This window comes from Raphanus sativus, chromosome 1, assembly GCF_000801105.2.
Source record: "Raphanus sativus cultivar WK10039 chromosome 1, ASM80110v3, whole genome shotgun sequence".
Taxonomy (NCBI): Eukaryota; Viridiplantae; Streptophyta; class Magnoliopsida; order Brassicales; family Brassicaceae; genus Raphanus; species Raphanus sativus.
Genome location: NC_079511.1, coordinates 17,837,903 through 17,909,991, shown reverse-complemented (window position 1 = coordinate 17,909,991; position 72,089 = coordinate 17,837,903). Strand labels below are relative to the sequence as shown.

The window sequence follows — 72,089 nt, the reverse complement described above, 5'->3', positions numbered from 1 at the left end:
GAACTCATGCAGCTCTCCAAAAATTGGGAGCTCAAGTCCATAAAGCTACATGCTCAGCTCCCGAAATCGATAGTTTGATCGAAGAAACCCGTGGAACTCCATTCACTGACAGAATTGCCAGCTCATACATAAGAGATACCCCAAAATCAGAATTCCCGAGTATGATGGGACCTCTGACCCAAAGGCCTATTTGAGAGCTTTCCGACTGGCAATCGTTAAAGCCCATTTTACACAGGAAGAATGCGAAGCAGGTTACTGCAGGACATTCGCCGAAAACTTGGTCGGAACAGCCCTTTAGTGGTTCTCTGGTCTCGAACCAGCCTCGATAGATAGTTTCGATCAGTTAACTAACGCCTTCATGAAGCAGTACTCGACCCATATCCTAAAACAAGCCTCTGAAGCCGACCTTTGGAAGGTCAGACAAGGAATGGGGGACTCACTAAGAGTCTACATCGAGAAATTCAGGGCAATAAGAACTAAGCTCTCGAATCCTAACGACCTAGTCGCCATCGAGGCTCTTAGGAGAGGTCTGTTCTATAAATCGAAATTCTGGTCAGAGCTAACACTCAATACTCCTCCAACTATCGATGATGCTCTTCATAAAGCCACCAGATACATTACTTTGGAGGAGGAGACAGCCGCATTGGATAAACTCCACAAGAAGCCTCAGAATCACTCAAAATGTGAATCCTCTGAGGCAAAGAGACTGTGGGAACCGAAATTCGCACTGTCGATTTTAGTTAAGTTAAAATGTAGGAAAGCTAAGTTGACCTAGTTTTCCCCGAGGATCCCGGCTATCTACTGGGCCACGCACGACAAAGTTAATACGAGTCTAGTTTGGGAATAAATGCGTAAAATAAAGAGAGCAAAAAGAAAGAATCTTATTTCCGAATCTGCGGAGAGCGTTGGACAACAGGTCGAGATCTCGGCCGCAAGAGCTGTCGATCGTCGCTAGTCGCGAAACCTAGATCTAACCTAGTTGAGTCGCAGCTCGCTAAAAAAGGAAATAAGCGCCTAAGTTCTAAGTTGCTCTGGAGTGGTTTCTTTCTTCTGATTTCGGATCCCCCTTCCTCTGCTCTTAGCTTTGCTTATATACTCCCATATGACGGTCTATTCTTGATGGGCTGAGTCCGCTGCGGGCTGGACTTTTTCCATTTTCGTCGGCTTTCGCGTTTATCGGGAAAGTTGACATTTATCTTTTCGGAAAGTTGACATTTATCTTTTCGGAAGTTTAACATTTATCTTGTCATGCGAAGATAATTGTAAACCGTCATATCTATCCTTTTAGAAAATCGTAAACGGGCTGTTCCATCGGGTTTGGTCCCTTTCGGGTCGTCTTCCGGTCTTCCGCTGTTTTCTACGATTTTATTGGAAGAATGCTCCTACTTGGATGTCGAGTCTTTCGGAAGATCTTCGATCCATTGCTGAGGCACATGGTGTTTTAAGATAACCATCACCGTTTTATATGAAGTCTTCCTGTCCGTTGACGTCTTACGGGTTCTTTGGAATCTTGGAGCAGGAAAAGGAGTTTTGTTTGCGGGATCTCGGAAAGTCGCAAAACACGGATTTCTGGCGACCCGGAGGCCTAGAACTTATGCACGAAGACTAGCTGTCCGATGTCCCGAGCCAGCACGGGACTAGCCGCCCGGCGACCACGGCCAGCACGGGGGCTAGCCGCCGCCGGCCACGGCCAGCACGGGGCCAGCCGCCCGGCGGCCACGGCCAGCACGGGTGCTAGCCGCCGGCGGCCACGGCCATCACGGGCGCTAGCCGCCGGCGGCCACGGCCAGCACGGGGCTAGCCGCCCGGCGGCCACGGCCAGCACGGGCGCTAGCCGCCGGCGGCCACGGCCAGCACGGGGCTAGCCGCCCGGCGGCCACGGCCATCACGGGCGCTTGCCGCCGGCGGCCACGGCCAGCACGGGGCTAGCCGCCTGGCGGACACGGCCAGCACGGGCGCTAGCCGCCGGCGGCCACGGCCAGCACGGGGCTAGCCGCCTGGCGGCCACGGCCACGTCCGGAGTTGGCTGCTCGGTTCCTTCGGCGTGTGCGTGTTTTTTGCGTTGATTTCGAGATGATTAATCTCGAACTCAATATTTTCCCGAGGTTTCTCGATTAACAAATAGTCTCTCGAGGTTGCTCTAACATTTTTCATGTTTTTCCGAGACTTTCGGACATCGATTTCGTCTTGACCGATTTTGACCCCAACAGTTAGCCCCCCAGCTAGCTAGGAGCCGTAGGGTTTGTAGGTCCTAGCTTGCGGTATGGTTCGTGAGGAAAGTATGGAGACGAAATCGTGTCGAAGGTCGGGGTGAATAGTAAAATTTTTGCCTATAAAGACTTGTGAATCTTTTACCATTCTTACTTAACCCAAGAATCTCAAGTTAATCTCTCTCTTGCAAATTCTCTCTCTACTTTTAAGAAAAGAATGACTTCAAGATCAAAATCCTCGAGGAGGCAGTCTCACTCGTCTTCGGATAGTTTTCATGCCGAGGAAGAAGTTCCGAAGCCCGAGGTTTCAGAGATCAACAGGAATGCGTACTGCGACGCTGTCTTTGGTTCTGATGCTCCCCTTCCCGTGATTCCGATTCCCCGGCGACCTCTAAGGATGCGCAAGGAAATTGACTCGCCGAGCGAAGTATCCCCTGAATATCTCGGAACTCTTCGAGAGTTTTATGAGGTTCCGAAGGGAGTCGTGTTTAGCATTCCCCGTGGGAATGAGAGTTCGGAGCATCCTCTGGAAGGTTACTTTACTTGTTACGAGGCGTTCTTGACGCAATGCCGACTGTGGTTCCCAATCCCTGGGGTCATTGTTCAGGCCCTCGACCGTTTCGGAATCGCAATCAGCCAGCTGAACGTCTCAGCTTTGGAGAGCTGGCTTGGCGTTGTGATTTTGAGTTACGAGTTAGGGATGGACCTTAGAGAACAGGTATCTCGCGCATGTTCCTTCCGACCTTTCGATCAAGAGGGATATTTTTAGGTCGAGGCCTTGTTCCTGGAACTCTTTCACTCTCGACCGGATTCGAGGGGCAGTCGCGCTTCACCGATCGCGAGGCGGTACGCGGCCCTGTGTCAATGATGGATCCTACGTTTTTGCCCCTTTAAGGCAGAGGCGGAGACCTCGTAAGGACAAAGGGATCGCTTTTGAGACCTCGTCGGGAGATGGCGCGCCGCCGAGATACGATCCTGGCTTTACCTCAGGGAATCAGAATGTTCCTCCCTTGGGTGACTTCTTTGATGAACTCCCTCCAGCGTTTTCCCGTGACGAGTCTTTGGACAACGAGGAGAGGGACAAGGTGACTGCGGAGGGTGCTCGCTTGGTCAACGAGGTTTGTTTTTGAAACTTGAGTAAACCCCCTTTTCTTTTTATTTGACCTCGGCTTCTTTGCAGGCCGTGAGAGTGTGGAATGCATCGATCGATGGGAGTTTCCGTACTGGCCGGCTGGCCCGTTTCAAAGCGGAGGAAACGGAAAGCGAATTCGCTAAGTATCGGTTGGAGGTGGAGGAGCAAAAATGCCGACAAGCCAAGGTCCAGGCTCGAGCCCTCGTTCGCGCGGAAAGGAGCGGACGGAGAAGAGCTGCCGCCGAGCTGAACCGAAGGGCCGAAATTTTTTCTACCGAGTTCGAAGCGTACAAAGAGGCTCAGGACTTTGTAGGCGATTTTCGCGAGTGTCGTGGTTCGGTGGGTACTCTTCACAAGGTGCAGCGTGAGGACTTCTCTCTTTCCGGCGAACTTGCCACGATGGACGGCTCGATGAGAATTTGCGCTAATGCTGAATCCTTTGTTCCTCCGATCGAAGGGAGAATTCGAGAATTGTGGAATCCTATTCAAGTCTCGGAGGATACAGCGGATGTAGGCGAGGGTTCGAACGTAGGCGACGGGGGTGAAGAGGTCGACCAGCCCGACTCCTCGTTCGGAATATCTCTAACCGACTGTTATGCATTTGACTATAATTTGTGATAGGCCAAGTGTGGCCGTTTGTATGTATGTGTTGCGCCCCTTAGGAGGTTGCGTGACTTTGTGTTTTCCGGGATCGGCCGTTGGTGGCTTTCGAATCCCTGTTATAAATGCTTTTTATGAATTATGCGTTTTGATTTATACTTTCATCAAGTGTAGAGGGTTTGAATACGTGTAGTCACTTCGTATTCAATCTCTTTTTTTTGTCGCTAGATCCGTAGGTTACTTTGTAGCGAACGTTAGGTTTGTAAGCGATAAGAGGCAAATTTTGGGATCTCGTATTCTGGATACTTATGCCTATGAGATGTCTTAGATACCGGCAAGGCCGGGTTTAGGGCAAGACCTAGGTCTACTTTCGGACTGAAGCTGTGCGATGACAATCGGCTTTCGTTTCGCCTGTTTGCGATTTCGACCTGACTCGTACCGTTTTAGAATCTGCGAAGTGCTTATCGGCTTATATGATTCGTTTGGATACGAGTCGAGCTACTTCCTTTACGAAGAGCTAACCACAATTTGGATTTTTTGTATAGCGCGCTATGATATCCTTGTCGGATGCAAGAGGACTCCATTAGAAGCCAGACTACGAATTTGATTGAGTGAAACGTTTCTATGTTTTTCCGTCGGGGCCAATCGACGGAAATGAATTTTAGAGTCGCGGATGGACTGTTTGGTAGAGTTTTTAGAGTCGCGGATGGACTGTTTGGAGGAGAATGGAGAATCAAGACTTTTCGAGAACTAACGACGTCTCGCGTTCCTCAAAGATATGATTTTCGTTTTCCGTAATGTTTATGCGTTGAGTAAGCATAAAAAACTTTATAAGGTAGAGTACATGTGAAAAGTATTTTTGCGGGAGTACAAGGATGTTTGTTCCCATCTCCCCCCCCCCCCTTTTTTGGTGAGGGGGATAGCTGAACTCGTCGGGTTGCGACGAGCTGCCTACGTACCTCTTGCGAGGATCAAGCCATCTCGTAGTTCTGTTCCTGTCGCGGTTGCTACTACTCCACGATTTCCGGCGCCTTGACTGTTTCGGCTAAGTCGGCGGTCGCATTGGGAGTTAGGTCATCCGTTTTCTCGGCGATGGACTCGAGGATTTTCCCGCTGTCCTGAGTCGTGGCCTGTTCGGACAAATCCGAGTTGTTTTTTGCTGAGTTCTCGGAGATACTCAGGTTCTTCTTGGTTCGCTTCGGGTTAGCTACTGGGGCGTTCTGATTGCTGCGAAGTTTATGTTCGGCTAGGAAGCAGAGTCGCGACTGTTTTTGGCTTCCCCAGATTACTGCCGTTCCAGTTGGTGTTGGAAACTTGACGCCGAGGTGGTAAGTGGACGGGACTGCCTTCATGGCGTTTATCCAAGGAGTTCCCATTATGGCGTTATAGATAGCCGCGTTATCCACTACAGCGAATTCGACGATCTTTGTGACTTCTTTAGCCATGACCGGGAGTCTGATTTTTCCGAGGGTCATGGACGTGACGCCCGAGAATCCAGTCAATGGTCTTGGTTCTGGGATGACTTCTCTGAGGGGTATGTTCATCCTCTGCAGAGTGTCGCGGAACATGATATTGACCGTGCTTCCTTTGTCGATGAGGATGCGGCCGACTTCGAGATCCTGAATCACCAAGTCGATGACCAGAGGATCGTAGTGGGGTTTATCGAGTCCGGTCGTATCCTGTTGCTCGAAGGTGATTGCGTGATTGGGAACGTCGTCCTCTGGACACCATCCGGGGCTTGTCTCGGCCTTCCGTCCGTAGTCTTTGATTGACGAAACGGAGTCCTGGTAAAAATGCGATCCTCTGATGACCATGTTGATCCTTTGGCGGTTGTTGTTGTTTCCTTCGCCGTCTTGTCTCCGTTCGCGTTTTTCGCCTGATTGAGTTCCAGGAGCGTTATTCTCGGGATTGGCTCCGTCGGTCTTTGGCGGACGGTCAGAATCTAGGATCAGGTCTTTCATGCTCTTGACCGTTGCTAGTTTGCCGTCAAGCAGCTTCATAATGAGTCTAGCGCCGAGGACTTTGCAGTTGGCGGTGGAGTGACCTCTCGTCTGATGGAACTCGCAGCTGGAATTGTCCTTGTACGAGTTCCGCGTCCAAGTGTTTCCGGCGGTCCTTCCTTGTTCGGAATTGACGGCGTAGTTATGCTCGCCTTGGACGTCTTCCCCTTCGTGATGGACGTACTTGTCGTTACGAGAGGTTTTCTTCTTGCCGGATGCTTTTGGCGGTCCATGCTTTTGCGCTAGGATTTTCATCTCTTCTTCCATGATGATGAAATCCGTTGCCTTGTGGAGAGTGTCCTGGATGGTGCGTGGCCTTTCCAGAGAAATCCACTTTCGGAATTTCGATTTGTACCAGAGGTTTTTCCTCAGGGCGTCGATGGCGACTCTGTCGCTGAGGCCTGTTACCCTGGACATCACGAGTTTGAACCTCCTTATGTAGTCGCGGAGCGGTTCGTCTTCCTTTTGAATTAGACTCCAAAGGTCTACGTCGGAAGTTTCCCTGTCCATGAACATGGAGAATTGCTTCAGAAAAGCCGATGCAAGCTGACGGAAACTTCCGATGGAGTTTCTTTTCAAGTGTGAGAACCACTCGAGCGCAGCACCTCTGAGGTTCTCGACGAATAGGAGACAGCAGCCGATGTCCTTTTCCCGCTCCGGAAGTTTAGACCTTGCCATCGCAATCTGGAAAGACTGCAGATGTGCCTTTGGATCTGTGGTTCCATCGTAGGTGGGAAGCTTTATTTTCCCAGGATCTGAGACTCGTGCGTCCGTGATTCGAGAGGTGAACGGAGTTTTTCTCGATTCCTCGAGGAGCAGGTCGATCTCGGGGGCAGTGCTGGTCGCGTGGTGAATCTGCGATTTTACCGCTTTCACCTCGGCTGCAGTTTTGGCGATGTACTCGCGCAAATCGTGGATTTCGTTGGCGCCGTTCGCGCTCCTTTGTCTACGTTGGCTGCGATAGGCCCGAGTCTGGTCCTCAGCCAACCTTTCTTGCTCTGACCAGTAGAGGTCTTCTTCCTCTTCTGTCATGGGTTTTTCGAAGGCTGCCGCCAGTCGAGCTGACTGACTTCGAGTCCTTCTGTGGTGGAGGTCGGCTTCTTCGTCGGACGGGTCCGATTGATCGCTGATATCCAGATTGATTCTTTCGACGTCGTCCCCTTCGTTGTCCCTTGCGGGAGGTGGAAGGTTGCCCGTCGTTTTCTTCTGCCCCGTCGGAGTGGTATCGTCAGGGACGAGTTCCGGGGATTTTCTCGGGCATCTTTTTCTTGGTCTCCGGAAGTTCCGAAGTCGAGCCTCCTGACACGCCTCACCTTGGTGGATCCGCGCGGGAGTTTGCTTTTCGCTGTTAAGGTATTGACCTGTTTAGCGAGTGAAGCCATTAGTTTCTCTTGTTCTTCCGACCGTTTCTGGGCGGTGGCGAACAGTTCCTTCACCTGGTCCAGCATCGCGGTGTTTGCCTCGGCAGTGACCGTCGATATGTTTCCGGTAGGAGTCTTCTCAGCGTTGGCATCGACGGCTGATTCGTCGTGCGTTTGCTTGTCTTTTTCCGCGTCTGCAGACATGCTTAACTGGGCGTGCGTAGTTGCGAGAAAGATAAATCCGTGTATCCCCCTCCTACTAGCGCCAAACTGTGGGAACCGAAATTCGCACTGTCGAGTTTAGTTAAGTTAAAACGTAGGAAAACTAAGTTGACCTAGTTTTCCCCGAGGATCCCGGCTATCTGCTGGGCCATGCACGACAAAGTTAATACGAGTCTAGTTTGGGAATAAATGCGTAAAATAAAGAGAGCAAAAAGAAAGAATCTTATTTCCGAATCTGCGGAGAGCGTTGGACAACAGGTCGAGATCTCGGCCGCAAGAGCTGTTGATCGTCGCTAGTCGCGAAACCTAGATTTAACCTAGTTGAGTCGCAGCTCGCTAAAAAAGGAAATAAGCGCCTAAGTTCTAAGTTGCTCTGGAGTGGTTTCTTTCTTCTGATTTATGATCCCCCTTCCTCTGCTCCTAGCTTTGCTTATATACTCCCATATGACGGTCTATTCTTGATGGGCTGAGTCCGCTGCGGGCTGGACTTTTTCCATTTTCGTCGGCTTTCGCGTTTATCGGGAAAGTTGACATTTATCTTTTCGGAAAGTTGACATTTATCTTTTCGGAAGTTTAACATTTATCTTGTCATGCGAAGATAATTGTAAACCGTCATATCTATCCTTTTAGAAAATCGTAAACGGGTTGTTCGATCGGGTTTGGTCCCTTTCGGGCCGTCTTCCGGTCTTCCGCTGTTTTCTACGATTTCTTTGGAAGAATGCTCCTACTTGGATGTCTAGTCTTTCGGAAGATCTTCGATCCATTGCTGAGGCACATGGTGTTTTAAGATAACCATCACCGTTTTATATGAAGTCTTCCTGTCCGTTGACGTCTTACGGGTTCTTTGGAATCTTGGAGCAGGAAAAGGAGTTTTGTTTGCGGGATCTCGGAAAGTCGCAAAACACGGATTTCTGGTGACCCGGAGGCCTAGAACTTATGCACGAAGACTAGCCGTCCGATGTCCCGAGCCAGCACGGGGCTAGCCGCCCGGCGACCACGGCCAGCACGGGCGCTAGCCGCCCGGCGGCCACGGCCAGCACGGGCGCTAGCCGCCGGCGGCCACAGCCAGCACGGGGCTAGCCGCCTGGCGGCCACGGCCACGTCCGGAGTTGGCTGCTCGGTTCCTTCGGCGTGTGCGTGTTTTTTGCGTTTTTAGTTTTTCCGTAGGTTTTTCCTTGTGTAGAAAATGTTTATAGCAGTTGATTTCGAGATGATTAATCTCGAACTCAATATTTTCCCGAGGTTTCTCGATTAACAAATAGTCTCTCGAGGTTGCTCTAACATTTTTCATGTTTTTCCGAGACTTTCGGACATCGATTTCGTCTTGACCGATTTTGACCCCAACAGGGACCTCACAAAAGGGGGAACCCCCGAAACAACCAAACCCAGGGAGAACATTCCTACGCAATCGAGGAAGACAAGGAAGAGAAACCTGTCGCCGCAGCGAACAAAACTCCCTGGTCAAAAGGCTTTGATAAAAACAAACATTGCTCTATCATGATCGGGAAGGGCACTCAACTGAGGAATGTTGGGACCTCCAACGACAACTGGCAGCTAAATTCGCAGCTGGAGAAATAAAGGGCGTGGACCTTAAAAAGCCACCACCTTATCAGAAAAGAGGTTCCAGAGACACCTCCCCAAAACGCGAGAGGTCACCTGAGAAGGAGACCGATTCACCACCTCCAGCTCCCAAGAAAAGAGTCGACATGATTCTTGGAAAATTCCCCCAAGGAAAAAGTTTACAAGTCGAAGCTCTCTTGAGCAAACCGTCCCCTCAATCGAGCCCCGACTCGAGGGTGGACTGTATCCTTGGGGGATCAGACATATGTCAGGACTCCGTCAATTCCATTAAGAATCACGTACGGAAGGCTGTGTCTAACACTGGACCTAAGCCTTCTAACCCCGAGTCCAATACTAAGATTTCTTTCTGGGAAAGCGAGACCTCAAACCTCGACAGACCTCACGATGATGCGTTGATTGTCATCCTGAACATCGCAGGATACGAGGTCCCTAAACTTATGATAGATACAGGAAGCTCTGTCGACCTTATTTTCTACAACACCCTAAAAGGGATGGAAATAGACGACTACGAAATTATTGGCCAAAAAGCTAACCTCGTAGGCTTCTCCGGAGAAACAGCTACCTCATTGGGGACTATCAAGCTCCCAGTCATAGCTGGCGGAATAATGAAAATGACCAACTTAGTAGTCATCGACAGACCTTCCCCGTTCCATGCGATCCTGGGAAGACCCCTGGATTCACAAAATGAAGGCAGTAGCCTCGACGTATCATCAATGCGTAAAATTCCCAACACCCGAAGGGATAGCTACCGTACACGGTAGCCAGAAGATATCCAGGATCTGCTATTTGGGAGGATTCGAAATCCTCAAAAAGTCCCCCCAATAGCAATTACAGATCCAGGAGGGTCGCGAAATGCAACAAAATATTCGAGGTCCCCCCAAGAACCTCACCGAAAAAGTTTGCATCGATGACTCAGATCCTGAAAGACAGGTGAGCATCGGATCCGAGCTACCTCCGAGACAAAAAAGGAGCTCATTGATTTCTTGAAAAGCAATGTCAAAACCTTTGCATGGTCCACCAGCGACATGAAAGGCATAGATCCGAACGTCACCACCCATAAGCTAAAAGTAGACCCTACTTTCAAACCGATCAAACAAAAGCGTCGCAAGCTAGGCCTCGAAAAGGCTCAAGCTGTTAACGACGAAGTTGACCGACTTACGAAAGCTGGGTCCATTCGAGAGGTACACTACCCCGATTGGTTAGCTAACCCAGTAGTGGTAAAGAAGAAAAACAACAAATGGAGAATCTGTGTAGACTTCACTGACCTGAACAAAGCTTGTCCTAAAGACAGCTTCCTGTTACCTCACATCGACCGCCTGGTCGAAGCGACAGCTGGCCATCGACTCCAATCTTTCATGGATGCCTTCTCAGGATACAACCAAATCATGATGGATCCTGAGGACCAGGAGAAAACTGCATTCATAACCGAACGAGGAACCTATTGTTAGAAGGTTATGCCATCCGGATTAAAAAACACAGGAGCTACCTATCAGAGGCTAGTAAATAAGATGTTTGCTGGGCAACTTGGGAAAACCATGGAGGTCTATATTGACGATATGCTAGTCAAATCCTCAGCTGGAGAAGACCATATCTCCCACTTAAGGGAATGCTTCGATATCCTTAACAAGTACGATATGAAGCTCAATCCCACTAAATGTACTTTCGGGGTACCCTCAGGCGAGTTCCTAGGCTATCTCGTAACCGAAAGAGGCATTGAAGCCAACATGCAGCAAATAGCAACCTTCCTAGAAATGCCGTCACCGAAGACAACCAGAGAGGTACAGAGATTGACTGGACGAATTGCGGCATTAAATCGATTCATATCCAAGTCCACCGATAAGTGCCTCCCATTCTACAAGCTTTTAAGAAATAATAAGAAATTCTTATGGGACGAGAAATGCGAGGAAGCCTTCAAGCAATTGAAAGCTTACCTCTCCGAACCTCCGATTCTATCTAAACCTGTAGTAGGAGAGCCATTGTACCTGTACCTCGCTGTATCGACTGCTGCAGTTAGCGGCGTGCTGGTACGAGAGGAACAAAACGAACAAAGACCTGTCTATTACACCAGTAAGAGTTTGATAGACGCCGAAACAAGGTACCCTGCAATGGAAAAATTAGCTCTGGCAGTTGTAACAGCTGCCAGAAAATTGCGACCTTACTTCCAATCGCACTCAATCGTCGTAATGACCTCACAACCATTACGAATGATATTGCACAGCCCTAGCCAGTCAGGGCGATTGGCCAAATGGGCCATAGAGCTCAGTGAATATGATATTGAGTATAGACCTCGAGCAGCAGCGAAAGCTCAGGTCTTTGCCGACTTTATCATTGAACTAGCATCCGAGCAATTAGACTCCGAAATAGAATCTCCGAAGTGGAGCCTGTATGTCGACGGAGCCTCGTCAAAACAAGGCTCCGGTGTCGGTCTAAGGCAAACTTCTTCAGCAGGAGAAACCATTGAGCAGTCATATAGGCTCGGATTCAGCGCCTCAAACAACGAAGCTGAATATGAAGCACTAATCGCAGGGTTGAAACTCGCCCTAAGCCTCGGAATTCGAGAGCTAAACGCTTATAGTGATTCACAGCTAGTAGCTAGCCAGTTTCACGGAGAATATGAAACGAGGGACGAAAGAATGGGGGCATATCTCGAAGTCGTCCAGAACCTCACTAGGCAGTTCGACAAATTCGAGCTAACAAGGATCCCACGAGGAGAGAACTCCTCAGCAGATGCGTTGGCTGCTTTAGCCTCCACGTCAGACCCCCTCGTAAAACGGATCATACCCGTAGAAGGAATCCAAAAACCAAGCATCGACATAGCTACTAAAGCTGAGATAGACGGCAAGCTAACAGAGCAACCCGAAGGTACCTGCCCTGAAACGGTAGCTACCCAAGTTCTCACAACATTTTGGTTCCCAAAAACCAGAATACGTAGCTCTAAAAAGCATACCTCCGGGAACACAATCCAAAACACAGAAGGTATTCCTCGAAATTCAGACTCCTTGGAGCCTGATCTCACGAATACCCCCGGGGGCACCAACTCAGACCCACTCATCTGCAGAATTAAAACCAGAAGCCGTTCAGCTCTCCAAAATTCATCTGGGGGCACCATCCAGACCCCGGAGAATAATGAAGGAATTGGAGGTATTCCTCAGAATTCAGACTCCCTGGAGACCAATCCTACAAATACCTCCGGGGGCACCACGACACCAGGTCCCGAACAGGAACCTCCCTCGTCTCTTCATAACAAAGTTGTAGGGAGAGAGGATTGGAGAATTCCAATCACGCAATACATCCTGGAAGGAAAGACTCCACCCAATAAATGGGAGGCTCGGAAGCTCAAAGCATTAAGCGCGAGATACTGCGTAATCGAGTCTGTCCTCCACAAACGAAGCATTTCCGGACCTTACCTAAAATACGTCCATGGCCTTGTTGCTATGAGACTCATGAAGGAAATGCACGACGGCTCCTGCGGGAACCACTCTGGAGGAAGAGCTCTAGCCATCAGAATCAAAAGACAGGGATATTTCTGGCCCACCATTATTGCAGACTGTGAGGCCTATTCCTCTTCATGCGACAAGTGCCAGAGGCATGCACCGATAATACACAAACCTGCGGAAAAGCTGTCCAATATATCCGCCCCTTATCCATTTATGAGATGGTCCATGGACATCGTAGGACCACTAGTAGCATCAGGAAGTGGAAAGAAGAAGCTACGCTTCCTCTTAGTCCTAACAGACTACTTCACAAAATGGATAGAGGCTGAAGCTTTCCAACAGGTAACCAGAGTCGAGGTCGAACGATTTGTGTGGAAAGAAATCGTGTGTAGACACGGCGTCCCATACGAAATCGTAACTGACAATGGAGGACAATTCATATCCCACGATTTCAAAATATTTTGTGACAAGTGGAATATTCGCCTGACCTTCTCAACACCTCGCCGACCTCAAGGAAACGGCCAGGCGGAGGCTGCTAATAAATCAGTATTAGCAAACCTCAAGAAACGCCTCGGAACCCAGAAGGAACTCTGGTCAGAAAAATTACTTGAAGTACTTTGGGCATGTCGAACCACCCCACGAAAGGCTACAGAAGAAACCCCTTTCTCCTTAGCATATGGGATGGAAGCTGTCGTCCCAGCTGAAACCATTGCTGGTAGCCTCCGCCGGGAACTCTGTACATCCGATCCCGCAGCTAATGATCAGCTCCTAACAGACAGCCTCGATCTAATCGAGGAAAGACGGGACCGAGCTCTGATTCGCATTCAGAACTATCAGCAAGCAATGGCACGACAGTACAATTCCAAAGTCAGGCCCCGACAGTTCGCTATAGGTGACCTAGTACTTAGGAAAGTTTTCGAAGGAACCAAGGAACCAGATGCTGGAAAGTTAGGAACCAACTGGGAAGGTCCCTATCAGATCATCCATGTGGTACGACCTGGCGTTTACAAGCTCCGAAAGGTGCGAACCGGGGTACCTGAAATCAGATCGTGGAACGCCACGAATCTTAAGAGATACTATCATTAGGTACCTAAAAATCCCTGAACTACGTTAGGCTTGATCCCTTGACTGGGTACGTAGGCAACTCCGTCATGAGTGCAGCCCCAACCTCATTTCAACACTTTGTTCACCACAACCAAAGGGGGCATATGTCTGATTAAAATCACATAGCCCAACCAGCAAGTGTATGATCATTATAATACAACAATTGTATGATTACTATGATACCATGTATCCAATTACCAATAAAGCAATTATTCTCGATGTCTCAATTCTTTAACAACACAGGTCCCTGCAAACACGGACCTAGGGTCCTAAAACCCTTCGGATCAGCTCAGGTCTCCATGAACCTGGACCTAAGGTCTTCAAATCCTTAATAATCTTGAAGGTCTTGAAATCCTTCAAACAAAGTCAAAACTTGATAAACTAACCTAAGGTCTTAAAAATCCTTATGAACCACTAAAGGTCTTAAAATCCTTCAAACAACGTCAGGTCTCAACGAATCTGGACCTAAGGTCTTTAAATCCTTATCAAATCTCAAAGGTCTTAAAATCCTTATCAAGTCTCAAAGGTCTTGAAATCCTTTAATACAAAGGTCTTAAAATCCTTATCAAATTTCGAAAGATCTTAAAATCCTAAGCAAGTTCCAATGGGTCTTAAAATCCCGTGAACAAATTCAGGTTCCCAAGAATCCCCACCTAAGGTGTCTAAGTTAAACTTAGGTTCCTAAAAACCTTAAGCTAATCTCGATATTCCAAGAATTCCTCTTAAGGAACTAAAAACGATCCAAGTCTCCAAGACTTATCACGAAATTAGGGATCTAATTCGGAGGATTCATTAAACCTCTTAATCAGTAACCAAAGCATTCCCTATCAAAATTCTTAACCAAATTTGACTAAGTCAAAGCGAAAAACTTAAAATAAAAGTGAAACCAAGTCTTTATAGATAAAAGGTTTAAAGGCCTCTCAGGCCGACAAAGGTTCAAAAGACCTTAACAGAAACAAAGGTTTAAAAGCCTCCTCAGGCTATAAGTCTTAGAAATAAAAGAAACCAAAGCCCATTGGGCGGAAATCCTAGAAACACATGAAAGAGCCTCAGCTCTTAAACTTCCTTGTCATCCGAGCTCTTCTCAGCTCCCTTGCCAACCGGATCATCCTCCTCAGGAACCTCTTCCTCCATCTCCTTGTCGCCATCTCCAGGGGCGGCTATGACCGGGGCTGAGTAAGAACCCACCAATCCCAAATTAGAACCGAACTCTCCAGAAAAGGAGAGATTAAACATATTAACCTCGAAAGTACCTGAGCTCTCAGAGAGCTGGGGAAGAGGGAGCTTGCCGATCGAGAAATCCGAGACCTGAGCCTTCTCGTACGCCGCAACAGCCTCTGGCATCATTGCCACCAAGCGATCATACTTGCCTTGAGTGCTCTTAATCTCACCATCCAGCATGTCTTTCAGGAGCTCGGTGTTGGCTTGAATCTCTTGAGCATGAACCAGGAGATCGACTTCATCCTTCTTCTTGGAGAATTTCTCCTTGACAACAACCAGAACTTTGTTGTAAGCATCAGCTACCTCCTTATTTCCTCTCCGGACGGCTAGCCTGACCTCAGCTTCCTTGTTCTTCTGGCTGCTCTGGGATGAAGCAATCAGCTCCTTGACTTGGTACTCGGCTATCTTCCGAGCAGCATCCAAATCCCCAATCTTCCTATTCTTCACCTGGAGGTCAATCAACTGGCTTTCGATTGTCCCTTGCTGAGCATCACACTTGGAGCCGAGTCTCTTTACCTCAGCTTGGAGATCCGAGATCAGAGCCCGAGTCTGATTGAGCTCAGTCTTGTTGGCCTTGACCAGATCAGTGACCTGAGCTAATTCCTCAGCACTGGGGGCATTGCGTAGGGCGTCCTCAAACTTGAACTGAGCCCTGTTAATAGCGCCAGCCGGCTACAAAAAACAAAAGAAAACGATTTAGTGAAAATCTTCCAAAAATAAATTAAGCTAAAAAGTCGAAATAAATTTCATACCTGACCCATGTGATGGGCAATGTCAACGTACTCATCCTTGTTCGTGAGATTGGAGATCGAGGGAAGGGAACACCCGGTACTCTTCATATGCCTCATCAGAGTGGCCAAACCCCACGAATCATCCAAAACCGATCCAGGCTTCGAATGAGCAAAGTTCCAGCCAACGGTTCCTCCTCTAGAAGAGGAGGAGGAAGACCTCGAAGGTCTGTCAACCTGGTCAGTCCGGGACCTCTTGCTCCTCGGAGGCTCAAATTCTGGAGGATCCCTCGCCATTTGAGGATTAGCTTCAGTCACCAGAACCTCGGAGGGAAGGCCAACTTCCTGAACTTTAGGCTCCGAAGAACCAACACCTTTATCAGGAGCAGAGTCAAGGAAGGATCCTCCTTGGTTCTTGTCGCTTCCTCTAGAGGAGCTGGCAGCCTTGGTCGATCTGCCCCTGGAACGGAAGGAAGGCTGGATAGGCATCTTCTGTGAATGAGTCTTCTCGGAAGTACTTGCTCCGGACGAAACTTCGAAAACTGAATCACCTTCAGAGACTAGAATCATGAAAAGGATTCATTAATCACATAAAACAGATTCGAATAATGAAAATTAGAAGTTATCAAAGGAAAGGTACCTTCTAAACCAGCAACCGTCACTAAGTCAGGGAAGAACGCCTTGTATCGATCAGGAAATCTAGCTGACCCAACTCTCGAAGTGGTATAAGCTCCCCAATTATTAGGGCTGTGCTGCAGCTTCCTGTGAAGAGCTCTGGTGAGTTTACCAGATAACTTGATAGGATCCTCAACTTCTGCAAAAGGAATCAAAAGGCAATTAGCACATCATGATAAGCAAAAATAAACATGCAAGCATATCCCTAAAGTCCTAACCAGAAATGTCAGACCAAGAGGTCCTGAGGTCGCGGCCTACAGGAACCGTCGAGGGATCAATCTTGACATAAAAATACTTCTTGCGCCAGTCATCGTCACTGGCCGTGAACTTGAATATGCCTAGCCCTGGACGACCGGGGAGATAGTAGGTACCGCTCCCACCATCCTTGGAAGTACTCTCCTTTATTGAGAAGAGACTCATTAGCTCAGTCAACCCCACGATAGCTCCTTCCTCCTTGGCCCTAGTGATGAATCCGTTTATCACTCGGATAACTGACGGAGAAAGTTGAGAAAGGGCTAATTGGTAATGATCTAAGAGATCTAGAAAAAGGGTGGGGAGAGGAAATCTAAGATGACACTTAGAAACATATTTCTCATGAAGACAAAACCAACCCTCCGGAACGGTTTCGGGGGTTTCATCTTCGGTACAAGCTCTAGCTAGGTCACTCTGGCCGTGAGCTTGAACAGCAAGATTGACGACGTCTTGACTCTTCAAGAGCGAAGGGAAGTGAGGTCCGGAGGAGGCGCTCTTGCCCCCTTTCTTCTTCATCCTCTTGACCCTTGCTCCGATCGAGTCTTTAACTTTCTTCTTCTTGGCTTCTGTCATCTTTTCACCGGCTTCCCGCTTGACCTTCATAATGCGGGCACCGGAGGCTGAGATTTGAACCTCGCCGGAATTGGACTAAGGCGAAATCTCAGAGAGAGGTTAAAGATGGAGAACTAGTTCGATCAAGAAGCGGATAAAAAAAAGTAAGAAACCGCAGTAAAATAAAGGAAAAGAGGTGAATTACCTTGGAAACCGTCGAGAGGCGTGGAGGAAGTGGAGAGACAAGCAGTTAATTCTCTCAGCTTTATATCCCATCACGTCTCATAAATCGGAAATCAAATTTCAAACTCGCTTTAATCTAAGTCGTCGATTTAATTAGAGAGAGATTACAACCGTCCGATCAAGCGAGAATTTATATGGTTGAGATAGCCAGTAATCATTATCTCAACCATAAGATCTAGGACGGGCGGCTAGGTCTAGCTCCCGAGAATAACGAAGTCTAATCTCGAAAGCTGGGGGCAACTGTTGGACCCGAATATGGCCCGCTAGCTGATGATAAAACCAAAACAAGTATTGGGCCGAGTCAAAGCCCAACACGTTTCGGAGACCTAAACAGAGGTCTAATGCGGAGCCGGAGGCTGGAAGCTAAAGGCGATCTTTAAAGAGGTCACGGTGAAGAAGAAGCTCACGTCGTAATAGAAGGAGCGCAGAACCCGGTCAAAGGGAAGCTGTTGCGGATTCCTCAATAAACGGAGAAGATCTCGGGAATCAGTTGCTGACGATCAAGCGGGACCTGAGGCTATTTAAAGAGAAAGCAAGTCAAGAAAGGGGGGAGATTCAACTTTTATTCATTTTTCACGATTATTCATATCAATTCTAAAGCATTTTTGCTATCTTTGTAATCATCAAGAGAAACATCTTTGTAACCATTCTTTTACCACATTATCAATACAAATCGAAGTTCATTCAACAAGTTATTACGGGATTCAGCCCGCGTTATCTTTCCCTAACCTTTCCAAAACCTTAAACCTGATCTAAAAATCTAGGTGGTGAGTTTAATCCCTCACAGCTGCAACCGGTTTCTTCTTGTCAGAGTCAGTGTTCTTGGTGCTGCTGCTGTTGGCTAGGTTCTCAATAAATCTCACAGCCTCTCTTGGATTCCTAGTGTTGAAGTTCTCCTCACTAGCAGTATCAAGAGCCATCTGATACCTTAAGGCGATACCTCTGTAAAAAGTGCTTAATAGCTGCACTTCATTGAATCCATGGTGTGGACAGTCTCGCTGGAAGAACTTGAATCTTATCCACGCGTCTTTAAAAGTCTCACTAGGATTTTGCGCGAAAGTGGCTATTTTGCTCCTCAAGTCTTCAGCGCGTGCCTCATCAAAGAAATTACGCAGGAAGATGTCGGCCCAGGATGTCAGTGATCCTGTAGGTAGCTGCTTGAGCCAGTGCGAAGCTTCTCCAATCAGTGAGTATTTGAAGAGCTTGCAGAGTAGGTAGTCCTCGGGGACTCCATCCATACGAATAGCAGTGATAAGATCCTCGAACCTCTCTAGATGGTCCATAGGATGCTCGTGTGATTGCCCAAAATAAGGTATCTGAGACACGAGAGAGTAGTACTGAGGCTTGAGCTCGAAGTTCGGCTTCTGAATCTCTGGAAGTCGAATAGCTGATATGTTGGTGTAGTACTCGTCTGGACGGTTATAGTCTGCCAACGATCGTGTTTGAGCTTCTCCTGTAGCCTCAGCTTCAGTTTCAGGGATTATGTTTTCCTGTGCATCTAGTTTCTGACCTGTGATTATGGTTAAAATATCTAGATCTCTGGCCACACCTTTCGCATGATTGATTTAGCTTGTGTTCTGACTTCTATTGTTGTCTTTGATTATTTTGCAGACAAAAATGATGGATATTCCAGAACTCCCCGTAGGTTATACACATTAGGGGAAGAGCCAGAACCCTAGCATAGCATTTCGTATCATACGGATAACAAGAAGTTGCATATTGCTCTTAGGGAAGCTCTCACTGATGATGAATTTGAAGAGCTCAAGGAGTCGAGTTTGGGAGTTTTCATCAAGTTCAAGGAGCAGGGATTTGGTTGGGCTTCAAGGCTGGTTCACTACATGCTCTGTTTAAAGCTGGACATTAAGAAGAAGTACGAGATGTGGTCTCTCGTTGGTCCAGAACCTGTGAGGTTTTCACTGTTAGAGTTTGAAAACCTCACTAGTCTAAACTGCGAGTACATCGAGGACCTTGAGACACCAAAATGTGAAGTTATCAAAGAGATGGTTTCTTTCTGGGGGATGATGGGAGTTCATCTGGAAGCTGGGCCAACTACTGATCAGATAATAGCAGCACTGAAGAGATGCGGGGATTGGTCCACGGAAGATCGCAAGCGGCTCGCGTACCTTTCCATCTTCACTGGATTCATTCAAGGGAGAAAGTTTTCAACCGCTACACGATCTACTCTGGCAAGGCTAGTGATGGATTTAGAACGGTTTGAGAATTATCCATGGGGGAGAGTCGCGTTTAAGGTGCTGATGGACTCTTTGTGGAACAAAGAGATTACTGGCTGTTACACCGTGGATGGGTTTATACAAGTTCTTCAGGTCTGGGCGTACACAGCTATGCCGGGAATGGGTGCTAGTATTGGTAGTCCCAGAGTAAACAGTCCGTCTCCACCGATTCTGGCTTACGAGGGCAGCAGAGGCTGCAGATTCATGAAAGCTGCTATCTTGAGTCAGGTACCTTTCCATCTTCACTTAATTAAGTTGTCTGGAAAGTCTTCCAGCTGGACGACTTAGTAGAAGACTTATTATAAGTCGTCTGGAAGGTCTTCCAGCTGGACGACTTAGTAGACGACTTATAATAAGTCGTATGGAAAGTCTTCCAGCTGGACGACTTAGTAGACGACTTATTATAAGTCGTCTGGAAGGTCTTCCAGCTGGACGACTTAGTAGACGACTTATAATAAGTCGTCTGGAAAGTCTTCCAGCTGGACGACCTAGTAGACGACTTATTAATAAGTCGTCTACTAAGTCGTCCAGCTGGAAGACCTTCCAGACGACTTATAATAAGTCGTCTACTAAGTCGTCCAGCTGGAAGACTTTCCAGACGACTTATTATAAGTCGTCTACTAAGTCGTCCAGCTGGAAGACCTTCCAGACGACTTATATTAAGTCGTCTGGAAGGTCGTCCAGCTGGACGACTTAGTAGATGACTTACAATTAAGTCGTCTATTTAGTATTTTGTTTCAAATATCTAACTCGATTCTTCTTCTATTTACTGCAGACCAACGGTATCAACTTTGTTGAGAAGGACATTAGTGAAATGTGGCCAAAATGGGACTCTGAGGTTGAGGACGTGCCCGCGGACAACATCATTAAAGTCATGTATGATCGGAGACCGTGGAAGTGGACCATGGATTGCTGCGAAGTCACTGGTACAAAACCTAAGGTTGTGACTCCATCGAAAAGAGCCAAAGAGATGGTTGTGGTGGAGGTGGAGGAGGAGGAGGAAGACAATCAGAGACCTCAGAAGAAAGCTCGTAAACAGGCTCCTAAATAGGCTCCTAAAGAGGCTAGAGAAGAGGCTAGAGAAGAGGCTAGTTGGGTGACCAGAGAGGAGTTGGAAATATGTTCAAGGACTTAGTTGACGTGATGAAAGATGGGTTTAAGAAGTGCAACAGGGAGATTAGGAAGATGTCCGATAGATTGGAAGTTGTGGAGAAGAAGGTTGGTGTCACCAATCAGGCTACCCCTACACCTCTAACCAAAACAGGCTACCCCTCAAGCCAAAAGAAACCGGGGTTAGTAACAAACAGCCTACCCCTCAAGCCACAGAAACCGGGGTTAGTAACAAACAGGCTACCCCTACACCTCAAACCAATCAGCCTACTCCTCAAACCAGACAGCCTACTCCTCAAAAGGATCAGCCTACACTTCAAACCAATCATCCTACTCCTCAAACCAGACAGCCTACTCCTCAAAAGGCAAAGCCTACTCCTCAAAAGAAACAGCCTTCTCCTCAAACGAAACAGCCTACTCCTCAAAAGAAACAGCCTTCTCCTCTGCCCAAAGAGGTTAGTATCAAATCCTCTCCCAACAAGAATTAAGTCGTCCAGGGTCTTCTAGTTGTCCAGACGACTTAAATAAAAGTTGTCTGGACGACTAGTTGACCCTGGACGACTTAAACGTAAGTTGTCTGGACGACTAGTTGACCACGGACGACTTAAAATTAAGTCGTCCGTGGTCAACTAGTCGTCCGTGGTCAACTAGTCGTCCAGACAACTTACGTTTAAGTCGTCCAGGGTCAACTAGTCGTCCAGACAACTTTTATTTAAGTCGTCCAGGGTCAACTAGTCGTCCAGACAACTTTTATTTAAGTCGTCCGGGGTTAACTTGTGTGCAACTTTTATTGCAGAGATTGTTGCCGGAGGATACAACAGATGAGGCGATCTCGGTATATAAGATCTTGCCGGAGGATAAAGTAGATGGTGTCACCTCCAAAGAGATTGTTCCTCTCACTTCCACTGACCAACCGAGCTTCGCTTCCAACGATCAACAACCGAGCTTCGCTTCCACTGATCCAAGCGTTCCAGTTTCAGAACCGAGCCTGGTTGTATTGGACAAAACAGCTCCCACTGCTTCTGTGCGTGCAAGGAGTGAAGGAACGAAGAAACCTGCTCCCACGCAGATATCTCCTTATACGGCAGAGAGAAAGAAACTCCTTAGAGTGGCAAAGTATAATCCATTTCCCACACTAAACAGACCTAAGTTGAAGGAGCTTGCTGATTGGTTGAAAACTGATCCGTAAGTGATTGCTTTACCCATAATAGCTTGATTTAGTCTACCAAAACTGATTGCTTTTTTGTTTGCAGTCATTATTTCACTAAGCAAGAGGACAAACCACGTACATCACCAACTTGGTGGTATCACATCCTCCGGACACCCAAAGGATGGCTGGAAGACGTAGTAAGTCTTCTGCTTATCTTTAAGTCGTCTGGTAACTTGTCTTTGTATAGATTTGTAAATATATAAGTCGTCTGGAAGGTTTTCCAGCTGGACGACTTACCAATAAGTCATCTGGAAGGTTTTCCAGCTGGACGACTTACCAATAAGTCGTCTGGAAGGTTTTCCAGCTGGACGACTTACAAATAAGTCGTCTGGAAGGTTTTCCAGCTGGACGACTTACAAATAAGTCGTCTGGTAGGTTTGGACGACTTAAATAAAATTCGTCTGGAAGGTTCTAACTTGTATTATTTTATATGCAGCATATAGATGCTTGGATTAATGTGCTGAGGCAGTGGTATCAGGAGAACCCACAAGCTTTCCGGAGCGAGCGAATGTGCTTCCTGGATCACAACTTTTCCCAGTCCTGGAGAGACCAGTATCTGTTCTTCAAAGCATCGGAACATGATCACAAAGGTTTAGGAAGAATGCTACCTGGTGGAGCGTCGAGTTTTTATGACGGATCAATGCCTTCATTTTGCCAATCAAACAAGAAGTGGGGGAGGACATTGATGATATCTATGCGCCAGTGAACTTGGACAACAAACATTGGGTTGCTATTTGGATATCGATCCCTAAGAGGCACATAGTCGTCTGGGACAGCATACCTACATCTAGCATACCAGAAGCATGGGATGAGATAATGGAGCCTTTTCTCGAGATGGTCCCTTATCTGCTTGTTGAGTGCACATACACCGACGAATTACGGGTCAAATACGGGTTGGAGCGATACACATATGAGAGACGGCTGAAAGATGTACCCACGGCCAACAATGGTGATTGTGGCGTGTACGCTCTAAAGTACATTGAATGTCATGCTCTTGGAGTCCCCTTTAGCCCTATAGACTTTGCTAGGTCCAATGCGAAGAATATGAGGGATAATATGGCGGTGGTTATATGGACGGAGCTTGTTGATCAGCATTTGAAAGATAATGAGGATGGTGATATGTTCGTGGGCATGTATGATTAGATTTGTGTATGGCTTTGAACTTGTCTTTGTATAGATTTTCTAACTTGTGTATGATTTGTGTATTTGTATTTGAACTTGTCGTTGTATAGATTTTCTAACTTGTGTATGATTTATTTGAACTTGTCTTTGTATAGATTTGTAAATATATAAGTCGTCTGGTAGGTTTGGACGACTAACAAATAAGTCGTCCGGAAGGTTTTCCAGCTGGACGACTTACACTGGACGACTTAGTAAAAGGTCGTCTAAAAAAATTAGTAGAAGGTAGTCTAAAAATAAAAATAGTAGAAGGTAGTCTAAAAATAAAATACACTGGACGACTTAGTAAAAGGTCGTCTAAAAAAAATACACTTGAAGGGATAGTAGAAGGTAGTCTAAAAATAAAATACACTGGACGACTTAGTAGAAGGTCGTCTAAAAATAAAATACACTGGACGACTTAGTAGAAGGTCTTCTGGACGACTTACTTGAAGGTTATCTGGTAGACGAAACACTGGACGACTTAACAATTAGTCGTCTGGACGGGTAATCAAGACTGGACGACTTAAATTTAGGTCGTCAGGACAACTAGTCAACTGGTTGTGTACATTGTGGTTTCGTATGGCCAGTTTCCTTGCAGTTTGAGCATCTCTGTGCCCTGTGTTTCTTCCTGGGTTTGTGTCCTCTCATCCTAGATAGCTCCAACCAAGATTGCCATCTTGATTTCTTCTGTCTCCCCGGACCACGCTTTACGTCTGGAGGAAAGCATTCTCGTTCCTCAATATGTTGTGACACGATAGGATATATATTCTCTTAGTATCCTGCATACAGATGATTCTTTGAATCAAGTGGACATACAAGTGTGGAGATATGCAAACCAGCATGTGTTCCAGCAGCTATAGCATGAGAGTAAGGTATTTTCTCCACTCCATAGACACCACAATCACACTTTACATGTTCCAAATCAACCACACAGTCCATTTTGCCACCTTTGACAAAGAAACGCCATCCATCAATTGGTTCGACCGTCATCGTATCCGCTATCTCTGATCGAACAGCAAGCAAGTATTCAACACCCCAGCTATGTTCAGTTGGGAGACTCAAAGCATCTTGTCTCCTTTTCCAATACCATTTTCCTAACTTCTGCCTTATGAACTCCAGGAGGAACGGAATCGGAAATCCTCTTGCTCGCTTCAGTGCGGAATTAATAGATTCAGCGATGTTGCTTGTTTTTATGTTGAACCTGTTCCCCTTACAATAAACCCTTGACCATAGCCTGGCGTCGGCCTTCTCCAAATACGTTGCAAGTTCCAGGTTTGCATTCCGTATCTCAGCCATGTACCGGTCAAAATCGTAAACCGTGTGCGCATAAGCAGCCCCTTTCACCAAGTACATGAGATGTTTCCCTTTAAACTTTTGACAATGTTATCTTGAAGGTGATAATAACATATTCCTCGGGTTGCCCAAGGAAACACCTTCTTACACGCACTTTTAATGGCCGCGTGCCGGTCGGAGACTATCACCAGAGGCTTGTCATGAGATATACAACTAGCCAATTTTGTGGAAAACCATTCCCAAGAAGGTTCATCTTCAGCATCCACGATCCCAAAAGCCAATGGGAATATCTGAAAATTGCCATCTTGTGCGGCTGCAACTAACATAACACCTCCATACTTTCCACTTAGGTGAGTTCCATCCACCACAATGATCCTTCTCTGATACTTAAAACCTTTGATAGAAGCTCCAAAAGAGAGAAATAGATACTTAAATCTTTTCATAGAATCAAGTTCTATAGCCGTGATAGAATCAGGATTTGCAATGGAGATTTGCTCGAGATATGAAGGCAGACGCGAATACCCTTCTTCTGCTGATCCTCTCACCAATTTTTGTGCATATAACAGTGCTCTGTATGAAGTGGTGTAATCAAGCGTCATGCCAAACATGTTCCTCATTGCATCAGTGATATGCTGTGGAGTTATCCCATCAATGATTCCAACACAAGGAGAGTTTGCGTTGATTTGTATATTCTGAAAGAAACTTACCCCTCACTGCTGTCAACCGCAGCTCTGAAATCAGTGCATCCTTGCTAACAAAACTCTGGTTGACATAGATGCTGGTACAATCCGATTTTCCTCCTTCAATAGCATTTGTCTTAGCATATGTCTTTTCAATTTCTTCAAAACAAATATTATCATCATCTTCCTCGTCCTCATCTTGAACATTTCCATAAAGACTGTAATCCCCACCATTCTGATCCGTTTCACCAACAATAGTGTTATCAGCATCCTCCTCCCCATTTTCCTCCTCCCTATCTTGATTTTCATCTTCAACAGACTCATTATCACCAACATCTTCAAAACATTCATCAGCTTCATCATTATCACCAACATCTTCTTCCCATTCACCAGCTTCATCATTATCACCAACATCTTCTTCCCATTCACCAGCTTCTTCTCTTTTCTCTGAAACCGTTTCCACCTTGCTGCGGCTTGATACACAAAGACATACTCTATGCGTTTTGAGTATCTCGAGCAAGTTTCGAACTTGTCTACCACTTGTAACATGAATGGGAGGACTGCCTGGAGTCATCATCATTTCTGCTGGTAATGTGTAGCTAATCTCCACAGTCACTGATCTCATGTCCAGGTTATAATCTTCTTGAGCCATTGCAACAAGTTCAGCATGTGTTGAATCTTCATTCAATAAAAACAATCTTGCTCCTTTGAGATCATCAACCACAAAATCCCAACGGAAATCTCTCAACAACCATTCTCCATACACTGCATGTAACTTAAAAATCATCTGCAAATATTCAAAATAAAACACATTAGTAAACATAGAGAAAATGAAGAAGTTCAATAAACATTATCGCAGACGACTTAGAATTAAGTCGTCCAGAAGACCTAAAGGTAAGTCATCTAAAGAGGTCACTTTTGCAATTGAAAATTAAAAGGGACGACTTAATTCTAAGTTGTCCGGCTTTGTTTGTTAAAAAAAAAAATTCAGACGACTTATATATAAGTCGTCTACGAGAAACGGGCTAGTTTTGCATTTGACCGAATCGTGTCAGATCTTTGACTATTTCTGGACGACTTATAATTCAGTCGTCTCTGGAAAGTAAAAATTTCAATATTTTATTCAAACTAGACGACTTACATGTAAGTCGTCCTAGGTTAGTTTTGTAATTGAAAAATAAAACTTGAAATTAAACTTTCTCCAGACGACTTAACTAAAAGTCGTCCAGCTAGACGACTTAATTTAAGGTCGTCCGGGATAAGCAAGGTTTGACCAGAAAATTGGGAAAATTCTGGACGACTTTGCTTTCCCCGGACGACTTTAAATTAAGTCTTCTGACCGGACGACTTTATATTATGTCGTCTGGTAAAAGTTAAATTATGAAGTTTTATTTTTCAACTACAAAACTAACCTAAGACGACTTACACGTAAGTCGTCTAGTTTAATAAAATATTGAAATTTTAACTTTCCCAGAGACGACTGAATTATAAGTCGTCCAGAAATAGTCAAAGATCTGACACGATTCGGTCAAATGCAAAACTAGCATGTTTCTCGTAGACGACTTATATAAGTCGTCTGGAGTGTTTTTTCAACAAACAAAGCTGGACGACTTAGTTTAAGTCGTCCGTTTGACCAGAAGACTCATCAGTAAGTCTTCTACATACAGATGACTTACTTGTAAGTCTTCTACGCGAACAGATTTTGAAAAAAAAATCAAATTCGTACCTTAAACTAGGTGAGATGACTTCGTTTGCACACATGGTCTTCTCCAACCACCCAGAACCTCAAACGAAAGCAACCGTAAGCAAAACGAAAGAGATCTGGCTCTGTCAACCATCGCCCATATTTTGAATCAAAAGCTTGAGTTTTTTGGATGAATATGGAGAGAAAGTGAAAGAAATGTTGTTTTTAGTTCATAACAATTGAAACAGAGAGAGTGTAAAGAGATTTACGTGCATTAAAGGGCATTAAAAGCTCCAAACAGTTCGTACAAGGTTGTTCCCACTATTCATGGCAGTGGCAAAATTGTAAATACTTGAAGAAGATGAGGTTGAGACAGTAAAGAAGCCATTTTCGAAAAACAAAAAAAATAAAAAGTTAATGGCATTTTCGTAGATAAAATGCAGGTGTGGGGTTAAAAACTCAGAAAAAAAAATGAGTCAAAAGAAAATGTTAGTTTTCTGTTTGACTTCATGTTTTGAGTCACTTTTGCAAAAAGCCCATTAATTTAACCAACACGACTGGTTATTTATATTTATAATTCATATTTTAAATTAAAATTCTATGACTTTACGAAAATTTATAAATTTGGTTTGCCTTCAAATTGTATTTTTTTGAATTTTGATTTTGTTTTGGTTCAGTTGTATGGTTTTGGTTTTCAATTCAAAAAATATTGTAATTATTTGGGTATTAATGAATTTGGTCTTTTTCTTGATTTTTATTTGGTTCAAATAACACCGTTAGGAATTAGAGTTTTTAATTCAATTTGAATGCGTGAATCTGAATATTGATATATAATTTTTCATTTTTTATTCTTATTTAGGTAGCTATATTTTTGCTTATATTTTCTGATTTTTATTTTTTTGCTTATATTTTTTTTTGGTTATTGAATAGCGTTATATTTAAAACTATGTGATTTTCCCGTGTTCATGCACGGGTATAAGTATTTATAAAATAAATATATTGTAATAGATTAATATTTTAAGTTCAATTATTTTATAATTTATTTAAATAATATTAAATTATTTTAGTTAAACATGTTAAATTATTTTAATTTCAATTATTTAAATAATATAAAATTATTTTTTTATTTTCATTTAGATTGTTTTTATCTTAGATATGTAAATATATTTATTAAAAATATTTTATATATTTTTTGAAAATTACATTAAAAAAACTTAAGTGTTGATCGATTCAGAATACATAAACAAATATAATGATAATATTTTGAAATCTCATGCATGTATATAAATTGTAACAATTAGTTAATATTTTATTTTATGTATTGGTATGGTTTGAAGCATCCTCTAACTTATATGTGTAAAAATAAATACATATTACGATAAAATATTTTTTTTATTTTACCTTTGATTTTAGATATAAATAAAACTGATTAGTCTCCTTACTCATTTTGTGGATAGATTGACATATATTCCTTTGTATTAGTGTATAATTATTATCGGTGGATATTGGCATTTCCTCGGCAGTAGATTTGAACTTTCGTTCGAGGAGGAACCGAAGGTCTGTGGTACTTTGGGAAGTTTTCATGTCGTCTTCCTCGTCGGACGAGGAATTTGGTTCGGTCACTCCTTGTGGTTGGACACGGATTACTTCGATGCGTTGGCGATTGGCCGGCTGATCGTCGTCGGCCGAATCGTCGTCATCATCGGTCTCTCGGGCAGCCTTGTCCGCGTCCTTTGGCTGCTTGTCACTTTTACGGTTTTTGCCCTGCGATTTTCGCTGAGTTTTCTTGTCTTTGTTCCTGCTCCAGCTGTTTTCGCCCTTTGGCTTGGGTTTCGGAGGCTGGATCTTGTAATCCCCTCTTTCAATCGAGGAGAGGAACTGGGCGTAAAGGGATTTTCACTCAGTCGTATCGTGCCCCTTGACATCGTGATACTTGCAATGCTTTGTGAGATCGATGGGCGTTCTGGTCGGTCATGTCGCCGAATCGACTTTAGCCACGGTTCCAGCACTCGGGGTACTGGGAGACGCATCTGGAGAGTCGGTTTCTCGCTGATAGACATTCCATTTTTTGTCGTGCATGACCATAGTCGAAACAGGAGCGTTGTTCTCATCTACGACGTAGAGGAGGCCGCCCTTTTTACTGCCAGTATCATTTGGTGCGTGCTGGCGCGGCTCGGTCCGAGCACCCGCACTCTTGGCTGCTGCAGGCTTGGCTGCGTTCTGCTTTCGGATTATCGCCTTGGTGTCTTCTTCCATTCGGATGAAGTTGTGAGATCTGGCGATAGCGTCAGGGAGCGAAGTCGTAGGGTTGGAATACAAGTCCTTGCGAAACTTCGAGTTGACGAGGAGAGTATTCATCAAGGCGTTGATAGTGATGTGATCAGGAACATCGACTCTGGAAACGATCGTCTTGAACTTTTCCATGTAGTCTTTAAGGCTTTGGTCCTTTGTTTGCGCCATATTCCACAGGCTAGAAGCGGTTGCTGCTCGCTTAGTGAACATGATGTAAGTCTTGAGGAACACAGCCGAGAGGCCTCGGAAGCTTCGAATCGAGTTCTCGCTGAGTTGTGAGAACCAGGTTAGCGCTTGCTCGTTTAGTGTTTCGATGAAGAGCTGACAGTATCCCGCGTCCTTCTCTTCGTCGGAAAGACGAGCTCTGGCCATCGCTATATTGAAGGCTGTTAGATGCTCGACAGGGTCGCCACCGGGTTTGTACTCGGGGAGACGAAGCTTTTCTATTTTGCAGAGCTGGACTCTGGTTAACTCGCTAGCGAAGGGCGAGCGAGAAGTGGAGGCAATGACGATGTCAATCTGAGGGGCTGCGCTCGTTGCTTGATGGATCTGCGAGCTCATCTGTTGAAGGCTGAGTTTGAGCTCGGCGATCTCGCGAATCATCGACTGCGTGGTCAGATTCGTCGACTGCGTGGTCTTCCGCCGGTGTTGGAGGGAAAAGATGGCGGCAGACAGGCTGGGAACGACTTGTCGGCCCAGCAGGAGCGGTGAGAGCAGCTACCAGGGCTGCGAGCTGCTCATTCGTCGTTTTCTGGTCTTCTTCTTGATGTGCGAGACGAGCCATCACGGAGCTCATAAATTCCGACGAGAGAAAAGGAGGAGGAGGCGGAGGCGTAAGCTCGGGCGCTTCACCGGAAGTGCCGGGGTTCGAGTCGCCAGTCGTCATATCGGTCTAAGAAACGTTACTCTGATCAGGCCCCACGGTGGGCGCCAATTGTTTGAGGTGAGTTTGGTCAACAGAAAGTAAAAGAACTCAAGAGTGGGACGAACAGAGATGTTTTATTAGAGTCGGAATAACGAGGGTACAAGAGTAAGAAAGCCGGCTAGTCGATGCTCGGAAAGCTCCTAGCCGGAAGTACAAGAGAGCGGCGAGATTCAAAGAGAGTAATGGAAACCCTAATCTAGCCGCAAGTCTGTGTGTCAAAGTGGTGATGCCTTTTCTTCTTGTCCTCAACTCCTTATATAGTCTCTCAGGTCGGTTGTCTTAAACCTAATTCCTTTCCTTTGCTTATGGGCCTTTAAGCCTGCGGGCTTAGTCGAAATGACTGTTCGGCCCGAGCCGTTTGGTCGCTGTCTTCGGCTACTCGTCATCTAGTCAAAGCAGTCACGAGCCGAGTCATAGCTCATCGGGAGCCGGCTTCCGAGCCGGTAGTCTCTCAATCAATGGTAATGGGCCTCCTGTTTGCTGAGCCTTGTGGGTGGTGACAATCCATCCCCAACAATCAGTAGAAAGTTGCATAAAAGAAAGTAACTAATAAAAATTTGTAAGTTTATAAATATACTAGTGGTTGGTTCGCGCTTCGCGCGGAAATGCTAACTTTATATTGTGTGATGATAATATGTATATAACAATTTTGTTGTTTGATTTTATTGTAAGTTAAATTGGAGGATGAACTTTTTTCAGTGCAGTGTAGCAGTGGCAAACAATTTGTTAAAAGAGAAAACAATTCATGTTTTTGTTTTTTGGAAAAACATATAATTGTTAACTTTGAAACCTTGCATATGTTGGTAAAGTCATAAACTGTTGGAATAACCTGAGTTGTTTAATCTCTGGTGCTGGTTTTTACAAATGTAGAGATGTAACAAAAAAAAAATTGCCTTTAAAAAAAAAAACAAAAAAAATTAACTTGCTCTAGACAAAAAAAATTCTTGCACAGATGAATACACTATTCAGTCCCCCGAAAAGAGAGGGCAATGATCTTTGATGGAGCAGATTTAACCACTTGACTACATGAAAAACAAAGAGGGAGAAACACAAATTTCAGTTTAATTTATTTTATTGGTTCATGGAGTTTTAGATCAACCATTGCCCATTGGAGGTTTGGTTTTTGTCACCTGAATAAAGGGAATATTCGACCTCCTCTGATTACGTAATCATGAAAAACATATCAAATGAATAATCTTATGCCTTATATGCCATGCTGAAAAAATAAAGCAAATAAATGTGAATTGACACTGCATCACAAACCTGAATTATCTCGTATCAAAATCAGTGGAATTGTACTGAAAGATCAACAATAGAACAGAATTATCAATAGAGGTATTCATGATACTTGCTCCCTCGCCAAGTTTTTTGAATGTCATTCTTAAATCGTGAATCATCAAAGCGTTCATCTCGCCATACAACAGCCAAACTATTATTCTCGCCTTTGTAATGGCTTGGAGAAAACAGAAATCATTCAGCCATACAAATAAATACATCAGGAAGCCATGTCCCTCCAGGTTTTGTTCTGTCAAGGAATCACCTTGGCAGAGTGTGAACCATAAGAGAAAGCTCATGGAGAATGGTAGACCAATAAACATACAAACCCCATAAAATTAGACAAAAGAGAGCTTCCAGAAAGAGTGTTCTTTGTTTAATATTCAACGTTAGCGCCTTAAGTCAGGGTGTTCAACTAAGAAACTCTGGAAAAGATGAAAACTTTAAAAATGGTTTTTATACGAAGCACCAAGAAACCTTGTGAGTTTGCGCTTTCCAAAAATTGGTGGACTTTGACAAGATCTAAACGCAGACAAAGAAGAAATAGGCAGACACTCAGCAATTCAGAAAATTAAGCGTATCTTATATATGAAGTCAAATACAGAGAGAGACGTACGGAGAGGGGAACCAATAGAGAGGAGGGCAGTGGATAAAAGAATCCCAGTTTGAATAAATACAGTAAAAGAGAAGCTGATGCAGAGGATGAGGATGACATGGCTTGAGAGTACACTCACATCCACTAAAGCCTCCCAATGATCTCTGGAGCCAATCCCTTTAGCCCTTGAAATCACATCTCTTATGACCTTCTCAAATCCCTTTGCGTCTCAAAACTTCTTAGAGTTGATGAAACGAAGAAGATGAAGATCGTAACAAACTCTTTCTATTTCTGTTAAGTGTTGAAAGTCAACATTACAAATGTATTTATAGATGGTTTACACATAAAGGTATGCACATAACCGAACTAAACCGTAATAAACCAATATACTCTAATATTCCCCCTCAAGATGGCAAATAGATAGATTTCAATGCCATCTTGCCCACAAGAGAGTAGAATTGCGGAGAGTACAGAGCTTTTGTGAAGATATCGGCCACCTGGTTATTCGTACGAACATGAAGGAGCTTGATGAAACCCAAGAGAACTCGTTCCCGGACCTGATGACAGTCAAGCTCGATGTGTTTTGTTCGCTCATGAAAAACCGGATTTGTGGCAATGTGAATAGCAGCAGTGGAATCGCAGTAGAAAGGAACCGGACCAGGCTGAGGTGACTGCAACTCAGCTAGCAGGTTACGAAGCCAGATGACCTCGCGAGAGCCATATTCCATTGCACGATATTCCGATTCTGCAGACGAGTGAGAAACAGTTTGCTGCTTCTTGGAACGCCAAGATATCAAGCTGTTACCAAGAAACATGCAGTAACCCGACGTAGAGCGACGAGAGTCAAGGCAAGAAGCCCAGTCAGCATCAGTAAAAGCTTGTAGAACCAAATCAGAATCAACAGAGTAGAATAGGCCAAGACCGATGGTTCCTTTCAAGTAATGCAGAACTTTATATGCTGCTTGAAGATGAGACTTCTTCGGAGCAGAGGTATACTGGCAAAGCTTGTTGACAGCAAACGTGATATCCGGTCTAGTAATCGTCAAATACATCATACGACCCACCAAACGTCGATAAGCAGCAGGATCATCTAACAGAGGTTCCTGTGAATCCAAACAGAGTTTTGCATTTGGATCCATTGGAATAGGAGAGGGCTTGCAGGCAAGTAAACCTGTGTCCTCCAAGAGTCCAAGAGTGTACTTTCGTTGACAGACAAATATACCTTTGCTAGAGCGAGCAATCTCCAAGCCAAGAAAGTACTTCAAAGGACCAAGATCTCGGAGTTTAAACGCAGAGCTTAGATCAATCTTGAGTTGATCAACATCAGTATCAGTGTTACTAGCGATGATTATATCATCAACGTAGACCAATACTGCAGTGATGATTCCCCCTAAAGTCAGGTAGATATAAGACATTTCGTAATATCAAAGAGTCATGAAGTCTGATAGAACCAATGCCAGCAATCTTAATACCAAGACCGGTGGGGAGAGTAACAGAAGTACTAACTGAATCAGTGAGATCCAGAAAAAGGTTTTTATCATGAGCCACATGATGTGTAGCTCCACTGTCTATAAACCACGTCTCTGAAGACATGGCATTCCTGGTTGCTTTCAACATTCCAACAAAACAGAGTGTAGAGGAAGAGAAAGCCATACCCGGGAGAGCTGTTATTGTGCCTCCAGAAGTAGAAGCAACACAGTTGGCTTGCATTTGTGGCTTGAGCTGAGTGTTGAAGTAAGCAATCACACCCTCTATTTGTTCTTTAGTAAGGCTGTTGACAACATTTGAAACCGAGTCCACAAATCCCATCTGAGCAACAATAGGTTTAGCATTGTTGTATTTCGGAGTTGATGAACTTTTATCGGCTTGTTGTTTTGGCTTGTGCTTAAACCCAACTGGATAGCCATGGATCTTGTAGCAAGTATCCACAGTGTGTCCGTTATAACCACAATGAGAACAAATCGGTCTGTTCTGCTTAGGAGGAACAGAAGTTTGAGCTGCATTGTCAAGAGGCATAGCGGCAGTAGATTGATCAGGAGCATTAACATGAAAAGCAGTCGCAGTCAATACTGGAGTGAGATTTCTCTGATTAAAATCCTGATCCAGCAAGTTATAGATCTCAGAGAGCTCAGGAACGTGCTTCTTCATGATGATTTGACTCCTGATGACAGAGTAAGACTCATTTAAGCCAGCAAGAAACTTAATAACCTTCGCATGATCTGCTTTCTTTTCAGTTGCTTTGCAGCAGTCACAATGATGGCAAGTGTCAACACAATTAGCACCCTCAAGCTCATCCCAAAGCGTCTTTAGAGTGGTGTAATATGTCGCCAAATCCATAGATCCTTGCTGTAAAGACCATACCTGCTGAGTCAACTGATAAGAGCGTGGAAGATTAGTGATGTGAAAACGAGTTTCCAGATCTTTCCAGATTTCAACGGCGTCATTGAATCGGAGGATACTTTTGTAGATCTGCTTTGAAACAACATTGAGAATCCAAGACTTAACCATAGAGTTACATCGAGACCAGATCCGGGAATAAGGATGTGATTCGAGAGGCCTAGCTATAGATCCGTCAATGAATGCTAGCTTATTCTTAGCATCTAAGGCAATCTTCAACGCTATGCTCCAGTTATCATAATTCGTACCATCTAATACTTCGGAGATGATAGAGAGACCTGGATTGTCACCACTGGTGAGGAAGAAAGGTGAGTGAATGTTATCCAAGGGTAGATCGACAGCGATCGGAGATACAGGCGACGTCGGAGCTGAGTCTTCCGGAATAGGAACTCGACGAGCTGACGACGGAGCTTGTCTCGCGATACGGTGCGATCTTCGTGCAATCACCACCATCTTCACAGAGTCGAACGGGAACGATGATCAGAAAACAGAGAGGGGATCGATCGAGAGAACCATCGATCAATCGGAGGTCAAAGAAAGAAGAAAAGAAACGGATCGCTTGAGGTTTCAGCCTCAAAGCTCTGATACCATCTTAGAGTTGATGAAACGAAGAAGATGGAGATCGTAACAAACTCTTTCTATTTCTGTTAAGTGTTGAAAGTCAACATTACAAATGTATTTATAGATGGTTTACACATAACGGTATGCACATAACCGAACTAAACCGTAATAAACCAATATACTCTAATAAAACTCAATCCAGCTTTCACATAATCCAAGCTACTTCAAATCTCATATGCTCCTCCACATCTCGTGCTCGATCTCTCTATACAAATCATCACCTTTTTGATACTTCACAGCTGCTGGTAGGTAGATCTTTTGGAGAAGAAAGCTCCAAATTGCTGAATTTTGTCACTTTTTATGAGAAAGTTTCCTTAAAAAACAAAAAAATAAATGTTATAATCTTTATGAACACCCAACTGCTCAGTTAGATTAGAATTACAGTCTATGTCTCTGCTGAGTTTTCGAGTCCTCAAAGTAACCAAATATACCTATTTTTGGCATTTCTCACTAAACTTGGCAAAATCGCAATGTCTATTCTTTACACAGCTTGTCATGCTTTTCTGACTTACAGAGGAAATCAGTAATGTAGATAACAAATATTACAGAACTATAGCTCCCAAATCTTCATACTACAGATTTACCATTAAAATGAGTTTCTTATTCACACCAACAAATAGCTAAAGCTGCAACCTCAAAATTATTTAAAGAGGTACAATAACCACTAAAATGTCCTAAATAAAACTTTGAGCCACATGTGTGAAAGCAAAATAAAGCAAAGAAAGAAAATAAGTGGAAAGAGCGATGAGCTTGACAGATGTTGTCCTTTCTGATTTCCTAGCGGTGAGGATGTTCATCGCAACCAAGAAACAAATTTATAGGCGGAGTTACCTTGGAGAGTGATGAAGCTGATTTAGTGCTAGAGAGTGGGGGAGTGGTGAAGACCACGTAAATGCTTGGTTTAATGGGGAAGACTGATAATGCAGACGTTACACTGCTTTATTTAGAGACGATGTGATCCGAAGAGGTGATTCTCCTCTGCAACGCGAACAAAGACAAGAAAAACCTAATAACTACTGGGCCAGAGTGAAAATTGTAGAATCCACGTGATTTCTGGCTAACAACCCAAGCCCGTTAAAAACAACTTTCGATGATTGAAATAAAATAGATGCACGTGTCTTAATTCTCCCCAAGAAAAAAAAAAGCCAACTTTATTAGTATAGATATAAAATCATATAATATAATTTTCACTCTGGCCCAGTAGTTATTAGGTTTTTCTTGTCTTTGTTCGCGTTGCAGAGGAGAATCACCTCTTCGGATCACATCGTCTCCAAATAAAGCAGTGTAGCGTCTGCATTATCAGTCTTCCCCATTAAACCAAGCATTTACGTGGTCTTCACCACTCCCCCACTCTCTAGCACTAAATCAGCTTCATCACTCTCCAAGGTAACTCCGCCTATAAATTTGTTTCTTGGTTGCGATGAACATCCTCACCGCTAGGAAATCAGAAAGGACAACATCTGTCAAGCTCATCGCTCTTTCCACTTATTTTCTTTCTTTGCTTTATTTTGCTTTCACACATGTGGCTCAAAGTTTTATTTAGGACATTTTAGTGGTTATTGTACCTCTTTAAATAATTTTGAGGTTGCAGCTTTAGCTATTTGTTGGTGTGAATAAGAAACTCATTTTAATGGTAAATCTGTAGTATGAAGATTTGGGAGCTATAGTTCTGTAATTTTTGTTATCTACATTACTGATTTCCTCTGTAAGTCAGAAAAGCATGACAAGCTGTGTAAAGAATAGACATTCCGATTTTGCCAAGTTTAGTGAGAAATGCCAAAAATAGGTATATTTGGTTACTTTGAGGACTCGAAAACTCAGCAGAGACATAGACTGTAATTCTAATCTAACTGAGTAGTTGGGTGTTCATAAAGATTATAACATTTATTTTTTTGTTTTTTAAGGAAACTTTCTCATAAAAAGTGACAAAATTCAGCAGTTTGGAGCTTTCTTCTCCAAAAGATCTACCTACCAGCAGCTGTGAAGTATCAAAAAGGTGATGATTTGTATAGAGAGATCGAGCACGAGATGTGGAGGAGCATATGAGATTTGAAGTAGCTTGGATTATGTGAAAGCTGGATTGAGTTTTATTAGAGTATATTGGTTTATTACGGTTTAGTTCGGTTATGTGCATACCGTTATGTGTAAACCATCTACAAATACATTTGTAATGTTGACTTTCAACACTTAACAGAAATAGAAAGAGTTTGTTACGATCTTCATCTTCTTCGTTTCATCAACTCTAAGATGGTATCAGAGCTTTGAGGCTGAAACCTCAAGCGATCCGTTTCTTTTCTTCTTTCTTTGACCTCCGATTGATCGATGATTCTCTCGATCGATCCCCTCTCTGTTTTCTGATCATCGTTCCCGTTCGACTCTGTGAAGATGGTGGTGATTGCACGAAGATTGCGCCGTATCGCGAGACAAGCTCCGTCGTCAGCTCGTCGAGTTCCTATTCCGGAAGACTCAGCTCCGACGTCGCCTGTATCTCCGATCGCTGTCGATCTACCCTTGGATAACATTCACTCACCTTTCTTCCTCACCAGTGGTGACAATCCAGGTCTCTCTATCATCTCCGAAGTATTAGATGGTACGAATTATGATAACTGGAGCATAGCGTTGAAGATTGCCTTAGATGCTAAGAATAAGCTAGCATTCATTGACGGATCTATAGCTAGGCCTCTCGAATCACATCCTTATTCCCGGATCTGGTCTCGATGTAACTCTATGGTTAAGTCTTGGATTCTCAATGTTGTTTCAAAGCAGATCTACAAAAGTATCCTCCGATTCAATGACGCCGTTGAAATCTGGAAAGATCTGGAAACTCGTTTTCACATCACTAATCTTCCACGCTCTTATCAGTTGACTCAGCAGGTATGGTCTTTACAGCAAGGATCTATGGATTTGGCGACATATTACACCACTCTAAAGACGCTTTGGGATGAGCTTGAGGGTGCTAATTGTGTTGACACTTGCCATCATTGTGACTGCTGCAAAGCAACTGAAAAGAAAGCAGATCATGCGAAGGTTATTAAGTTTCTTGCTGGCTTAAATGAGTCTTACTCTGTCATCAGGAGTCAAATCATCATGAAGAAGCACGTTCCTGAGCTCTCTGAGATCTATAACTTGCTGGATCAGGATTTTAATCAGAGAAATCTCACTCCAGTATTGACTGCGACTGCTTTTCATGTTAATGCTCCTGATCAATCTACTGCCGCTATGCCTCTTGTCAATGCAGCTCAAACTTCTGTTCCTCCTAAGCAGAACAGACCGATTTGTTCTCATTGTGGTTATAACGGACACACTGTGGATACTTGCTACAAGATCCATGGCTATCCAGTTGGGTTTAAGCACAAGCCAAAACAACAAGCCGATAAAAGTTCATCAACTCCGAAATACAACAATGCTAAACCTATTGTTGCTCAGATGGGATTTGTGGACTCGGTTTCAAATGTTGTCAACAGCCTTACTAAAGAACAAATAGAGGGTGTGATTGCTTACTTCAACACTCAGCTCAAGCCACAAATGCAAGCCAACTGTGTTGCTTCTACTTCTGGAGGCACAATAACAGCTCTCCCGGGTATGGCTTTCTCTTCCTCTACACTCTGTTTTGTTGGAATGTTGAAAGCAACCAGGAATGCCATGTCTTCAGAGACGTGGATTATAGACAGTGGAGCTACACATCATGTGGCTCATGATAAAAACCTTTTTCTGGATCTCACTGATTCAGTTAGTACTTCTGTTACTCTCCCCACTGGTCTTGGTATTAAGATTGCTGGCATTGGTTCTATCAGACTTCATGACTCTTTGATATTACGAAATGTCTTATATCTACCTGACTTTAGAGGGAATCATCACTGCAGTATTGGTCTACGTTGATGATATAATCATCGCTAGTAACACTGATACTGATGTTGATCAACTCAAGATTGATCTAAGCTCTGCGTTTAAACTCCGAGATCTTGGTCCTTTGAAGTACTTTCTTGGCTTGGAGATTGCTCGCTCTAGCAAAGGTATATCTGTCTGTCAACGAAAGTACACTCTTGGACTCTTGGAGGACACAGGTTTACTTGCCTGCAAGCCCTCTCCTATTCCAATGGATCCAAATGCAAAACTCTGTTTGGATTCACAGGAACCTCTGTTAGATGATCCTGCTGCTTATCGACGTTTGGTGGGTCGTATGATGTATTTGACGATTACTAGACCGGATATCACGTTTGCTGTCAACAAGCTTTGCCAGTATACCTCTGCTCCGAAGAAGTCTCATCTTCAAGCAGCATATAAAGTTCTGCATTACTTGAAAGGAACCATCGGTCTTGGCCTATTCTACTCTGTTGATTCTGATTTGGTTCTACAAGCTTTTACTGATGCTGACTGGGCTTCTTGCCTTGACTCTCGTCGCTCTACGTCGGGTTACTGCATGTTTCTTGGTAACAGCTTGATATCTTGGCGTTCCAAGAAGCAGCAAACTGTTTCTCACTCGTCTGCAGAATCGGAATATCGTGCAATGGAATATGGCTCTCGCGAGGTCATCTGGCTTCGTAACCTGCTAGCTGAGTTGCAGTCACCTCACCCTGGTCCGGTTCCTTTCTACTGCGATTCCACTGCTGCTATTCACATTGCCACAAATCCGGTTTTTCATGAGCGAACAAAACACATCGAGCTTGACTGTCATCAGGTCCGGGAACGAGTTCTCTTGGGTTTCATCAAGCTCCTTCATGTTCGTACGAATAACCAGGTGGCCGATATCTTCACAAAAGCTCTGTACTCTCCGCAATTCTACTCTCTTGTGGGCAAGATGGCATTGAAATCTATCTATTTGCCATGTTGAGGGGGAATATTAGAGTATATTGGTTTATTACGGTTAAGTTCGGTTATGTGCATACCGTTATGTGTAAACCATCTATAAATACATTTGTAATGTTGACTTTCAACACTTAACAGAAATAGAAAGAGTTTGTTACGATCTTCATCTTCTTCGTTTCATCAACTCTAAGAAGTTTTGAGACGCAAAGGGATTTGAGAAGGTCATAAGAGATGTGATTTCAAGGGCTAAAGGGATTGGCTCCAGAGATCATTGGGAGGCTTTAGTGGATGTGAGTGTACTCTCAAGCCATGTCATCCTCATCCTCTGCATCAGCTTCTCTTTTACTGTATTTATTCAAACTGGGATTCTTTTATCCACTGCCCTCCTCTCTATTGGTTCCCCTCTCCGTACGTCTCTTTCTGTATTTGACTTCATATATAAGATACGCTTAATTTTCTGAATTGCTGAGTGTCTGCCTATTTCTTCTTTGTCTGCGTTTAGATCTTGTCAAAGTCCACCAATTTTTGGAAAGCGCAAACTCACAAGGTTTCTTGGTGCTTCGTATAAAAACCATTTTTAAAGTTTTCATCTTTTCCAGAGTTTCTTAGTTGAACACCCTGACTTAAGGCGCTAACGTTGAATATTAAACAAAGAACACTCTTTCTGGAAGCTCTCTTTTGTCTAATTTTATGGGGTTTGTATGTTTATTGGTCTACCATTCTCCATGAGCTTTCTCTTGTGGTTCACACTCTGCCAAGGTGATTCCTTGACAGAACAAAACCTGGAGGGACATGGCTTCCTGATGTATTTATTTGTATGGCTGAATGATTTCTGTTTTCTCCAAGCCATTACAAAGGCGAGAATAATAGTTTGGCTGTTGTATGGCGAGATGAACGCTTTGATGATTCACGATTTAAGAATGACATTCAAAAAACTTGGCGAGGGAGCAAGTATCATGAATACCTTTATTGATAATTCTGTTCTATTGTTGATCTTTCAGTACAATTCCACTGATTTTGATACGAGATAATTCAGGTTTGTGATGCAGTGTCAATTCACATTTATTTGCTTTATTTTTTCAGCATGGCATATAAGGCATAAGATTATTCATTTGATATGTTTTTCATGATTACGTAATCAGAGGAGGTCGAATATTCCCTTTATTCAGGTGACAAAAACCAAACCTCCAATGGGCAATGGTTGATCTAAAACTCCATGAACCAATAAAATAAATTAAACTGAAATTTGTGTTTCTCCCTCTTTGTTTTTCATGTAGTCAAGTGGTTAAATCTGCTCCATCAAAGATCATTGCCCTCTCTTTTCGGGGGACTGAATAGTGTATTCATCTGTGCAAGAATTTTTTTTGTCTAGAGCAAGTTAACTTTTTTTGTTTTTTTTTTTAAAGGCAATTTTTTTTGTTACATCTCTACATTTGTAAAAGCCAGCACCAGAGATTAAACAACTCAGGTTATTCCAACAGTTTATGACTTTACCAACATATGCAAGGTTTCAAAGTTAACAATTATTTGTTTTTCCAAAAAACAAAAACATGAATTGTTTTCTCTTTTAACAAATTGTTTGCCACTGCTACACTGCACTGAAAAAAGTTCATCCTCCAACTTAACTTACAATAAAATCAAACAACAAAATTGTTATATACATATTATCATGACACAATATAAAGTTAGCATTTCCGCGCGAAGCGCGAACCAACCACTAGTACATTTATAAACTTACAAATTTTTATTAGTTACTTTCTTTTATGCAACTTTCTACTGATTGTTGGGGATGGATTGTCACCACCCACAAGGCCCAGCGAACAGGAGGCCCATTACCATTGATTGAGAGACTACCGGCTCGGAAGCCGGCTCCCGATGAGCTATGACTCGGCTCGTGACTGCTTTGACTAGATGACGAGTAGCCGAAGACAGCGACCAAACGGCTCGGGCCGAACAGTCATTTCGACTAAGCCCGCAGGCTTAAAGGCCCATAAGCAAAGGAAAGGAATTAGGTTTAAGACAACCGACCTGAGAGACTATATAAGGAGTTGAGGACAAGAAGAAAAGGCATCACCACTTTGACACACAGACTTGCGGCTAGATTAGGGTTTCCATTACTCTCTTTGAATCTCGCCGCTCTCTTGTACTTCCGGCTAGGAGCTTTCCGAGCATCGACTAGCCGGCTTTCTTACTCTTGTACTCTCGTTATTCCGACTCTAATAAAACATCTCTGTTCGTCCCACTCTTGAGTTCTTTTACTTTCTGTTGACCAAACTCACCTCAAACAATTGGCGCCCACCGTGGGGCCTGATCAGAGTAACGTTTCTTAGACCGATATGACGACTGGCGACTCGAACCCCGGCACTTCCGGTGAAGCGCCCGAGCTTACGCCTCCGCCCTCCTCCTACTTTTCTCTCGTCGGACTTTATGAGCTCCGTGATGGCTCGTCTCGCACATCAAGAAGAAGTCCAGAAAACGACGAATGAGCAGCTCGCAGCCTTGGTAGCTGCTCTCACCGCTCCTGCTGGGCCGACAAGTCGTTCCCAGCCTGTCTGCCGCCATCTTTTCCCTCCAACACCGGCGGAAGACCACGCAGTCGACGAATCTGACCACGCAGTCGACGATTCGCGAGATCGCCGAGCTCAAACTCAGCCTTCAACAGATGAGCTCGCAGATCCATCAAGCAACGAGCGCAGCCCCTCAGATTGACATCGTCATTGCCTCCACTTCTCGCTCGCCCTTCGCTAGCGAGTTAACCAGAGTCCAGCTCTGCAAAATAGAAAAGCTTCGTCTCCCCGAGTACAAACCCGGTGGCGACCCTGTCGAGCATCTAACAGACTTCAATATAGCGATGGCCAGAGCTCGTCTTTCCGACGAAGAGAAGGACGCGGGATACTGTCAGCTCTTCATCGAAACACTAAACGAGCAAGTGCTAACCTGGTTCTCACAACTCAGCGAGAACTCGATTCGAAGCTTCCGAGGCCTCTCGGCTGTGTTCCTCAAGACTTACATCATGTTCACTAAGCGAGCAGCAACCGCTTCTAGCCTGTGGAATATGGCGCAAACAAAGGACCAAAGCCTTAAAGACTACATGGAAAAGTTCAAGACGATCGTTTCCAGAGTCGATGTTCCTGATCACATTACTATCAACGCCTTGATGAATACTCTCCTCGTCAACTCGAAGTTTCGCAAGGACTTGTATTCCAACCCTACGACTTCGCTCCCTGACGCTATCGCCAGATCTCACAACTTCATCCGAATGGAAGAAGACACCAAGGCGATAATCCGAAAGCAGAACGCAGCCAAGCCTGCAGCAGCCAAGAGTGCGGGTGCTCGGACCGAGCCGCGCCAGCACGCACCAAATGATACTGGCAGTAAAAAGGGCGGCCTCCTCTACGTCGTAGATGAGAACAACGCTCCTGTTTCGACTATGGTCATGCACGACAAAAAATGGAATGTCTATCAGCGAGAAACCGACTCTCCAGATGCGTCTCCCAGTACCCCGAGTGCTGGAACCGTGGCTAAAGTCGATTCGGCGACATGACCGACCAGAACGCCCATCGATCTCACAAAGCATTGCAAGTATCACGATGTCAAGGGGCACGATACGACTGAGTGCAAATCCCTTTACGCCCAGTTCCTCTCCTCGATTGAAAGAGGGGATTACAAGATCCAGCCTCCGAAACCCAAGCCAGAGGGCGAGAACAGCTGGAGCAGGAACAAAGACAAGAAAACTCAGCGAAAATCGCAGGACAAAAACCGTAAAAGTGACAAGCAGCCAAAGGACGCGGACAAGGCTGCCCGAGAGACCGACGATGACGACGATTCGGCCGACGACGATCAGCCGGCCAATCGCCAACGCATCGAAGTAATCCGTGTCCAACCACAAGGAGTGACCGAACCAAATTCCTCGTCCGACGAGGAAGACGACATGAAAACTTCCCAAAGTACCACAGACCTTCGGTTCCTCCTCGAACGAAAGCTCAAATCTACTGCCGAGGAAATGCCAATCTCCACCGATAATAATTATACACTAATACAAAGGAATATATGTCAATCTATCCACAAAATGGGTAAGGAGACTAATCAGTTTTATTTATATCTAAAATCAAAGGTAAAATAAAAAACAATATTTTATCGTAATGTTTATTTATTTTTACACATATAAGTTAGAGGATGCTTCAAACCATACCAATACATAAAATAAAATATTAACTAATTGTTACAATTTATATACATGCATGAGATTTCAAAATATTATCATTATATTTGTTTATGTATTCTGAATGAGAAATTGCCAAAAATACCATTTTCATAGTACCACTTTTCATGTTTACACTAACCACTTTTACCACTACTTTTAATGAAGGGTTTAGAATTGAAGGTTTAGGATTTAGGGTTTAGATTTAATGTTTTAGGGTTTAAGGTATATAGTTTAGGGTTTAGAGTTGAGGATTTAGGGTTTAGAGTTGAGGATTTAGGGTTTATAGTTTAGACTTTAGGGTTTAGGGTTTAGGATATTGAATTTAGGGTATATAGTTTAGGTTTAGGGTTTAGAGTTGAAGATTTTGGGTTTAGAGTTTAGAATTGGAGGTTAGTATTTAGAATTTGGGATAGAATTTTGAAAAGCATATAAATACAAAGATATAAGAGTTTTACCATTTTAATAAATAAGGTATTTTTTGAAAATGTGTCTTTAGTGGTGTAAAGATGAAAAATGGTACCTTAAAATGGTATTTTTGAAAATTCCCCTTAATTTAACCAACACGACTGGTTATTTATATTTATAATTCATATTTTAAATTAAAATTCTATGACTTTACGAAAATTTATAATTTGGTTTGCCTTCAAATTGTAATTTTTGAATTTTGATTTTGTTTTGGTTCAGTTGTATGGTTTTGGTTTTCAATTAAAAAAATATTGAAATTATTTGGTATTAATGAATTTGGTCTTTTTCTTGATTTTTTATTTGGTTCAAATAACACCGTTAGAATTAGAGTTTTGAATTCAATTTGAATGCGTGAATCTGAATATTGATATATAATTTTTCATTTTTTATTCTTATTTAGGTAGCTATATTTTTTGCTTATATTTTCTGATTTTTATTTTTTTGCTTATATTTTTTTTTGGTTATTGAATAGCGTTATATTTAAAACTATGTGATTTTTCCCGTGTTCATGCACGGGTATAAGTATTTATAAAATAATATATTGTAATAGATTAATATTTTAATTTCAATTATTTTATAATTTATTTAAATAATATTAAATTATTTTAGTTAAACATGTTAAATTATTTTAATTTCAATTATTTAAATAATATAAATTTATTTTTATTTTCATTTAGATTGTTTTTATCTTAGATATGTAAATATATTTATTAAAAATATTTTATATATTTTTTGAAAATTATATTAAAAAAACTTAAGTGTTGATCGATTCAGAATGGGGAATTTTCAAGTTTAATTTCAAGTTTAATTTTTCAATTACAAAACTAACCTAGGACGACTTACATGTAAGTCGTCTAGTTTGAATAAAATATTGAAATTTTTACTTTCCAGAGACGACTGAATTATAAGTCGTCCAGAAATAGTCAAAGATCTGACACGATTCGGTCAAATGCAAAACTAGCCCGTTTCTCGTAGACGACTTATATATAAGTCGTCTGAATTTTTTTTTTAACAAACAAAGCCGGACAACTTAGAATTAAGTCGTCCCTTTTAATTTTCAATTGCAAAAGTGACCTCTTTAGATGACTTACCTTTAGGTCTTCTGGACGACTTAATTCTAAGTCATCTGCGATAATGTTTATTGAACTTCTTCATTTTCTCTATGTTTACTAATGTGTTTTATTTTGAATATTTGCAGATGATTTTTAAGTTACATGCAGTGTATGGAGAATGGTTGTTGAGAGATTTCCGTTGGGATTTTGTGGTTGATGATCTCAAAGGAGCAAGATTGTTTTTATTGAATGAAGATTCAACACATGCTGAACTTGTTGCAATGGCTCAAGAAGATTATAACCTGGACATGAGATCAGTGACTGTGGAGATTAGCTACACATTACCAGCAGAAATGATGATGACTCCAGGCAGTCCTCCCATTCATGTTACAAGTGATAGACAAGTTCGAAACTTGCTCGAGATACTCAAAACGCATAGAGTATGTCTTTGTGTATCAAGCCGCAGCAAGGTGGAAACGGTTTCAGAGAAAAGAGAAGAAGCTGGTGAATGGGAAGAAGATGTTGGTGATAATGATGAAGCTGGTGAATGGGAAGAAGATGTTGGTGATAATGATGAAGCTGATGAATGTTTTGAAGATGTTGGTGATAATGAGTCTGTTGAAGATGAAAATCAAGATAGGGAGGAGGAAAATGGGGAGGAGGATGCTGATAACACTATTGTTGGTGAAACGGATCAGAATGGTGGGGATTACAGTCTTTATGGAAATGTTCAAGATGAGGACGAGGAAGATGATGATAATATTTGTTTTGAAGAAATTGAAAAGACATATGCTAAGACAAATGCTATTGAAGGAGGAAAATCGGATTGTACCAGCATCTATGTCAACCAGAGTTTTGTTAGCAAGGATGCACTGATTTCAGAGCTGCGGTTGACAGCAGTGAGGGGTAAGTTTCTTTCAGAATATACAAATCAACGCAAACTCTCCTTGTGTTGGAATCATTGATGGGATAACTCCACAGCATATCACTGATGCAATGAGGAACATGTTTGGCATGACGCTTGATTACACCACTTCATACAGAGCACTGTTATATGCACAAAAATTGGTGAGAGGATCAGCAGAAGAAGGGTATTCGCGTCTGCCTTCATATCTCGAGCAAATCTCCATTGCAAATCCTGATTCTATCACGGCTATAGAACTTGATTCTATGAAAAGATTTAAGTATCTATTTCTCTCTTTTGGAGCTTCTATCAAAGGTTTTAAGTATCAGAGAAGGGTCATTGTGGTGGATGGAACTCACCTAAGTGGAAAGTATGGAGGTGTTATGTTAGTTGCAGCCGCACAAGATGGCAATTTTCAGATATTCCCATTGGCTTTTGGGATCGTGGATGCTGAAGATGAACCTTCTTGGGAATGGTTTTTCACAAAATTGGCTAGTTGTATATCTCATGACAAGCCTCTGGTGATAGTCTCCGACCGGCACGCGGCCATTAAAAGTGCGTGTAAGAAGGTGTTTCCTTGGGCAACCCGAGGAATATGTTTCCTTGGGCAACCCGAGGAATATGTTATTATCACCTTCAAGATAACATTGTCAAAAGTTTAAAGGGAAACATCTCATGTACTTGGTGAAAGGGGCTGCTTATGCGCACACGGTTTACGATTTTGACCGGTACATGGCTGAGATACGGAATGCAAACCCGGAACTTGCAACGTATTTGGAGAAGGCCGACGCCAGGCTATGGTCAATGGTTTATTGTAAGGGGAACAGGTTCAACATAAAAACAAGCAACATCGCTGAATCTATTAATTCCGCACTGAAGCGAGCAAGAGGATTTCCGATTCCGTTCCTGCTGGAGTTCATAAGGCAGAAGTTAGGAAAATGGTATTGGAAAAGGAGACAAGATGCTTTGAGTCTCCCAACTGAACATAGCCGGGGTGTTGAATACTTGCTTGCTGTTCGATCAGAGATAGCGGATACGATGACGGTCGAACCAATTGATGGATGGCGTTTCTTTGTCAAAGGTGGCAAAATGGACTGTGTGGTTGATTTGGAACATGTAAAGTGTGATTGTGGTGTCTATGGAGTGGAGAAAATACCTTGCTCTCATGCTATAGCTGCTGGAACACATGCTGGTTTGCATATCTCCACACTTGTATGTCCACTTTATTCAAAGAATCATCTGTATGCAGGATACTCAGAGAATATATATCCTATCGTGTCACAACATATTGAGGAACGAGAATGCTTTCCTCCAGACGTAAAGCGTGGTCCGGGGAGACAGAAGAAATCAAGATGGCAATCTTGGTTGGAGCTATCTAGGATGAGAGGACACAAACCCAGGAAGAAACACAGGGCACAGAGATGCTCAAACTGCAAGGAAACTGGCCATACGAAACCACAATGTACACAACCAGTTGACTAGTTGTCCTGACGACCTAAATTTAAGTCGTCCAGTCTTGATTACCCGTCCAGACGACTAATTGTTAAGTCGTCCAGTGTTTCGTCTACCAGATAACCTTCAAGTAAGTCGTCCAGAAGACCTTCTACTAAGTCGTCCAGTGTATTTTATTTTTAGACGACCTTCTACTAAGTCGTCCAGTGTATTTTATTTTTAGACTACCTTCTACTATCCCTTCAAGTGTATTTTTTTAGGGACCTTTTACTAAGTCGTCCAGTGTATTTTATTTTTAGACTACCTTCTACTATTTTTATTTTTAGACTACCTTCTACTATTTTTTTTAGACGACCTTTTACTAAGTCGTCCAGTGTAAGTCGTCCAGCTGGAAAACCTTCCGGACGACTTATTTGTTAGTCGTCCAAACCTACTAGACGACTTATATATTTACAAATCTATACAAAGACAAGTTCAAATAAATCATACACAAGTTAGAAAATCTATACAACGACAAGTTCAAATACAAATACACAAATCATACACAAGTTAGAAAATCTATACAAAGACAAGTTCAAAGCCATACACAAATCTAATCATACATGCCCACGAACATATCACCATCCTCATTATCTTTCAAATGCTGATCAACAAGCTCCGTCCATATAACCACCGCCATATTATCCCTCATATTCTTCGCATTGGACCTAGCAAAGTCTTTAGGGCTAAAGGGGACCCCAAGAGCATGACATTCAATGTACTTTAGAGCGTACACGCCACAATCACCATTGTTGGCCGTGGGTACATCTTTCAGCCGTCTCTCATATGTGTATCGCTCTAACCCGTATTTGACCCGTAATTCGTCGGTGTATGCGCACTCAACAAGCAGATAAGGGACCATCTCGAGAAAAGGCTCCATTATCTCATCCCATGCTTCTGGTATGCTAGATGTAGGTATGCTGTCCCAGACGACTATGTGCCTCTTAGGGATCGATATCCAAATAGCAACCCAATGTTTGTTGTCCAAGTTCAATGGCGCATAGATATCATCAATGTCCTCCCCCCACTTCTTGTTTGATTGGCAAAATGAAGGCTTTGATCCGTCGTAAAAACTCGACGCTCCACCAGGTAGCATTCTTCCTAAACCTTTGTGATCAGGTTCCGATGCTTTGAAGAACAGATACTGGTCTCTCCAAGACTGGGAAAAGTTGTGATCCAGGAAGCACATTCGCTCGCTCCGGAAAGCTTGTGGGTTCTCCTGATACCTCTGCCTCAGCACATTAATCCAAGCATCTATATGCTGCATATAAAATAATACAAGTTAGAACCTTCCAGACGACTTTTATTTAAGTCGTCCAAACCTACCAGACGACTTATTTGTAAGTCGTCCAGCTGGAAAACCTTCCAGACGACTTATTTGTAAGTCGTCCAGCTGGAAAACCTTCCAGACGACTTATTGGTAAGTCGTCCAGCTGGAAAACCTTCCAGACGACTTATTGGTAAGTCGTCCAGCTGGAAACCTTCCAGACGACTTATATATTTACAAATCTATACAAAGACAAGTTACCAGACGACTTAAAGATAAGCAGAAGACTTACTACGTCTTCCAGCCATCCTTTGGGTGTCCGGAGGATGTGATACCACCAAGTTGGTGATGTACGTGGTTTGTCCTCTTGCTTAGTGAAATAATGACTGCAAACAAAAAAGCAATCAGTTTTGGTAGACTAAATCAAGCTATTATGGGTAAAGCAATCACTTACGGATCAGTTTTCAACCAATCAGCAAGCTCCTTCAACTTAGGTCTGTTTAGTGTGGGAAATGGATTATACTTTGCCACTCTAAGGAGTTTCTTTCTCTCTGCCGTATAAGGAGATATCTGCGTGGGAGCAGGTTTCTTCTTTCGTTCACTCCTTGCACGCACAGAAGCAGTGGGAGCTGTTTTGTCCAATACAACCAGGCTCGGTTCTGAAACTGGAACGCTTGGATCAGTGGAAGCGAAGCTCGGTTGTTGATCGTTGGAAGCGAAGCTCGGTTGGTCAGTGGAAGTGAGAGGAACAATCTCTTTGGAGGTGACACCATCTACTTTATCCTCCGGCAAGATCTTATATACCGAGATCGCCTCATCTGTTGTATCCTCCGGCAACAATCTCTGCAATAAAAGTTGCACACAAGTTAACCCTGGACGACTTAAATAAAAGTTGTCTGGACGACTAGTTGACCCTGGACGACTTAAATAAAAGTTGTCTGGACGACTAGTTAACCCTGGACGACTTAAACGTAAGTTGTCTGGACGACTAGTTGACCACGGACGACTTAATTTTAAGTCGTCCGTGGTCAACTAGTCGTCCAGACAACTTACGTTTAAGTCGTCCAGGGTCAACTAGTCGTCCAGACAACTTTTATTTAAGTCGTCTGGACAACTAGAAGACCCTGGACGACTTAATTCTTGTTGGGAGAGGATTTGATACTAACCTCTTTGGGCAGAGGAGAAGGCTGTTTCTTTTGAGGAGTAGGCTGTTTCGTTTGAGGAGAAGGCTGTTTCTTTTGAGGAGTAGGCTTTGCCTTTTGAGGAGTAGGCTGTCTGGTTTGAGGAGTAGGATGATTGGTTTGAAGTGTAGGCAGATCCTTTTGAGGAGTAGGCTGTCTGGTTTGAGGAGTAGGCTGATTGGTTTGAGGTGTAGGGGTAGCCTGTTTGTTACTAACCCCGGTTTCTGTGGCTTGAGGGGTAGGCTGTTTGTTACTAACCCCGGTTTCTTTGGCTTGAGGGGTAGCCTGTTTGGTTAGAGGTGTAGGGGTAGCCTGATTGGTGACACCAACCTTCTTCTCCACAACTTCCAATATATCAGACATCTTCCTAATCTCCCTGATGCACTTCCTTAAACCCATCTTTCATCACGTCAACTAAGTCCTTGAACATATTTTCCAACTCCTCTCTGGTCACCCAACTAGCCTCTTCTATAGCCTCTTCTCTAGCCTCTTTAGGAGCCTCTTTAGGAGCCTATTTAGGAGCCTCTTTACGAGCTTTCTTCTGAGGTCTCTGATTGTCTTCCTCCTCCTCCTCCACCTCCACCACAACCATCTCTTTGGCTCTTTTCGATGGAGTCACAACCTTAGGTTTTGTACCAGTGACTTCCCAGCAATCCATGGTCCACTTCCACGGTCTCCGATCATACATGACTTTAATGATGTTGTCCGCGGGCACGTCCTCAACCTCAGAGTCCCATTTTGGCCACATTTCACTAATGTCCTTCTCAACAAAGTTGATCACGCGGGTCTGCAGTAAATAGAAGAAGAATCGAGTTAGATATTTGAAACAAATACTAAATAGACGACTTAATTATAAGTCATCTACTAAGTCGTCCAGCTGGACGACCTTCCAGACGACTTATTATAAGTCGTCTACTAAGTCGTCCAGCTGGAAGACCTTCCAGACGACTTATTATAAGTCGTCTACTAAGTCGTCCAGCTGGAAGACCTTCCAGACGACTTATAATAAGTCGTCTACTAAGTCGTCCAGCTGAAAGACTTTCCAGACGACTTATTATAAGTCGTCTACTAAGTCGTCCAGCTGGAAGACCTTCCAGACGACTTATATTAAGTCGTCTACTAAGTCGTCCAGCTGGAAGACTTTCCAGACGACTTATTATAAGTCGTCTACTAAGTCGTCCAGCTGGAAGACCTTCCAGACGACTTATAATAAGTCGTCTACTAAGTCGTCCAGCTGGAAGACTTTCCAGACAACTTAATTAAGTGAAGATGGAAAGGTACCTGACTCAAGATAGCAGCTTTCATGAATCTGCGGCCTCTGCTGCCCTCGTAAGCCAGAATCGGTGGAGACGGACTGTTTACTCTGGGACTACCAATACTAGCACCCATTCCCGGCATAGCTGTGTACGCCCAGACCTGAAGAACTTGTATAAACCCATCCACGGTGTAACAGCCAGTAATCTCTTTGTTCCACAAAGAGTCCATCAGCACCTTAAACGCGACTCTCCCCCATGGATAATTCTCAAACCGTTCTAAATCCATCACTAGCCTTGCCAGAGTAGATTGTGTAGCGGTTGAAAACTTTCTCCCTTCAATGAATCCAGTGAAGATGGAAAGGTACGCGAGCCGCTTGCGATCTTCCGTGGACCAATCCCCGCATCTCTTCAGTGCTGCTATTATCTGATCAGTAGTTGGCCCAGCTTCCAGATGAACTCCCATCATCCCCCAGAAAGAAACCATCTCTTTGATAACTTTACATTTTGGTGTCTCAAGGTCCTCGATGTACTCGCAGTTTAGACTAGTGAGGTTTTCAAACTCTAACAGTGAAAACCTCACAGGTTCTGGACCAACGAGAGACCACATCTCGTACTTCTTCTTAATGTCCAGCTTTAAACAGAGCATGTAGTGAACCAGCCTTGAAGCCCAACCAAATCCCTGCTCCTTGAACTTGATGAAAACTCTCAAACTCGACTCCTTGAGCTCTTCAAATTCATCATCAGTGAGAGCTTCCCTAAGAGCAGTATGCAACTTCTTGTTATCCGTATGATACGAAATGCTATGCTGGGGTTCTGGCTCTTCCCCTAATGTGTATAACCTACGGGGGAGTTCTGGAATATCCATCATTTTTGTCTGCAAAATAATCAAAGACAACAATAGAAGTCAGAACACAAGCTAAATCAATCACGCCTTAATTATTACTCCAGACGACTTAGTAGACGACTTATATTAAAGTCGTCTGGAAAGTCGTCCAACTGGACGACTTAGTTGACGACTTATATTTAAGTCGTCTGGAAAGTCTTCCAAATGAAAGACTTATATTTAAGTCGTCTACTAAGTCGTCCAGTTGGAAGACTTTCCAGACGACTTACTTACAAGTCTTCCAGTAGAAAAATTTCAAGCGGACCTGATTAGTCGCAGAAGGAGTTGGAGTACTCGTTATTGTGGTTATAGATCTGAAAAATAAACGTGAAACGGTGAGAGTGAGTAAATTGATAGAGACAATGTTTTATGTTCATCTTTTCCTCGAGATTGATGACTTACCGGCGTTAGGGTTTAGAGAGAAACGGCGCTACGGTTTACAGAGAAGAAGTGACGGCGCTAGGGTTTAGAAGAAGCGGCGGTGCTAGCTAGTGTTTAGAGGAAGCGGCGGTGAGAACGTTGGTGAGCACGGTGGCGAGGGGGACGGTTTGTTCGGAAATAGTAGAAGCGGGGGCGCTAGGGTTTAGAGGAATCGGCGGCGCTAGGGTTAGAAGAAGCTGCGGCGACAACGGTGAGAATGAAGTGAGATAGATAGCCGACGTTGAGAACGATGGTTTGTTCGGAAATAGTGGGAATTCGAATCGCCTTTGATATCGCCTGTGAGAGAGAACTGTTAGGGTTTCTGAATTTCGCGGAAAATGAAAAAAAAAAAATCACCTTATATATTGGGTAAATAATCCGGTTAGCTTTAAAAGTACATTGGTAAACTTTAAGGTTTGGTCCGGTTTAGACGACTTATTCTGGCTGATAATGTACATCAGACGACCTAATATTTAGTCGTCTGTGCACAGAAGACTAAATATTAAGTCGTCCCAGACCCTAAAATGAACCCCTAAACTAAAATGACTAAATTAACTTACTAACCACGTTATAAAATCAAATTATACTTCAATAGTGTTTACTATACACAGAAATGAACACGCTTTGGTAATTTTAAAAAATTTCAAAAACGGTTTTAATACTTTCCAAAATCTAACCCTAAGAACACATACAATACTACAACATATGTTGATGAAACATAAACTAAAGAATATCATGACTCACTACTTTCACTCATCTGGGCTGAAAACAATTGAAATTTGTTATATATTAATTTATATCTCTTAAGACATATGTTAATTACATAATTCCAATTTTTCACTTATCAAAATATTTTTTACAAAATTTTTAAATTATGTTTAAGAATAATTAAGTCGTCTGGACGACTTATTTTCAAGTCGTCTAAACAGACGACTTGCGAGGGGTAGAAACGTAAAAAAATCCATTTTTTGTTTGTTCACAAGGAGATAGTTGTAATTTCAATAGCCTTTTAAATTACTTTTGATTTTGACCCAAATTTGGGTATTCTTTTGGGTTTGACTCCAAGTTTTGAGTCACACTTGGCAATTCTCCCTTGATTAATCTTTGAAATGACAAAAGAAAAGAAGAAAGCACTACATGAAATTTTCTTTTCATATCAAGAAAAGCATATTATTCTAATCGCAGTCTCCTCCACTAGTTACTTAGATATTTCAAGAACAAATATCCAAACAAATTATTGGGAAAGTTCTGGACCCTTGATCCTGGAAAGATACCTACAATGGCTGCATCCTTGGCATCTCTTTCCTACTCCACTAAAACCGGAGCACAACCACTGTTCAACCGCTACCGCAGCCACCGTCTGCACCCCTCGTGCCTTTTACCTCACCCTCCCTCTGTACATCTCTGCATATCCCGTTTTGTCATTTTCACTCAGAAATAAAAGGACTAAAAATCTTAAGTATTGATTGGGTTTAAACTCAATTCTTTTTCAGATCGGTAAACATATCACGAGGTGTTCCCGGAAACAACGGTCTATGGAAAAACCTTCTGCGCTCGAAACCTCTGACGGCGCCGTTAACTTGAAGGTAGACAATGATGAAGAAGAAACGTGTGAGCTTGTTAACAGAACAGAAGTGTTAATTGACAGCGTCGAAGCTCACCTGTTAACGGCGGTAAAGAATAACAACGAAACTGGATTGATCCTACTCTCTGATGTCTTCGGCTTCCAAGATTCCTCCACCCGCGACTTCGCTTATCGCGTCGCTTGCAATGGCTACAAGTATCCGTCTTCTTCATTTTCTTCTTTCTATCTCAAATTCCACACTTGATGATTCAAATTGCAAATGTATTCTTTTGTTTTGAGACAGTGTTCTTGTCCCGGATCTGTTCCGTGGAGATCCATGGTCGGAAAACCGACCAGAGTCTGAATACGAGGAATGGAGAAGAGGACATGACCTGAACCGGATCCGAAACGACATAAGGACCTTGACCGAATGGATGGTTGATGAGTTTGCAGCGGCTGGGATATCCAAGAAGCTGGGAGTGATAGGATTCTGTTTTGGGGGTGGACGCGTGGTGGACATTTTAGCCGCCGACAAGAACGGTTACTTCAGCACCGGAATTTCTTTCTATGGCACGAGAATAGACTCTGTGGTGGCCGGAGACGTGAACGTCCCGGTCTTGTTCATCGCCGGGGACACAGACCCGCTTTGCCAACTGGAGGGTTTGAAGGAAATTAAGGAGAAGACTGGTGATGGGTCAAAGGTTGTGGTGTTTGAAGGAAGAGGCCACGGCTTCGTTCACCGGCCGGAGACACCGGAAGATGATAGAGACGCGGAGGAAGCTTTTTCTGTCATGAGGAATTGGTTACATCAACATTTGCTGCGTGGGCACTAATGCTTTCTCTGCTTTATGTACATCCCATTAAAATGAACTTCGGATTCTTGTAGACCTCTATGTGTCCGGATTTAAGAAAAACTTAACTAATAAAATAAATAAATTTTCCATATATTTTCCTTTTACATTAGACCGTTATTCTATTATTTAAATTAGAGATGGTCTGGCAAACCATATCGAAACAGAATAATCAATAAACTGTTATAAATCATATGGTGGACGACCCATAATCAGGTCCAATCAATGAAAATAGAGTTACCGGCAGCCACATGAGAGAGAGAGAATGGTGGCCATGATGTTTTCCTTTCCTATTTACTTTGTATCATTTCCATATTTTGTATTTACTTTTTCCTAGTTGGATTATGATTTACTTTTTCCTAGTTATATTAGGAATTGCTATATTTCTATTTATTTTATGACGGTCTATTTATGACGGTCTAAATACTTATATATAAAGAGCTTTTTGCTAATGAAATAAGATAACCTTTTCTCACTATTTCACAACACGTTATCAGCATGATAGCCTCTAGAACTCTAGCTAAATCCGACCACCACAAAAACCATAAATTCCCTGACAACAAACTTTTCCTTTTCCGGATTTAAATCTTTCCGATCACAAAACCCTAATCCCCTCTTTCCTTTTTCTGGTTCGGAACCTTCCTGGTTCGAGATCAATCCTACCAGTTCTCCATCTTTTCCGATGAAGAAACAGTCCGACCAGCCTGCTCGTACCCGGCAAGCTCATCCGGCCACTGTACTAGCTCATCTGCGTCCGATAAGCCATCCGACCAAGGAGCTTCCGTTTTGCGGCCTGTACCACCTCTTGATCCTTCTCTTTGGTGGTCTGGTTCAACCCTTCTAAATCTGAGGTAAATAAAATCTGAAACCCTAAAAGAACCTATAAATCAAATTGGTTAATTTCTCAAGGTTAAACCCTAAAATATGAAATCCCTAAATTGAAACCCTAAGTTAATAGATCCCAAAACTCTTACTTGAGTAAATCGGAGTTCTCAAGTCCGATAGAGATTATTTCAAACAATTAAACTCAAAACCCTATGAGGTATTGAAACTAAAAACCCTACAAAGTTTTGAATCTCAAAAATCCTATGATCATCCTAAATCTTATGATCATATTGTGTCCCTTAATCACCTTGATATATTGATCATATCCCTAAATCATCAAACCCTAAAACCACATATATACAATCCGCATATCATGTAAAACCGATTTTAAAACCCTAAAATAAAATTGTTTTGAATATGTTTATCTTGAAATTGTTTGATTGTTTTGATTCGATCATATTGAAAATATTAAGATGCTAGATTGATTGTTTAAATATCTAGAATCCGATTTGAATTACGATTGTTAAAATCGCATACTTGAAATTGAATCCGATTAAATCCGATTGTTAAGATTTTTATTTCAAAGTTTATATTGTTTTTATAAAATCGATCAGCATGTTGAAACTTTGAGTCACTTGATAAATCGCATTATTAGGTTGAAAGAATTGATTGAAATTTCATGATGATCTTTAGGTTGATAGCCGGTTATTATCATTAAGTTGCTAGCATGTTTGATCACTTAAGTTGCTAGAATAAATTGATTGATTGCTTAGTCATGTTTTATAAATCAAACTTAGAAACCATCTTGCTAAGGTGATTAAACGATTGCATTATAAACTCATATAAATCGCCTAGGTTGATAGTAAGATTGCATAATTAAACCATATAGCTTACATATTGCTAAGGTGCTAAGGTAAATAAAACATGATCAGTTAAGGTGTTAGAATGAATCATATGATGCTCCATGCTTTCATGATCACTTTAGAAATCGTTTGCTAAGGTGTTTAAAATATAAAATCGGTTTTGATAAAATTACATCATGTAGTAAAATCACTTTTTAAATTTTGAATTCGAATGCATCATATAGTATGGTCGTATGGATCATTCTCATACTAGCCGTATGGCTTGCATCCATCTCGTATGGTCGTATGACTTAATGCATTATAACCTTGATCATATTGTTTGCATCATCTAAAAACTTGTTAGAAATTTTTTTTTCTGGTCCGTGTGACATATATAATTTATATAAAGTTATAAAATTTTCTAAAAGTATATATATATATGTTTGTTTTCAGATGTCGAAAATCAATAACCTTGAATATGCTGCCCTTAATCTCTCTGGAGATAATTATTTAGAATGGGCAATGAACACTGCGATTTTCCTGAAGTTAAGAGGACTTGGCAGATGTATCATCAAGGGCGATTATGCAACTGAAAGTGAAAAATATAGGGCAATAACGATTATTCGCCACCATCTCACTGAGGATCTCAGAGATCAGTATCTAAATATTGGGAACCCTCTAGACCTTTGGACAGAGTTAAAATCCAGATATAAAATAGTGTTATTACCAAAGGCTAGGCATGAGTGGATGAATCTCAGATTCCAGGACTTTAAGTCTGTGGATGAATATAATTCAGCTCTAATCAAAATCGTTTCTAAATTGAAACTATGTGGTGGAGAGATAACAGAGGAGGATTTACTGGAAAAGACCTTCCTCACAACCAATCCAAAGGATCTGTTGTTACAACATATATACAGAGAAAAAGGCTTCACCACTTATACAAGTTTGATCTCATGCCTATTACTAGCTGAGAAGAATAATGAGTTGCTAAAGAAAACCAGTGAGATGAGACCTCCTAAAGCCAATAAGGCTGAAGAAAATAAGGAGGAATCCAAAGAAGTCACGTCCAAAGTAATAAAGGGAGTGGCCGGCTTGACCATTGCCTAAAAAGAATGAGATTTGGACATTCTGATTTTGTGTTTTCAATTTGGTGTTTTCTTTATTTTACTTTGATATTTACGCCTTCTTTTAAATAATAGTGTTTCCTTGAGTTATTTTATTGATATTATCTTGCCTAATTTTTGCTTGATAATATGAATGATTTTCATTATTAAAAACACCAATAATAAGTTTAAATAGCAAGTATAGCAAGTCCAATAAAGGACGACCACGGCCAGGGCATTGTATCATTGCCTAAAGGGCATGATTTATATTCATCCAAGAGAAGCCCATTGAGATACAAAGATATAAGAATGGTTTCCATGAAACAATGGGCAAAGGAAACAATAGTTCTTTCAGCTTTGAAAAAAAAAAATCGACCAAGGCCATAGAAAAATGGTCAAAACTATATATGCATTCTCTACTGATCATTACTATGCCAAGATCAGTATAATAGAGGCAAAATCCATGGTAACCAGTATGGTTTACCCACAAAATTATACATTTATGGCATGACTAGATTAGTCATCCTTGTTCCAAAACATGATGCGAAATTGATATTGGAATGGGCACAAAGAGTTATCCCATAGAATCTCAAGTGTGTAGCATGTACACAAGAGAAAATCATTAGGTTATAATGTCCCAAACAACTAAAGATTATAGTATGTTTGATACCACTCAAATTACCCTAAAGAGTGCTTTACTCTCTCAAATAAGAGGTTCAGCTGTAGTACTTAGGGATCGAATCACGAGGAGCTAGGGAACCAATTAAATCTAAATAATTAATCAATCCTAGGTGAAATTTGGTTTTTATGATGAAAATGTAAAATGACAATCATAATTGAGCAAGGTAATTGCTCTACTAACAATATGATGGGTTGTTTATAAGATAAGGAAGAGTGCTAGACATAGGGCTTTTATTCAGGTATTGGGGATTAAAATGTCTATAAATACCTAACAAGTTGTTTGCATGATATTATATAACTCAGCCGCTTAACAATCAGTGATGTCTCACTGGTTAACTAACTAGATCTCTGATCTCAACTGTCGTCTGTTGACCAGAAAAAGAGTCGATCGATAATCCTATAGGGATATCGAGCGATACACCTTTCGCAACGCCAATCGATTGTCCAGTCGGGATATCGATTGACGGCTTCTAGCTATGCCTAGGCGCGAGCCAATAATGAACACTAGGTCTCAAGGAGGGCTCTCGCTCTTCTCAACGGGAGACAAGCTAGTTCAAATAGATAATTCAAGATCTAAACATCCTAGTGATCTATGTTCTAGTTAGCTAATCTAGAACAAGCATAGGGTACAATCCATTTGATGAATATCACAACTTAGCAAGTATAGTTTGGGGCTAATCCCACTAACCTATTTTTACCCTAGATCTAACAAGTAGACTACTCAGACATGACTAAGCAATTCATAACACAAGATAGGTAAAGAAATTGCATTAGATAGAGAATAGAAAACAAATGGAGTTCTATCAAAAATCTCTCAATGATTTCTCTCCAATCTCTCTCAGAACTTAGAACAAAACTGAAAACTGTAAAACTCTAGCTATCTCTTTCACACTCTCTGCTTGCCTGCTTTCGCTTGCCGTCAAAAACACTTAGGCAGGGTATTTAAACATTTCTATTAGGTTAAAAACTCGTCAGGGGTAATCTCGTAATTTGGTGAAGCCTTGGTGAAGTAGTCGGTTAAACCATTTCGTCCTCGCTATCGATCGACAACACTTGATGTGTATCGATCGATTATAATCTTTAAGTACGCGGGTCTTCACAGCTTCATCGATCGACAACTCTAGGTGAGTATCGATCGATTTTTCTTTGAATGTTGACTTCCGACTTGGTCTTGAATGGTCAACTCAGGTGTATTATCTCTTGTGCTCCAAAATGCTCCAAAAACATCACTTTATCATGAAATACTCTTGAATCTGAAAACATACCTAATAAGCTAGAAAACATATTATATAAATAATAAAAATATCATTATACCATGGTAGAAAATGGGTGAAATCCATGGTATATCAACTCCCCAAGACTTACTCTTTTTCTTGTCCTCAAGCAAAACTCAGTAGTCTCTCGAAAAGGTTTGAAAATAGTAGAGACTCAAAGATTCAAAACATTGAAGTCATCACTCTATGGATTCGCAATTCATGTCTAAACATCCTAATCACAGAAGTTCATTATGCAGTATCCTAACTTAGCAACCAAATTCATCTAGTTCACAACTTAGCAAATCTTATCTGACATTCCCCTCTACTAACCCAATTTCTTAACATAAAATAAAAGTGCAGGCTTTACCTTGGGAGTATCGATCAAAGGACATATGGATTCAACTCAAACAAGTATCTGAACACACAGGTATTCTTCTTTGATCCCTTTCTCCCCTCATCTCTCTTCTCTGAATCTCTTATTAGTTTCAATTTCAACAGGTTTTGATGCCAACACAGGTCATCTAGTCTATCTCATTGACATTGCAATTGTAACTCATACAGTTTTGGCAAATTGTAGCGAATAATGGTGTCACAGTTAATTTACCTATCCCTCGTTTCCACAATGTGTGATCATCTCTGAGACTTAGAATAATGGGATCGCAGGAGACACTCCTACCCCTCTGCCTCTTAAGAAGTCATATCAATCTTTTATAACTTAAACTTAGATCTTTGAGATGCCGAATAGAGAGAGAAGGAAGTGAAACAGAAGCACACAGACTTTTTACCTTCCAGACTTGTAGGAGGATTCCGATACAATGTATACCAAGCCCCAAGACAAGCAAAATAAAGTCAGTATTAGTGTTGGAGGTTAGCTTTGGTTCCTTCAAACAATCTAGGCAAGTGTGTATAGGTGACAAGTTGATCCACTTTAGCATCTTTAGTATTATCTGTAATCAGTAAATCTAGAATGATGCTAGAGAGTGGTTAGATAATCAAGTATAAATCAATATCAATGTCCCAAATTTTAGTACTTATGTAAAAAATAATTTGAAAACAATTTTAAAATAAAAATCAAAATAAAAATGCATATCAGTAAATCTCCCCAGACTTAAATTACACTGTCCCAGTGTAACACAGCCAAAATGAAGTGAAAACATAAATCATAAGTACTCAATTTTACAAGTAAGAACGAATCAACCTGACCGCGATGGAGTCGATCGATACGTATACTTACGTCGATCGTTAGTGATGGTGGTGTCGTGTCGAGCGATGCGACTTTGTTGTGTCGGTCGATGGGATCATCATTCTACTTGGATCTAAAAATCTGCAAAAACCAATGCGAAAATATAAAGTTAAAATGTAGAAAACTTTAAAATAAAACCTAATAGTGAGTTGCCTCCCACTCAGCGCTTTGTTATAGTCATTTAGCTTGACTTTGGAGGTGTGTGACTAGTTGGTGCAGAAACTGCTACTTGTTGGACAACAAGCATCAACTTCATGTCTTCTCCTATTGAACCATGTGGCAATGAAGCTTCTTGTGGCATCATCACTTCTGAGCTGTTTCTCATCCATCTTGAGGGTGGCATCTGTAATGTTCCTCAGACCTCTTTCAAGTAGTGCAATGCTGCCTTCATTCCTGTATATGGAATTGTAGGCGTATTCTGATAGCTCCTTCAGTTCCTGCTGCAAGGCGTCGATCTTGTCATGACTCAGCTGATCTCGGTCTGTCAAAGACTCGGTGTCGATCGATGCTACAATGTGTGCGTCAGTCATTTCGCTGTAAGTTCTATCGGCCGATCCAGTGGTAGCTGTGTCGATCGATGCTGAATGCTGACCTTGTTACTCGAAAATTCTCTGAATAGCGAGTACTTCATTCTTCAGAAGACCAGTGGCCAAGCATAGGTTGGTCACTCTGTCGTTAAGAGGGTCGTCAATGTCATCACATCGCTTGTTGAACCTCTCCTCCATAACATCCATAGCTTCGTATAGCTCTTGTTTGATTTGATCAACCTCTGCTGCTGTGAAAGTAGTCTGCACTGGTGGTTGCTCGATGTCGATCGATCGGGATGTGCGTGTGTCGATCGATGTCATATTGTGATTCTGAGGTTGACCTTTCTCACGAATTGTTTCCAAATTTTGCTGTAGAAGATCAATCCTTTTGCTTAACCATTCGACATTGTTGTTGAGAGGGCTGTAGATGTCTCCAATCCGTGTGTTGATGTAAACGATCTCCTATTCATCTCTTTTAGGTGATGAATATTCTGGTTGGATGTCGGATATCGTATGGCCTATATCGTTCGATGGTGTAGGTACTGTGTCGATCGATACTGGTGGCATAGCTTCCTTCTCAAGCATGTTCCTAATGCTCTCAAATTCCATCCTTGGCACTGCCATATCACTGTGAAGAGCATTATAGCTGCGATCCAATGGCTGGTAGGTATCTTCCACCAATGTGCGGATATCTTCCTCCAGGTGTGCCTGAGCTCCCCAAATATCAGTCACCATATCATCTATCTCCTCCTTGCTGTAGCGTACTGGTGCTGGTCTGTATGCATGGTAAGGGCGTGCATGTTCTGGAAGGCGTAAGCAACTTCTCTGAAATAAAGATGCTCTCTCCAGGATTTTCCTTATGTGCTCTTCGGTGACAGGGATGATATCACCATCAACTCCCCTAGCATGTTCAAATTCATCTTTGTGGACACCAAATTCGTCCCTCTCTTCCCATCTGAATTTTCGGGATCCATTGGTATCAAAGGCACGTCGTCCAAACTCAATACGTCTGTCGGTCGATCTGGCTGTTGTTTTGTTGATCGATGTTGTCAACTCGACGTCGATCGATGGTGATGAAATGATATTGATCGATGGAGAGTTTTCATGTGGACGAAAACGTTGAGGAACTGCATCCTCTGTCATGGTGACGTGATGGTTGTCTGGGACGTGAGCTAGGATATCTGGATGGCCACGTTGCTGTGTGAACAGGTTATCTGGTCCATTGGCAACTTGAAGGATGTCTGCTATGTCCTCACTGGATATGTGTAGAATCCTTCCATCCATAGCTCTTGCAAAGCCATCTCTATCCTGTAAATACCAAATTCATCAGGTGTTAGTGAAGCATTCCTAATATCTCTAGAATTATGAAAACGAGATTGAGGTAAGGTGAGAGAATCGATCGATGGTGCAGTGGTGATGGCGATCGATGAGGATCATTTGGCTGCATGGTTAGATCGATTACTTTGTTGTTGCAGGTCTCCATGGTGATGTTTCTAGTTGCTGGAGGCTGCAGGGTATTTTTTGTTGATGTTTGAATTTTCGTGGTGGATGTTGACAACATTATATACCCATCTTGATAGAACCAAAATCGAGCACCGTCCTTTTTGTTTCAAGGACACGGCCCGAAGTGGCGATCTTGTCAACCAGCTCGACCAAACCAAGGTTTCTCCACCAGCTCGTGCTGATCACACCGACCGAGCCGCACATTCTAAGACCCACTGTCGAGCCAGACATAGCTTGGGTCGTGAGGAAACCGAAGACGGACATGCATTCTCATCCGGACAGTCCCGCACGTGTCCTTATCTTTATCCAGTGCATCCATCTTGTTCGAATGCATCTAGACACTTGGACGAATCTTGACTGGTCAACATCAGAGTCCGCACTTTTGACCAGTCTTCATCAAAATCACCAACCTTGACCAAGACTACATCATTTTCTGCACATTTGACTCCCTTTAATAATTTTAGTCAAATGTTGTATTTCCTATGTATCTTTTTCTGCACTTTCTTTATTTCTTTCTTTGACTACAAACACTATAAATATGTAGTCTCATTCATGAATAAAATCAGATCAATTTGGTTGTTTATTTTTGTTCTTCTTCTCTGAGTGAGAGAGAGTTCTTTAGCTAGTTCATCGGTTTGAACCGGCTTGTTGATTTGGTTGTCAGCCAATCATCTGTGTGTGTTATAGTTCTTTAGCTAGTTCATCGGTTTGAACCGGCTTGTTGATTTGGTGGTCAGCCAATCATCTGTGTGTGTTATTTGGTGGTTAGCCAACACATTCATCCGTTCTTTGGTGGTTAGCCTTAGATCGTTGGTATATCAAGAGTCATTCCGCACCTCTTGACGATCCGTCCAATCCATCCCAGTTCCAGAAATGCCATTGCCTTCTCGGATCATATCCAACATCCGGCCAAAGCCATCCTTCCCGATTTTGGGTCTATCATTTGGTATCAGAGCCACTTTGGCTGGTTTGTTTTCTATCTTCTTTTCACCTTCTCATCTCTTCATCATTTCTTATTTCTTTTGGATCCGGGCTGTTCCTTTACTCCCTTGTGATCACCATTTTAAAAAAAAAAAAAGAAAAAAAAAAAAAAAAAAAAAAAAAAAAAAAAAAAAAGAGTAAAAGATTGGCTTGAATCACTTGGAGTGGTGGAAGAGTAATCCTGCTGGCTGAAGAGAAACCCAGCCTTAGGACAGTTAAGGCGGATCCATACAAAAATCTCTTCATATTTCATTATCTTTTCTTTTACCCATAAAAGGTTGTTTTGGTTTTTGATTGCTGATTTTGACTGCCTATCATCCTTTGAACCAGTGGAAAGAACTCTGAGTGACCACCTAAAAATCGTGAGCTAAACACTTTGAGAGTGTGAGGATTTTTATGTGCTAACGTTTGTTAAGTGTTTCAGGATGTTTGGACTTCTCAAGATATCAAAACCACTACAAGATGATATCTTCTTTCCTTTTAAAACTGTTTCGGAAAAAGAGCAATTAATTTTTAGAAATAAGAAACAGTTTGCTGCTAATAGGTTTGATTTTGTGCAGAAACAAAAGAAGAGACAAAACATGTCCGATGATGAGAAGTGGGTCAGAAGTGGTGATCGTCCCTTCACCAAAACCAAGAGAAGCAGCCGTGATGTGTTTGATCAGAATAAGATTCAGACTTATGCGAGTTTGGAGAAGATGTTGCATAAGGCAATTCATGCTGTTCGGAAACTCAAAAGGAAGGAAAACACCAACACTTCTCCAGCACCAAAACAGCAATGTAAGTCTTCTTATCTTTCAAATTCTGATTTGAAAACTAATGAGATCTCTTATGATAAAAGCAAAGCTGTGAAACCCACAAGCAAAGCTCATTCTACCAGGTGCTTCAAATGCCATAGGATCGGTCATTATGCTAACAAGTGTCAAAAGCAGAAACAGTTGGTGACTTTGGAGAAAGTTGAAACCGAGCCAGAAAAGGAAGATCATTTGCCAATCTTCGATGACTATGAACATGAACCGAAGGAAGGATCAGATGGAGAGCAAAACCGTGGTCATCAAGAAGGATCTTCTTCCATTCAAAAACTGGACCAAACTCAAGGTGAGCATTGTGCTGATTATAATTCTTTTGCTTATAATCCTTTTCCTTTTAATGTTTCAGATTTGAGGACAAATCTTTTTGAAGAGGGAGAGTATGATAGAACCAAAATCGAGCACCGTTCTTTTTGTTTCAAGGACACAGCCCGAAGTGGCGATCTTGTCAACCAGCTCGACCAAACCAAGGTTTCTCCACCAGCTCGTGCTGATCACACCGACCGAGCCGCACATTCTAAGACCCACTGTCGAGCCAGACTTAGCTTGGGTCGTGAGGAAACCGAAGACGGACATGCATTCTCATCCGGACAGTCCCGCACGTGTCCTTATCTTTATCCCGTGCATCCATCTTGTTTGAATGCATCTAGACACTTGGACGAATCTTGACTGGTCAACATCAGAGTCCGCACTTTTGACTAGTCTTCATCAAAATCACCAACCTTGACCAAGACTACATCATTTTCTGCACATTTGACTCCCTTTAATAATTTTAGTCAAATGTTGTATTTCCTATGTATCTTTTTCCGCACTTTCTTTATTTCTTTCTTTGATTACAAACACTATAAATATGTAGTCTCATTCATGAATAAAATCAGATCAATTTGGTTGTTTATTTTTGTTCTTCTTCTCTGAGTGAGAGAGAGTTCTTTAGCTAGTTCATCGGTTTGAACCGGCTTGTTTGATTTTGTGGTCAGCCAATCATCTATGTGTGTTATTTGGTGGTTAGCCAACACATTCATCCGTTCTTTGGTGGTTAGCCTTAGATCGTTGGTATATCAAGAGTCATTCCGCACCCCTTGACGATCCGTTCAATCCATCCTAGTTCCAGAAGTGCCATTGCCTTCTCGGATCATATCCAACATCCGGCCAAAGCCATCCTTCCCGATTTTGGGTCTATCAAGAAGCCTACCCACACTCTCCTTCTTCCTGCCCGAACCCGTGAAGGGTTTCTTCTTCAGTGAGATCAGATGCTCGGCGAAGAGAGCTCCAAGGTTGGGGACCACTAGTCCCACAGTGTCGAGGTGAGAGAGATCGACCAGTCCGTTCACAGCTGGGAAGAGCAGTGAGAGATCATGTAGGCGCACCTTGTTGGGCTCCATCTTGCACAACAGAGTGTTGGCAATAGCCCGTAGGAAGTACCGTAGGGTCGGGTGACGGACGTCAGACTGAGTCGCTGAGCCGCTCCAACTGCCAGTGCCTATGATCTTCCAGAAGCCGCTCGCACCAGGGAGAGGTGAGAACCTGCAAGATGTTGCATCCTCCTCGAAACCGTAAATGCGGCAGATCTCGGGGATGGTGATCGAGTATCTCTTCCCTCGAGCAAAGAAAGAGAGAACGCCGTCGCCTGCTACTTTAGGACCGTCATGGCGGTAAGTGACGCGGACAAAGGCCATGAACTGGCGGACCAACGGAACGTGGAGGTCGTAGGCGTGTGTGGCTATGGTGCCCAACCCGAGCTGAGCAATCATCGCGTACAGATCATCCTGGATCCGCATCTTGTGTGTGACCTTCGGGTCAATGAAACGTGTAGGCTCGATGTCGACATCGATCCAGGCATTGTAGTGCAGGCTGTCGAAGTCGTCCCACTGCTCTGTGAGTGGTCTATCGGTACACTCTCTGCTGGAGACGACTGCCCTCGGGTCTGAGAAGTCGCGACCCTCCCTGTAAGCGATTGGGGTCTTGTCCTGATGTGGCCATGGAGGCCTTTCGTCTTCTCTCGGACCGCGGGGTTGCTGGCGGTTTGATGGGCCAGCGGGATAAGTCCTCCTCTTCGTCCTCCTCTCTCTCGCAGTGTCCGAATCTGTACTCATCTGAAAAGAAAAGTGAAACAAGGAATTAGCATTGATTCGGGAAAGAGAGTAATATCGACCGATGCACACTCGTGTGTGTCGATCGATAGATCAAATCGGTGTTCATCCTAGAATCGGAAATCGATCGACATGACAAAGTCTGTGTCGATCGATGGCGACTCGCGAAACCTGCAATTTCAACAGTCCATGCGAAAACGAATTGAAAGAGAGGATTGGAGCATAACAAACTATCCTAGCAACTAGATAATCGATTCAAACATCTAAAACGCCCTAAATTGCACCAAATCGACCTGATTTTCCCCAATTCAAAACCCACACCCTAGGGTTCCAATCCAAAGAGAAATTCGGATTAATACCTTAGATAATGAGAGAAATGCGAATGAAAACAGATGGAGGGCTTGAAATTGAGTGGTTTTGGGCAAAGATTGAATGGAAATCGTCAAGAATCGAGAGAGAAAAGGGAGTTTTAGAATTCGGCTAGGGTTTGCGAAATAAGGAAAGAGGAGGCGGATGTCGAGTTGAATGAGAAGTTGCCTCGACATCCCCGTGTCGATCGATACAACATTCGTGCCATCGATCGATTTAATGCATGTGTGAAAATGAATGCGATAGAGATAATCTAAATGTGACTAGCTAATAATAAAAATTTCTAACTAGATGAAATAAATGAAAATGAAATGAAGATTGAAAATAAAAGTTAAAAATATTAAATGAAAAATATAAAAGTCAAAAGAAAAATGGGTTGCCTCCCATTCAGCGCTTCGTTTAAAGTCTTTAGCTCGACTTAGGGTAACTGTTTTTAATTATCACCGGGTAGTAGCAGCGAAAGGGGCTTTATATCTGGTGGTTTTGCCCAGTAATGCTTTACTCGCTGCCCGTTTACGGTAAACTCGTCGCCTTCTTCACTAACGATCGTTAGTGCTCCGGAAGGTTTTACTTCCTTAATTGTAAAAGGTCCTGACCAACGAGATTTTAGTTTTCCAGGGAAAAGGTTTAATCTGGAGTTATATAAGAGAACTTGATCATTCGGTTCAAAGCGTCTAGATAGGATCTTCTTATCGTGATAAGCTTTTGTTCGTTCCTTATATAACTTCGAATTTTCATATGCCAAATGTCGAATTTCATCGAGCTCGTTGAGCTGAATTAGTCGTCTCTCGGCAGCTGGCTTAATATCAAAATTTAACAATTTGGTTGCCCAGGCTGCTTTGTGCTCCAGTTCAACTGGTAATTGGCATGATTTTCCGTACAGCAAGTGAAAGGGTGTCGTGCCCAGTGGTGTTTTATAGGCGGTCCGATATGCCCATAAGGCATTGTCCAATTTGCGAGACCAATCTTTCCTATCTATTCGGACAGTTTTTTCCAAGATTTCCTTGATTTGTCGGTTCGACACTTCCACTTGTCCACTTGTTTGTGGGTGATAGGGGGTAGCTACTCGATGGTGGACACCATGTTTCTCAAGCAATCTGTCGAAAACTTTGTTTATGAAATGTGATCCACCGTCACTAATGACTATTCTTGGAACTCCAAATCTTGGGAAAATGATGCTCTTGAAAAGTTTGATAACTACGGACGCATCATTTGTAGGAGAAGCTACTGCCTCAACCCATTTTGAGACGTAGTCTACAGCGACTAGGATATATTTGTTGCCATAAGAAGATGGGAAAGGACCCATAAAATCTATTCCCAAGATAAATTTTTGTTCCATCTCATGTCTCTTGCTTATTTTTCCTCTCCGCTGACATCTGTCACATCGTGCTATATGAGCATGAACATCGCGAAATGTTGTTGGCCACCAAAATCCTGCTTGGAGGATTTTGGAAACTGTTTAAAAGTGGCGAAGTGTCCTGCGTAATCAGAGCTATGGCATTGGTAGATAATGTTTGGAATTTCAATTTCAGAGACGCATCTTCTATATATGCCGTCAGAACAGTGTTTGTAGAGATAAGGCTCATCCCAGTGGTATCTCTGAACTTCACGAAAAAATTTCTTTCGTTCATAACCTTTTAAGTTTTCTGGTTCAAAATCAGCGGCTAAATAGTTGACTATATCAGCATACCAAGGTCGATCTGTGATTTTCCGTCCAATCGCGTTTTCTTCGTGTGGAGAGACATCCGATATATTATGATTCAAAGCATTACGAGCGACCTTAACTGGTATGTCAATAAGTTTGTTGATGTTCTGTCGCTGATGGATATGATTGATCTCTCATCAGTAATGTCGGTTGTCGATTCGCCATTTGATTCGTCCAGCAATCCGTCAGATAGGAGCGATATGTGACCGATGAATGACGTGTCCAAAAGAGCTATATTTTCTGTAGGAAAGAAATCATCTATAGGGACTTTATCCTCAACTCGAATCCTGGAAAGGTGATCAGCGACACCGTTGTCTACTCCTCTTTTATCCTTGATCTCTATATCGAACTCTTGGAGTAACAAGATCCATCTTATTAGTCTCGTTTAGCATCTTTTTCTGCATTAAATATTTGATGGCAGCATGATCAGTGTGGACTATAACATGTGCTCCAACTAAGTATTGGCGGAATTTTTCGAAGGCATAAACCACTGCTAGCAACTCTTTTTCCGTGGTAGAGTAATTCCGTTGCGCTTCGTCGAGTGTGCGACTCGCATAGTATATAGCGTGTAGCTTCTTATCTTTTCGTTGTCCTAAAACTGCTCCAACTGCGAAATCACTCGCATCGCACATAATCTCGAAAGGGAGATTCCAATCGGGTGGTTGTACGACTGGGGCAGTTATAAGAGACTTCTTCAGCGCTTCGAAGGCTTCCTTACATTCTGGCGTAAAATCGAATTTAATTTCTTTGCACAAAAGATTGTTCAGGGGTCTAGCAATTTTACTGAAATCTTGTATGAATCGTCTGTAAAATCCAGCATGTCCAAGGAAGCTTCGTATGTCTCTAACGTTTGTGGGTGCTGGTAGACCAGTCATTACTTCAATTTTGGCTCTATCTACTTCTATTCCTGCTGCGGAGACTTTGTGTCCCAGGACTATACCATCGTTCACCATGAAATGGCATTTTTCCCAATTTAGGACGAGATTCTTTTCTTCACATCTTTCCAATACCTTGCACAGGTTGTCTAAGCAATCCTTAAAACTTGATCCGTAAACTGAAAAATCATCCATGAAAACTTCCATGAAATCTTCGATCATATCCGTGAATATTGACATCATGCATCGTTGGAAAGTGGCTGGTGCATTACATAGTCCAAATGGCATTCTGCGGTATGCAAATGTTCCGTAAGGGCAAGTAAAAGTTGTCTTTTCTTGATCTTCAGGATGTATCGGTATTTGGAAAAATCCCGAATATCCGTCAAGAAAACAATAATATTTATGGTTAGCCAGTCTTTCGAGCATTTGATCGATGAAAGGTAAAGGAAAATGGTCTTTTCTTGTAGCAGCATTCAGTTTCCTGTAATCAATACACATTCGATGTCCAGTGACAGTGCGTGTGGGGATGAGTTCATCTTTATCGTTTTTAACCACCGTGATCCCTCCTTTCTTTGGCACAACATGCACAGGGCTCACCCATTTACTATCTGAGATAGGATATATAACTCCTGCATCCAGAAGTTTAATTATCTCCTTTTTCACTACCTCTTTTAGGTTTGGGTTGAGTCTTCTTTGCTGTTCTATAGACGTTTTTGCATCTTCTTCGAGGTGGATGCGGTGCATGCAAAGATCAGGGGCTATTCCGGGAATATCATCAAGAGAATACCCGATCGCTCTCCGATATTTGCGCAGCTTGTTTAAAAGCAGTGCAAGCTCTCCGTTCGTGAGATTAGCGTTAACAATGACAGGGTATGATTTATCGCAAAGGAATGCATACTTCAGGCCAGCTGGAAGTGGTTTCAGTTCCACTTTGGGTGCTTTTTCTTTAGTCCACTTGGCCGATGAAGAAAATGAACGATCAATAGTTTCCCTAAGGAATTTATCCGTAATGATTTCAGAATCATCATTTTCTTCAATTGTATCTCCGATACTTGCGTCCATAAGATTCGAATAATCTTCTGTTCTGCTATCTACATTCAGAATTTCTTGTTCATCATGAGTGAATGTATCTTCTGACGAATTTGTGGCACATATATCCGTAAGGTATTCTTTTTCCAGCTCAGAATCTTCTTCTGTGTAAAAGGCATGATCGTCTATCAGAGGACGTTTTAATAGTTTTTCCATGTCGAAGTTCATTGATATATCTCCGACATTTAAATCAATTTTTCCTCCTCGACAATCTATTATTGCTCCTGCTGTAGCTAAAAAGGGCCGTCCCAATATAAGGGGGTCTTTCGGCACTTGTTTATACTTTAGTACGACAAAATCTGCTGGTATAAAGCAACCATCAATTCTGACTGGCACATCCACTAGGATTCCCTCAGGTACCCTAATAGAGCGATCAGCTAGAACTAATGTGATAGGCGTTGGAACAAATACATCATAACCCAGTGAAACTGCTACAGAGTGTGGCATGAGGTTTACACTAGAGCCAAGGTCACAGAGAGAACGAGGGAAACGTGCGTTTTGTATCTTACAATCTAGGACGAAACTACCAGGGTCAGACCTTTTAATTGAAGTCCCTCCTTGTATTATCGCACTTACTTCCTCTGATACTAGCATGACGCTTTGTTCTCCACTTGAGGATATCATATCTTTCATGTACTTTTTCACCGAAGGGGCTATCTTAAGAGCGTCACTGAGGGACGTCTCGAAATAGATTTTATCGAAAGCCTTTTTGCAGATTGCATGCTCTAATGCTTTCTTAGTTTGCGGTTTGTTTGGAGGAAAAGGGGGAGGAGCTCTATAGACTCTTTCAATCCCGGTAGATTGTGTATTGCTACTGCTGGTGCCAGACGGTCGATCGTTTTCCTTCCCAGAGGATCGATCGATATGCAGTTCGTCTAGATGGTCGATTTCGTCTTCGGCATCGGGATTCTCCTTATCCAGATCCATAGTTTTCCCCTTATTCTTTTCACTTGAAGAATTTTTCCTATGTTCTGATGTTTCTGAGTCGGAGTCGTTATCAAGCAGTTTTATGGGGTTGGAATTGCTTTTTCCCGCGTTATCGATGAGTTTTTTTATTT

The 72,089-nt window shown here is 42.7% G+C and overlaps 2 protein-coding genes and 4 pseudogenes across 2 annotated transcripts; 3 read left to right on the top strand and 3 right to left on the bottom strand.

Annotated features, from left to right (window-relative positions):
- The first annotated feature begins 18,935 nt into the window (after positions 1-18,935).
- LOC130495895 (uncharacterized) lies at positions 18,936-23,130 on the top strand (annotated as a pseudogene).
- Positions 23,131-31,227: 8,097 nt separating this feature from the next.
- Positions 31,228-35,061, bottom strand: LOC108831629 (probable acyl-activating enzyme 18, peroxisomal; annotated as a pseudogene).
- Positions 35,062-36,582: 1,521 nt separating this feature from the next.
- Positions 36,583-40,968, top strand: LOC130497489 (probable acyl-activating enzyme 18, peroxisomal; annotated as a pseudogene).
- A 7,175-nt stretch (positions 40,969-48,143) lies between these two features.
- On the bottom strand, positions 48,144-53,759 carry LOC130495506 (uncharacterized; annotated as a pseudogene).
- A 128-nt stretch (positions 53,760-53,887) lies between these two features.
- LOC108832393 (uncharacterized) lies at positions 53,888-55,227 on the top strand. The gene is made up of 3 exons (XM_018605880.2): positions 53,888-54,114; positions 54,212-54,498; positions 54,587-55,227. Exons 1-3 carry the CDS (start codon positions 53,998-54,000, stop codon positions 55,113-55,115), a joined length of 933 nt encoding a protein of 310 aa, XP_018461382.1. The 5' UTR covers positions 53,888-53,997; the 3' UTR covers positions 55,116-55,227.
- A 6,845-nt stretch (positions 55,228-62,072) lies between these two features.
- Positions 62,073-71,958, bottom strand: LOC130497375 (uncharacterized). The gene is given in 7 exon segments (XM_056990139.1): positions 62,073-62,318; positions 66,100-66,996; positions 67,865-68,410; positions 68,890-69,062; positions 69,275-69,459; positions 69,461-71,135; positions 71,349-71,958. Coding segments are annotated over 7 exon segments (4,332 nt in total).
- Between the last annotated feature and the right edge of the window lie 131 nt (positions 71,959-72,089).

Coding starts and splice junctions, on each gene's coding strand:
- LOC108832393 (XM_018605880.2), top strand. CDS start 53,998: ATGGCTGCATCCTTGGCATCTCTTTCCTACTCCACTAAAACCGGAGCA. Junction 54,115..54,211: donor TTTTACCTCACCCTCCCTCT/GTACATCTCTGC, acceptor ATTCTTTTTCAG/ATCGGTAAACATATCACGAG. Junction 54,499..54,586: donor GTCGCTTGCAATGGCTACAA/GTATCCGTCTTC, acceptor GTTTTGAGACAG/TGTTCTTGTCCCGGATCTGT.